Source organism: Malania oleifera, chromosome 4 (assembly GCF_029873635.1).
Source record: "Malania oleifera isolate guangnan ecotype guangnan chromosome 4, ASM2987363v1, whole genome shotgun sequence".
Taxonomy (NCBI): Eukaryota; Viridiplantae; Streptophyta; class Magnoliopsida; order Santalales; family Ximeniaceae; genus Malania; species Malania oleifera.
Genome location: NC_080420.1, coordinates 31,667,080 through 31,739,168, shown reverse-complemented (window position 1 = coordinate 31,739,168; position 72,089 = coordinate 31,667,080). Strand labels below are relative to the sequence as shown.

At 37.6% G+C, this 72,089-nt stretch overlaps 2 protein-coding genes across 2 annotated transcripts; both read left to right on the top strand.

Moving 5' to 3' along the window:
* The first annotated feature begins 20,792 nt into the window (after positions 1-20,792).
* On the top strand, positions 20,793-23,006 carry LOC131153071 (uncharacterized). Its single transcript, XM_058105107.1, has 2 exons — positions 20,793-21,312; positions 21,738-23,006. The coding sequence occupies exons 1-2, from the start codon at positions 20,987-20,989 to the stop codon at positions 22,600-22,602; spliced, it is 1,191 nt and encodes a 396-aa protein (XP_057961090.1). The 5' UTR covers positions 20,793-20,986; the 3' UTR covers positions 22,603-23,006.
* Positions 23,007-40,427: 17,421 nt separating this feature from the next.
* Positions 40,428-42,683, top strand: LOC131153070 (uncharacterized). The gene is made up of 2 exons (XM_058105106.1): positions 40,428-40,811; positions 41,237-42,683. The coding sequence occupies exons 1-2, from the start codon at positions 40,486-40,488 to the stop codon at positions 42,099-42,101; spliced, it is 1,191 nt and encodes a 396-aa protein (XP_057961089.1). The 5' UTR covers positions 40,428-40,485; the 3' UTR covers positions 42,102-42,683.
* The last annotated feature ends 29,406 nt before the right edge of the window (positions 42,684-72,089 follow it).

The window sequence follows — 72,089 nt, the reverse complement described above, 5'->3', positions numbered from 1 at the left end:
CCTATTTTATATTTATGCTCGTGTATTTGTTATCATCAAAAAGGGGGAGATTGTTGACTCTATGAGTCCAATCCGGTTTTGATAATGACAAATCACTTGGTATTTGATCTGTGCATTGAGATTGTGAACATGAACAATATTTAGCATGCACAGAAGGATAGAAAGTCATGGAAATCATGAAGATTAAAGAATATACATCTTGGAAAAATCCATGGAACTAAAAGAGTTGAAAAATGAAGCTGCAAGGGGCAAGTTCAAGATCGTCATGGGAATGGGTATTTAGAACTGAATGTATTTACATATTTCATATGATTTAATTTGAGGCTCAACATATACCCTAGACTAACCTTAGGATTCATGCATCTCATGAACATCTTTAGGGGATATTTATAGACTTAGAGATACTTTTAAAACCCTAACAAATTTTTTGTTAAAGAGCAAAGAAAGAGTGCAAAAGCAAATTTTTCAAACTAAAAATGAAAATGTAGAAATTGGTTAGTTCAGAAGACCGAACTCCACGATTAGGGATGGATAATTATGTTAACTGTATTTGGTATGGGAGTCTTAACCGATTCCTATTCTATTTCAAAATGGAGCCCAAGGATAATAACTTGGGGAGTGGCTCTGAGGAGACTGCCAGTGATGAGCCCCTGTCAGTGCCTCGGGGTTTGACGAGGCAGGTTATGTGGGAAATCAAGTGGAGTGTCAGGAGATGCGAATGCTCTCCTATTGCTGCAAGGTGTACCATTTAGAGGTTCACACGCATGCCCCCGCCCCCGACTCGATTATAGTAGAGGACTGGGTTGAAAAGACCAAGAGGATTCTGGAAGTCCTCCATTGTACAGATGAATAGAAAGTCCTATACACTACCTTCCAGTTGTCTAGGGAAGCGGGGCGTTGGTGGACTACGGTGAGTCTGCTGAAGAGGCAGAGAGCCAGTGTTACTGGGATGTCTTGGAGCCATTTCAAGGAGGTATTTTTTAAGAGATACTTTCTGGCCTCCACTCGTGATGCGAAGGCAGATGAGTTTTCAGCTTTGTCGCAGGGAGATATAACGGTACAGGGGTACATTACTCAATATATAGAGCTATCCCGCTTTGCACCGTGCTTGGTCTCGAGCCAGTATGAGAAGGCTCGGAGGTTCGAGAAGGGTTTGAGGAAGGATATCCGTAGGCTTGTGGGTATGCTTCAGATCCGCGAGTTCTCAGTTTTGGTAGATAAGGCCATGGTGATCGAGACTGGCTTCTGAGAGGATGAGGGGGATCAAGAGTCGAGGAAGTGGACAGTACCTTCTGGTTCTCAGTCAGGAACTCGTTAGGGGTTATAGAAGAAGAAGAGCAAGGGCTAGGGTTATCGTCAGAATATCGAGTGCCAGGTTCTCAGACGAGCCAGACTAGTGATCATTGTACCAAATGCCTCAAATGGCACGAGGGCGAGTGCTGGTCGTTTAGGGGTAACTGCTACAATTGTGATTGGTCAGGCTACATGGCTTGCGACTGTCATGCACCGAAGAGAGATATGCCTGCATCTAGTGTGAATCGAGGTAGCAATCAAATACCTCGGGGAACTGTTCAGACGAATATAGCTTCGGCCAGAGTATACTCTCTTACTCCAGCGGATGCTGAACATGTAGGGAACGTAGTGACAGGTATCTTATTATTACTTTCAAATAAAGTTTTTGTTTTGTTTGATTTAGGTGCGACCCATTCTTTTGTATATGTGAGTTTTGTTAAACTGTGTGGGGTGGAGACCCAAGTCATGAACGAGGTATTGTTTGTTGCTACACCATCTGGGAGTATATCATTATGTAGGAGAATGTTAGCAAACTACCCAGTGTTAACTTAGGGAAGGCTGCTACTGGAAAATTTCATGGTGTACGATATGTCGGGGTTCGATGTCATTTTAGGGATGAATTAGTTGTTCTCTAGTTACGCTATAATTGACTGTCGTACGAAGGTAGTAGTTTTCAGACCTCCTAGGGAGTGAGAGTATAAATTTGTGGGATCGTGTGTGCATTCAATGCCACAGGTTCTATCGGCATTACAGGCGAGGAGGTTACTCTTGGACGGGTGTCAAGGGTACCAAGCTTGTGTAAAGGGACCGCTGTAGGATAAGTTGAGACTCGAGGATATTTGGGTAGTCAACAAGTTCCCAGATGTGTTTCTAGAAGATTTACCTGGGTTGCCTCCGGATCGTGAGGTGGAGTTTGCGATAGAGTTGCTGCCTGGCAAGGCACCGAACTCTAAAGCTCCATACCGGATGGCTCTAGTGGAACTTCAGGAATTGAAGGAGCAATTATATGAATTACTAGATAAGGGCTTCATCCGATTGAGTGTTTCACCCTAGGAGCTCCAGTATTGTTTGTGAAGAAGAAGGACGGGTCAATGCGTATGTGTATTGATTATCGTGAGATCAACAAGGTGACTATGAAGAATCACTAGCCTTTTCTTTGTATTAATGATCTCTTTGACCAGCATCAGGGAATGCGGGTCTTTTCGAAGATCGACCTATGGTCAAGGTACCATCAGGTGAGGGTACGATCTGAAGATGTTGCAAAGACTGCTTTTCGAACTAGATATGACCACTATGAGTTCTTAGTCATGCCTTTTGGGTTGATGAATGGTCTGGCGGTGTTCATGGATTTGATGAACATAGTTTTCCATGAGTACCTGGATCAGTTTGTAGAGGTATTCATGGATGACATTCTAGTATATTCAAAGAGTTTGGAAGAGCATGAGAACCATCTGAGGTTGGTACTACAGATTCTACGAGAAAGGAAGTTGTATGCCAAGTTAAAAAAGTGTGAATTCTGGTTGAATTAGGTCTCGTTTTTAGGCCATGTGGTGTTTAAGAGCGGTATCTCAGTTGATCCTAGCAAGATTGAAGCTGTGGTTGACTGGGGAAGACTGAAGAGTGTTCAAGAGGTTTAGAGTTTTCTAGGGCTGGCGGGTTATTACCGTCGGTTCATAGAAGGGTTCTCTAAGTTGTTTGGGCCTCTGACACATTTAACTAGAAAGGGGGTGAAGTTTGAGTGGACCAATGATTGCGAGCAGTGTTTTCAGGAGTTGAAGCACCGGCTGGTTACCGCTCCAGTTTTGACCATTCCTTCGGGGGATGGCAATTTTGTGAATTATAGCAACGCATCTCTGAAAGGTTGGGTTGTGTGCTTACACAGCAGGGTAAGGTAATTGCTTATGCTTCTTGGTAACTAAAAGATTATGAAAAGAATTACCCTACGCACGATTTAGAGTTGACTGCTGTTATATATGCACTGAAGATCTGGTAACACTACTTGTCTGGTGTGCAGTGCGAGATTTTCACTAACGACAAAATTCTCAGGTACTTTTTCACATAGAAGGAATTGAATATGAGGCAAATATGGTGGCTTGAGTTGATTAAGGACTACGATTGCACCATTAGTTATCACCCAGGAAAAGCTAATGTGGTGGTTGATGCCTTGAGTTGTAAGTCAGATCACACGATAGTATCTGCAGTTGTAGCTCAGCATCACATCAGACGGGATCTGGAGAGCCTTGGTTCCGAGTTGGTGTTTGGTGATGATCAGGCTTTCATCGCTAGCTTGGTAATCCAGCCAACTTTGTTTGAGCGTATTAAAGCCACGTAGGCTAGTGATGCGGAGTTGGCAGAGGTTATGGAAAAGGTACAATAAGGATTGGCCGCAAAGTTTAACATCTCTGAAGGAGGTGTATTAAAGTTTGGGACCAGATTGTGTGTTACAAACGACGATGAGATCAGAAGGTTGATTTTGAAGGAAGCACATCGCTTTTTGTGTATGATACATCTTGGTAGTACAAAGATGTATCGGGATTTGCGCAAGACCTTCTGGTGGTCTAGTATGAAGAGGCAGATTGCTCAGTTCGTGGAGCAGTGTCTGATGTGTCAGTAGGTGAAAGCTAAACATTAGAGGCCAGTAGGGTCGTTGCAGCCTTTACTTATTCCGGTGTGGAAATGGGAGCACATTTCCATGGACTTCATTACTGGATTGCCACCAGCTCTTCACAGGCAGAATGTCATTTGGGTGATCGTGGATAGATTGACGAAATCAACTCATTTTATACCGATGAAGGTTGGTTACTGATTACGGGTCAAAACTGCGTAATTGGGCGTGTTAACCCGGGCTTTACGGCTTATATTTTTAATTAAAATGTCCAATTAAGTCTAATATTTTAATAAAGTGTCGAATTTAGTATTCTTGAGTTTCATTGCACAATTTATGAATTTTTGGTAATTTTTTGTCGCAGGAAAAATCCTAGGAAACAAAACCGACACCTGTTCGTATTTCATGCATAACTTTTCCGTCTGAGTTCCGATTGAGACGATTCAAATTTCTGGAGAAATAGGAAAGGATCATCTACAACTTTAGTGTTTTGAGTTTTGTGAGATACGGGCTCCAGAAGAGCAGAATTTGCGACGAACAGAGAACAAATAAAATGAGAAAAAAAATATATATGAATGGGTATTTGATGTGACCCGGCCATGCATGGCCGGGTCGGGTTGGGTAATCCGGGTCATAGGGTTTTTCCCCATCCCCTTTAAATATTCTCTTCCTCCTCCTTCTTTTAAAAAGGCAGCCCGTGGGGGCTCTCTCACGCTCCTTGTTCTTCTTCTTCCTCTTCATCCTCTTCATCTTCTTCATCTTATTTTTCTCTTAGTTTTTTTTCTTGTCTTTCTTTCCCGCTGGCCTCTCTATCCTGCTCCTCTGTTCTTCCTCACACCAGCCCCTACACTAACTTCCATCCGCAGCCCCTGCTACAGCAGTAACCTGCTGGAAGGCCCGTCCACACCAGCAGACAGCTTCATCCTCCAGCCCCACCACTCTTGCTCAACCTGTTGCAAGACCCGTGAAGCACCACAGCAAGCAAGCTGCCTCTGCACATCTCTCCGGCCTCAAATTCTTATGTTCTTTCTCTCTTATCTTTTCTCTTTCTTTGAATATTACTTTGAATATTGTTAACTTGTTATTTGAGTTTATTGTTATTTTTTGGTTTTGAATACTAAATAGGGTGTTTCATGATTAGTGAAGTTTAATTGTTTTTTTTTATTATTCTCTTTCGGTTAATTTCTTTTTCCGTAGAGTAGTTTAACATTCCAAGTTATTTAATAAATTTAATTAGGGTCGGTTTCGTCAAAGTTCAAATTTTTTTACAGTTTGGTTAAAGTTCGTATTTTTATGTTTTCGGTATCGTTCAAAGTTTAGATTTTTTTTTCTCGATGTGTTTGCATTTTTTCGTTCGAGTTCTTGGTTTGAATTATTGATCCATATTAAAGGTTTGATTTTTTTAGTGTGAGTGTGTATGTTTGATTGAGTTTCCATTGCATGTTTTAATTCCTTAATTGTAGTTGCTATCTTTAATAATGCGTGTTTAGCTATTTCCTTAAGTGAACTAAGATTTCCATACTTGTTTTTTTTATTGCAAGCATGAGTGGCTAAGTTCGGTAACTCGGGGTGTGGGTTGATGTCGTTTGCGTTTCATGATTTATTAGTTATCCTATGATATCATTGTTAAACTTTTATTTAGTTAAAATCGAAAATTGAAGGGATCGTTGATAAATCACTAGTTCTTGCTTCTTGTTTTGTTGTTGACGTTAGGCACATCAAAACCTTGATTTAATCTAGGATTTTAATCAACTTATTTACACGATATTCGGTTGATGCTTAATGAGAGTTTATATTTTCTTCCGTTTGGATGTGGCCAATTTACTCGATCTTTAGTGATAAAAATTTCATCTTATTAATGCCTTGATTGGATTAACAAGAAGAGGAGTAAGGCCTAGGAAATTAGTAAACGGTGGAAGCAAGCAGACATTGACCCGTAACCCGAGTATTTGGTAAATTGTTTCAGTTAATCTGTTTAATTTGATTGCGTTAGTAGGTTACATTTTTGGAGAATTGATAAAATTTCAGTTTCATTTTGATAGTTTACTCAAGCTTCTTCCTCTTTGTTTACTGTTTTCAAAATCATAAAAGACCAAAAAGATTTTCAACTCATATTTTACAGCAACAGGATTTCACTAAACTTTCACAAATACTTTGATACTCAGTGGTCCCTGTGGAATACGATCCTGGACTCATCCTTGATACAACTTGACACTTCTGCACTTGGAAGCATAACTCAGAATGAGTCAGTTACCCTTTGAGTAGGCTAGTGGACTTGTATGTGCACGAGATAGTTAGAATGCACGGGGTGTCGGTGTCCATTGTATCAGATCGAGATCTGAGGTTTACTTCCCAATTCTGGTTGAGCTTGCAGGAAGCATTGGGGATGAAGCTTACTTTCAGTATGGCGTTCCACCCCCAGACAGATGAACAGTCGGAGAGAACAATACAAATCTTGGAGGATATGTTATGGGCTTGCGTGTTAGACTTTGCTGGTAGTTGGTTACAGTTTATGCCACTTGTAGAGTTTGCCTATAACAATAGCTTCCAGGCCAGTATCGGGATGGCACTGTTTGAGGCTTTGTATGGTCAGAGGTGTCGATCTCCTTTGTATTGGGATGAGGTTGGTGAACGTCAGGTGTTAGGACCTGAACTTATACAGCAAGCGTCTGAGAAAGTGGTTTGATCCGGTATAGGATTAAATCGGCTCAGAGTCAGTAGAAGAGTTATGCAGATGTTCATCACTGTGAGTTAGAGTTTGAGGTGGGGGGGGGGGTAAGGTATTTTTGTGAATCACTCCGATGAAAGGGGTGATGAGATTCGGAAAGAAGGGCAAACTGAGCCTGAGATATATCGGACCATTTGAGATTCTTGAGTGAGTGGGTCTGGTAGCCTACAGGATTGCACTTCCCCCAACACTCTTGAGGATCCATGATGTATTTCACGTATCCATGTTGAGGAGGTACGTGTTGGATCCTTCACATGTTATTAGTTACAAGAATTTGGAGATTGGGGATACTTTGGTGTATGAGGAGATACCTGTTCAGGTTCTGGACCATAAATTTCAGAAGCTTTGCACCAAAGAAATACTGTTAGCAAAGGTATTGTGGCGAAATCACGAGGTCGAGGAAGCTTCTTGGGAACTAGAAACGGAAATACGCCGAAAGTATCCACAGTTGTTATGAGTATGTGTACATTTCTTTACTTTGGGTTGGGATAGGTGGTTAGTCGTTGGGAGTGTATGTTATTGTGAACTCCTGAGACAATTGTTTATGGAACCGCGGTATTCCTCCGCCATAAGTGAGGGTATGTATATAATGTGACAGGACTGCATTATGGTAGTCGTCGATTTTCTTTGTTAAAGTCAAGTGTATATTTGATCATGTATGAGTTCGTGAATGAGAGATGACAAATTTCGAGGACAAAATTTTTGTAAGGAGGAGAGGTTGTAAGAACCCGAATCATTGTAGGTGGGTTTAATTAACTAAGAGAGGGGCAAATTGGGAATTGAGCAAGCTTCGTCAATGAAGCCAGGGTTCGTCGATGAAGCCAGGGTTCGTCAATGAAGTCCATGTGCTTCTCGTTGACGAAATTTAGAGGCTCGTCGACGAGGAGAAGCTAAGAGATTTCGAGAAATCAGGGATCTCAGGCTCGTCGACGAGGTCACCATCTCATCGACAAGGTGTCTATATGACCTCATCGATGAGGATGCCATTCGTCGACGAGGGCAACCTGGTCAAAGGGGCTATAAATATCTATTCTCATTACTTCTCAACTGAGAAAACTAAAAATCCCCTCTCTCTCTCTCTCTCTCTCTCTCTCTAGAACTTGAAGACCACACTCTCTCTCTAGATTTCTTTGTCGTTCATTGTCTGATTTGTAAATCCAACGTTACCATGAGGATCATGGAAGGATTCTCTTCGAGAATAGTGGATTGAAATCTCATTTCGGCGATTTTTGGGTTTCGGCATAAAATCGAGGTAAGGCTTAATTTTGTTTTCTGATCCAGTAGTTTGGTAGAGAATGCAGTCGTGAATATATTTTGTACTACATTTTGTAGGTTTTGAGAACTCAGTTCGTTGTTTAGGAGCCGTAGAGTTCGGGATTGGTCTTTTGGGGGAAAGGTAAGGGAATACAGTTTATATTGGTTATTTTTTAAATCAGACTTGGTAGAACTGTGGTTTGCGATCCGGAGTGCATTTTGGTTACTCATTTGGGGGGATCTGACGGGTAAAATTATGGGTTTTTCATGTTAAAGTTTTGGAAAAAAAAAAAAGGGGGGGGGGGCATTGGGTTGCATGCCTTGTTTTGTTAAAAACCGGTTGTATATAATGATTTATATTGTGTAATAGGGATGGTCGTGCCTTGACTTCGTGTTAAACTGTATATGATTGGAAAACATGATTTTCGGATTACCATATGGGTGTGGATTGTTTGGTTATGTGAGCATACATGGTTGTGTGTTTGTTGAAAAGCAATAGGAACTGGGTTCCAAATTGTTCCAGGTACGAAAGAGTGTCCGGCTCTATATCCAAGGGCGTGTGTTTATCGCCTGCCATGTAGGCAAGAGTGTCCGGCTCTATATCCGAGGGCGTAAGCCTATACCGATTCATCACCGAAGGGTGTAGATCCACCAGTTTGCACAGGTACGATGCCATGGGAGCCTGGGGCTACGCCATGTGTTGGTGGCACCATGTGTCGCGAGTTGGCTATGGGCCAAAGCCACATATCGTAGACAGGCTACGGGCCGAGGGGTGTGACGACACCGGATAGATTATGGGTGTGTGTATGCGTGTGCGTGTATGCACTGTACTGAAACTGTATTGTGAAAATACTAGAATTGCATATAACTATGTATATTTTTCTGTCATGATAACACTCGAATGCCAAACACCAATATAACATGTGTTTGCCTTGTTGAGATGTGTCTCACCCTTACTGTACGTATATTTTTACAAGTCCTTCAAGTAACCAAAACTAGCATCTTAGTGTTGGGAGCGTAGTGGCTAGCGTACTGCGGGTAGCGCTTGGGTAAGTGCTAGGACTTTTGTTTCGCGGGTTGCCATTTTGGAGTATGTTTGGCACCCGGATGTACGTTTTGTATCTATGAAGCTTGGACTCCTTTTTTGTATAGACACTGGTATGGTACTGCATGTAGAAAGACCTCTTTCTGTTGTGTATATGATTTGTATATGGGTGTGTATAGGGTGCCTGAGAATCTCACGGGGTCGGACCTTCATTCATTATGTTGTGTCATTGGTGATCTGTATAATACAGGGACATGTTAGGTTACTTAATCACCCCTGAGTCCCATTACCGGGTTTGGGGCATGACAGAAGTAATGAAAATATCTATTTATAGTACCCTTGACTCAGCTGTTCTCTTCGACGAATTGCATCCTCGTTGATGAAGCCTTATAGTCATCTCGTCGATAAGAACATGACCTCATCGATGACCCTGGAATTTCTGGATTTTCGAAATCCCTCGACTTCTCCTCATCAACGAGCCCCTGAAACTCATCACCAAGTATCCTTAAGACTTCGTCGATGAACTCTGAATTTGTAGACGAGGACTGCTTAATTTACCTTTTTGCCTCTCATTTAATTAATTAAACCCACCTAGCACAGTTTGGGTTCTTACAACCTCCCCTCCTTACAAAAATTTCATCCTCAAAATTTGCTATCTCTCATTCACAAACTCAACATATAAGCAAATACATAAACGCAATTCTAGAAAGAAACTGGCGACTACTACAATGTAGTCCCATCACAATAGATACATACCCTCAGTTATGGCGAAGGAATACCGTGGTTACATATACAACCATCTCAGGAGTTCACAATACACACACTCCCAACGACTGACCACCTATCCTAACCCAAAGTAGGGCAATGTATAGACACTTAGAGCAACTATGGATACTTACGACATATCTCCATTTCCAGTGCCCAAGAAGCTTCCTCAACGTCGTGATTCCACCACAATACCTTTACTAATGGTATATCCTTGGTATGAAGTTTCTGAACTTTACCATCCAAAATCTGAATAGGTATTTCCTCATACTCTAAAGTATCCCCAATCTCCACATCCTCATAGCTACTAACATGTAAAGAATCCAACACGTACCTTATCAACATGGATACGTGAAACACATCGTAGATCCTCCAGAGTGCTGGGGATAGTGCAATCCTGTAGGCTACCAGACCCACTCGCTCAAGAACCTCGAATGGTCCAATTTACCTTGGGCTTAGCTTGCCCTTCTTCCTAAATCTAATCACCCCTTTCATCGAAGGAATTCTCAAAAATACCTTACCCCTCACTTCGAACTCCAACTCACGGTGGCAAACATCTGCATAGCTCATTTGCCGACTCTGCCTATTTTAATCCTTTCTTGAATCAAACCCACCTTCTCAGATTCCTACTGTACAAGTTCAGGTCCTAACACCTGACGTTCACCAACCTCATTCCAATACAAAGGAGATTGACACCTCCGACCATACAGAGCCTCAAACGGTTCCATCCCAATACTAGCCTGGAAACTGTTATTATAAGCGAACTCTACTAATGGCATGAACTATATCCAGCTACCATCGAAATCTAACACACAAGCTCGCAACATATCTTTCAAGATCTATATCATCCTCTCCGACTGTCCATTAGTTTGGGGGTAGAACATTGTACTGAAAGTAAGCCTCGTCCCCAGTGCCTCCTGCAAGCTCGATCAGAATCAAGAAGTAAACCTCGGATCTCGATCTGATACAATGGACACCGGTACTCCGTGCATTTTTACAATATCATGCTGTTGGCCTTACAAGGCTTAAAATCTTGTCATCTTGTTTTGATGCTAACAAACAAGTGGAAGTTAACATATTTTTTTTGAGTAATGTTATTTCAGGGCTCACATATGAGAAAGTAAGGTAAAAGTGCTCACAAGGATCAAATGAAGTTTAAATGAGTCAAAGCATGGATTTTAAAATGATATATTAAACTTTGAAGAATATGAGGTCATGCATGATTTGTTGAAAGCCAAGGAATGTTTAAAGTCAAAAGAGCCAAATAAAAGTAAAGTGAGAGAGCTCAAAGAATATTAAAGCTTGAAGACCAAGAAAGGGCCAAAGCAAGCATGAAGACTTGAGCATTTAGAATGTTAATGTCTTAGAAGTCTCATATAAGTGCTTTAATGTTTAAAATATCATTTGAAATATTTTGAAGCTCTTAGATTAACTTCTTGGACCTAGATAACTTTTAAAATACCAGGAAAATATTTTTATAAGGTCAAAAATTATTTTAAAAAGGTTAGAATCATTTTTGGAATGAAAAGCACCAAAAAGAGTTTTTCCAAATGCTGTCAGTTTCTATACATCCGCATTGAGATAAATTTTTATCTATCAAAATCTCCTTATTTTAAAATGTGTTCAACATTAAAGTTGTAGTATTTTCTCATAGCTTTCTGTTTACACCAAGAACACCTAATTTGGAGTTATACAAAAAAATTTATGGCCAAAAACCTGAAGCAGGGTCACAGCTGTCAGCCATCTGAACACTGTTCACAGGAGGAACTTTTGTTGTCTAAACAGCACACAGAACAACCTCAGACATCTGAAGAATAAGTTCAGACCTCTGAAGATTTTCTAGGATAGAACTAAAACAAGTAGTTGCTGTTCAGACGTCTAAACCCTCTTTTTAGACATCTGAACAATGTTCAACAAACAAATTTTTAAATTCTAATATTTTAAATAATAGCCGTTTTGAGCTCCAAATTTTCTAACAACTTGGGAAACTCTCTAAGGAAACTTTTGCAACAAAGAAACTTGTTTGAAAGCCTATAAATACATGATTCTGCAAATAAAAATAAATCCAAGAATTGAAAATTCTGTTTTGAGAAGCTGAAAGCACTCTTGTTCTTCCAAAGTTATCTTGCTCACTCATTGAAAATCTCTTTTGCTAAGATATTCTGAAGTGCTAATCCTTCCTTCTCTGAATTCCTACTGCTAATCCTCATCTAAGAAGGATATTGGTGAATTCTACACTTAAGTTTCGTTGTATTTCATATTGATATTTTACATTAAAGTATATAGTGCTAAACTTGTACTAACTTGCTTTTTGTGAGAGTATATTTGTACGCATATTATATCTTGTTTCTTGTAGTTCTTTAACGTTCCAAGTATTGTTTGGATCATTGGCTAAGCAAGGGGATATTGCTTAGAGAGGCGGACTCTAACCTAAAGGAGTGACCGAACGAGGGGACATCGTTTGGAGAGGCGGGTTCTAGCCTAGTGAAGGAGTGTTTAAGCGTAGGGTATCGCTTGTAAAGGTTTTGTTCCACCCGTCAATGGAACAGGTTTAGTGAATCCTTTGGTGGTTTTCTAAAGGCGAGGACGTAGGCTGGGTATAAGCTGAACCTCGTAAAAATCCCCGTCTCACTCTCTCTTTCCCTATTCTTTATTTTCAGTGCATATTTAAATTGTGTGGATGGTTTAAATTTGAAAATTATATAAACTACATATATTTGGAAATCAAACAAACTTAAGGTTTAATTTTAATTTGGGTTGCAGAAACCGAAAGGGAGTACGTTGGTTACACCATATCTTGCGAAAACCATACGGGAGTACGTTATTTGGTTAACATCCCAAAGATAAATTTACCAAGAGTTTATTTGAATTCTAAATATTTGAAAAGAACGATTGGATTCATTTATACAAGGCTTTACATCAGCAAACATAAATTCTTATTCACTACAGGGCTTGGTTCAAATTTGGCTAATATCAACAAACAACCATTTTGAGTTTTTATATTACATAAGTGTTGTGTATTGGCTTGTTTGTTTGCTTTCTAATTATAGTTAATTGGTTTGGTTGAATGATTGGATGTTTGTATGGTTAAGGATTAAATAAAGAAACTAAGTTCTTAAGTGCTTAACAAATTAAACAAATAAGTCACAAATTAGTTAAAAGAAATAAAATAAGTTTAAGAATTCTAAAAAGGAATTAAAAGAAATTTTTAAAAGCCAATTCACCCTCCCTCTTGGGAAGCTATTCCTAATTTCACATGCTTATACATATCTACTAGCCTATTCAAAGGATAGATAACCTTCATCGGTAAGAAGTGAGCAAATTTCGACAACCTGTCCACGATCACCCAAATAGCATTCTGCTTGTGAAGCGCTGGCGGTAATCAGGTAACAAAGTCCATGAAAATGTGCTCCCATTTCCACACCAGAATAGCCAAGGGCTATAACGTCCCTGACAGCCTCTAATGCTTAGCTTTCACCTGTTGACCCGTCAGACATTGCTCCACGAACTGGGCAATATCACTCTTCATACCACTCCACCAAAAAGACTCGCGCAAAACTTGATACATCTTTGTGCTACCCGGATGTACCGTATACAAGGAACGATGCGCCTCCTCTAGAATCATCCTTCTGATCTCATTGTCGTTCGGAACACACAACTTGTTCCCAAACCTCAATACACCTCCTTCAGAGATGTTAAAATCTGCAGCCAACCCCTGCTGTACCTTTTCCACAACCCCTAACAACTCTGCATCGCTAGCCTGCGCAACTTTAATATGCTCAAACAAAGTCGACTGGATTACCAAGCTAGCAATGAAAGTCTGATGATCCCCAGATACCAACTCTACACCCAAGTTCTCCAGATCCTGTCTGATGTGATGCTGAGCTACAACTACAGATACAGCTGTAGGTTTCGACTTCCCACTCAATGCATCAGCTACCATATTAGCTTTCCCTAGGTGATAACTTATGGTGCAATCGTAGTCCTTAATCAACTCAAGTCATCATATTTTCCTCATAATCAACTCCTTTTTCTTGAAGAAATACCTGAAGCTTTTGTGATCAATGAAAATCTCACATTACACACCATACAAGTAGTGTCACTAGATCTTCAATGCATATACAATAGCAGCCAACTTCAAATCATGTGTAGGGTAACTCTTCTTATATTCCTTAAGTTTCCGAGAAGCATAAGCAATACCTTACCCTATTGCATAAGCACACATGCCAAACCTTTCAAAGACGTGTCGCTATAAATCACAAACCTGCGATCCCCCGAAGGAATGGTCAAGACCGGAGCAGTAACCAGTTGGTGCTTCAATTCCTGAAAACACTACTCGCAATCACTAGTCTACTCAAACTTCACCCCCTTCTTAGTCAATCAAGTCAGGGGCCTAAACAATTTAGAGAACCCCTCCACGAATCGACGATAGTAACCTACCAGTCCTAAAAAACTCCGAACCTCCTACACATTCTTCGACCTCACCTAGTTGACCACAACTTAAATCTTGTTAGGATCAATTGAGATACCGTCCCCAGATACTACATAGCCTAGGAATGCAGTATGATTCAACCAGAATTCACACTTCTTCAGTTTAGCATACAGCTTCTTCTCCCACAGAATTTGTAATACTAACCTCAGATGGTTCTCGTGCTCTTCCGGATTCCTCGAGTATACCAGAATGTCATCGATGAACACCACTACGAGCTGGTCCAGATACTCATGGAAAATCCTATTCATAAGATCCATGAACACTACCGAAGCATTCGTCAACCCAGAAGGCATAACCAAGAACTTGTAGTGGTTGTATCTGGTTTGGAAAGCAATCTTCGCAACATCCTCAAATCTGACCCTCACCTGATGATACCTTGACCATAGGTCGATCTTTGAAAAGACCTGTGTACCCTGCAGCTGGTCAAAGAGATCATCTATATGAGGAAAAGGGTAGCGATCCTTCATAGTTACCTTATTAATCTCATGGTAATCAATGCACATACGAATCGACCCGTACTTTTTCTTTACAAACAGAATTGGAGCTCACCAAGGCGAAACACTAGGTGAAATGAATCCCCTGTCCAGTAATTCCTACAACTGCTTCTTCAACTCCCAAAGTTCTGTTAGAGCCATCCTGTATGGAGCTTTAGAGATCAGTGCCTTGTTAGGGAGTAACTCTATCGCGAACTCCACCTCACGATTCAAAGGTAAACCGGGTAAATCATTTGGAAACACATCCAGGAACTCACTGACTACCCGAATATCCTCGATTCTCAACTCATTCTGCAGCGGTTCCTTCACACAAGCTAGGTATCCTTGACATCCGTCCAAGAGTAATCTCCTCGCCTGCAGTGTCGATAGAATCTGTGGCGTCGAACGCACACATGATCCTATAAACTCGTACTTCTGCTCCTCAGGAGGTCTAAACACTACCATCCTTCTACGACAGTCAATCACAACACAACTAGAGAATAGCCAATCCATCCCCAGTATGACATCAAACCCTGACATATCGTATACCACAAGATTCGCCGGCAGCAGTTTCCTCTGAATTACCACTGGGTAGTCTTCCAACATCCTCTTACAGAATGATACACTCCTAGATGGTGTGGCTATAGACAACTCTTCATCCATGACTTGGGTCTCCACCCCACATAGTTTTACAAAATTAACAGAGATAAAGGAGTGGGTCACACCCGAATCAAATAAAACTATAGCTCTATTCAAAAGCAGCATCAAAGTACATTTCACCACATTCCCCACATGCTCAGCGTTCGCTGGAGTAAGCGAATACACTCCTGCTGGAGCTGTGTTCGTCTGATATGTCCTCTAGGATACCTTATTACTTCCCCGATTCTGACTCAAAGAAGGCGTACCCCTCTTTGGCGCATGACAATCCCAAACCATGTGACTTAACTGGCCATAGTTGTAACAGTTGCCCCCAAACAGCTGGCATGCACCGTTATGCCACTTGTATCATCTGATATAGTGATCACAAGACTGATCCACCTAAGAACCCTCTCGGTATTCTGCTGGTAACCCGAGCCCCTGCTCCTATTCTTCTATGATCCCTGACAAGATCCCGACTAAGAACCAGAAGATACTGGCCTCTTTTTTTGCTCCTGATCTGTCTCATCCTCTCAGTTACCGGTCTCGACCATAGTGGCTTTATCCACTAAGATTGAAAACTCGCAGATCTAAAGCATACGCACTAATCTGCAGATGTCCTTCCTCAAGCCTTTCTCGAACCTCTGAGTCTTATCATACTCATTCGAGATCAAACACGACACAAACCGAGATAGCTCTATATACCGAGCCACATACCCCTACACTGTCATACTCCCCTGAGTCAGAGCAGAAAACTAATCCGCCTTAGCATCACGTATAGAAGCCAAAAAATATCTGTCAAAAAACACATCCTTAAAACGGCTCCACTTCATCTCCACTGGACTGGCACTCTGCTTCTCCAACAGACTCACTGCAATTCACCATCGACCCGCCTCCTTAGATAGCTGGAAGGTAGCATAGAGGACTCACCACCTATCCATTTAGTACAGGACCTCCAAGATCCTCTCAGTCTTCTCCACGCAGTCCTCTGCTATCGTTGGGTCATGTCCCCTAGAGAACGTCGGAGGATGCATGCTTGTGAACCTCTTAATGGTGCACCCCACAGCAATAGGAGAACGTTTGCATCTCCTGACACTCCACCTGATCTCCCACAAAACCTGCCTTGTTAGTCCTCAAGGCACAGTAGGAGACTCATCACTCGCAGTCTCCTCGAAGCAACTTCCCAGGTCGTTATCCTTGGGCTCCATTCTGAAAACACAATAGAGTTCTATCAAGACTCCTATAATATGTACAAACGTACAATTAACACAATTATCTACCCCTAATCATGTTAACTACTTCCTGGTAGGTCCAGGTCTGTCCTATCACACTGACATGAAAGTTATCAATGGTCTGCCCTGCTTTTACTGAAATCGTAATTCCAAGAAAAACATGGAATACGGCCAACAAGTCCCGATCTAGCAACAAAACAGCCCTCAACCAACACTACCCGCATCTAACATCCTATACTCTGGTATGTACTTACAGCCAAACCTAACCAAGTCTACAAGACCTAACAACCTAGTTAGCTCTAATACCAAATTGTCACGCCCCAAACCTGATAATGGGACCCATGGGTGAAATGTAATCTAACTTGTCCCTTTATCCAAAAAATCATCCAAAGATATAGTATAATGAATGAGGGTCCGACCCCGTGGGGTTCCTAGGCACCCTATAAACATCCATAAACAACAGAATATACATAGCGAAAAAAGGTCATTCTATATATACATGGTACCATACCAGAGTCTATACAAGAGGAGTCAGAATTTCGTAATACACAATACAACCCGAGTCTCAACCAAAATCACAAAAGACCACCCGATACAGTCCTAGTACCTACCCAAGTACCACTCGCAGTACACCGACCACTACGCTCCCAAGAACAAGATGCTAGTTCCGGTTACTCGAAGGACCTGAAAAATATGTACGTACAGTAGGGGGTAAGACAGCTCTCATAAAGGAAGAATACAAGTTATATCAGTATGTGGCATATGAGTGTTATCATGACATACTAACATGCATAGTTCAATAGTCAAAACCAGTTCCAGTATTTCACAAAAACAAGCAATACAATCTGGTGTCGTCACACCCTTCGGCTCAAAGTCGTACTATCTGGTGGTATTTCACACCCTTTAGTAAAAATCGGCATTCTGGTGATATTTCACACCCTTTGATAAACGCCGGCAGTCTGGTGATATTTCACCCTCTTCGGCAAATGCCGGTGCTCCCGATAACCTGGCATAGCATCAGTGTTGAACCGGTGCAGATCTGGTGTTCGCACACCCTTTGGCTCAAAATCCAACCGATCTAGTAGTATTGCGCACTCTTTGACAAAAGTTGGATTTTCAAACCTAGAACAATTCGAAACCCCGTTCCTATTTCACCAAAATACAACACATGCATGCTCATATAACCAAACAAAACCACACTCATTTGGTAATCTAAAATCATGATTTTCCAACTATATATAGTTTAAATAAGTTAATGAACGATTAGCCCTATTACACAGTATAAATCACCATATACACACGGTTTCCATCAAAATCAGGGATGCAGCCTGTCGCCCCCTTTTCCCAAAACTGTAATCATGAAAAACCCATAATTTTTCCCATTATATCCCCCAAATGAGTAATCAAACACACACAGTACCATGGATCATAGTTCCATCGAGTCCGATTTCGAAAATAACTGACATAAACTGAATCTCCTTACTTATTCCCCAAATGGCAAAACCCAAACTCCAAGGCCCCTAAATAGCTAACTCAGTTCCAAAACCTACAACATCTAGTACAGAATATACTCACGACTCCATTCTCTACAAAACTACTGGAACAGAAATGAAAACCGAGCCTTAGCTCGATTTTATGCCAAAACCTGAAAATAGCCGAACCAAAAATCCGATCTGTAGAACTTGTGGAGAATCCTTCCATGATCCTCATGGTAACCTCAGATTAACTATTCTCACTTCCTACGGCGAAGAAATTTAGAGAGATGGAGAGTAGGAAAAGTTTCTAGAAAAATTGAGATTTTTTAGCTGAGAAGTAACGAAATTATATATTTATAGTACCCTTGACTCAACCGTTCTCGTCGACGAATTGCGTCCTCGTCAGCGAGGCCTTATAGTCTTCTCATTGACGAGACCATGACCTTGTCGATGAGCCTAGGATTTTTGGATTTCCGAAACCCCTCGGCTTCTCCTCATCGACGAGCCCCTGAAACTCGTCGCCGAGTATCCTTAAGACTTTGTTGATGAACTCTGGATTCGTTGACGAGGCCAGCTTAATTTACTTTTTCCCCCTCATTTAATTAATTAAACCCACCTATCACGGTTCGAGTTCTTACATTGTGAATTAAGATTCATTGCTTGATTGATTGGTTTATGAGTATAAAATCTTAAAACAAAATTCTCAAAACCTAGCACAAGTCTCTAAATTCAAAATCAAAACTCTCAAATCCTTAACCAAAACCCAAAATTCAACCAAAACCCCCCAAAAAAAATCCTGCCAAAACCCCTACAAACCCTATCAATTAAAAAGTGACTCTAAAACTAGATAAACCTAACTCGAATACTCGGGTCAAACCACCTATGACCTAGGTTAAGTGACCAGAATACCCGAGCTAGCCCCACCTGAATACCCTGGTCAAATGACTCGAATACCCAAGTCAGCCCCACCCGAATACCCAAGCTAGCCCCACTCGAATACCCAGGTCAAATGACCCGAACTCGAGTCAACCTACCCAAACCTTGACCCAAATCTATAACAAACCTAGGCCTAACCTAAACCTACTTAAGCCCCAAGCACACTAAAACTACCTTTGCCCAAGCCCAACACTAGTTGGCCCAATATCAAAATCAACTCATAAACCCTGATCCTAAGTTAGCCCAAAGTTGTGACCCAATTAAAAGCCAGCTTAGCATAAGCCAACTAAAGCCCAAAACTCGGGCCCAATTTACTTAAGCCCAAATGCAAGCCCAACTAGACCTAAGTAAACTCAATAACTAAAACCTAAACTAAAGCCCAATTCTCCTAAAGGTATGGCTACCTTAAGCCCTCAAACTCAAAAGTCCATCCTAAAACTTAAGCGTAGCCCAGCCTACCCAACTACTCGAGGCTCAATACCAGAGGCCCAACTATAAACCTAACCTACCCTAGCCATTAAGGCCTTAAGCCCACAAACACAAACCCAACCTAGCCCAAAACTAAACCTAACCTAACTATAACAAAACATAAGACCTTGGTCCAATTTGAGCCCAAGATCACTATTTGGTGCGAGAAAATGCAAGAAAACACAAAAAAATTCAAAGAAAATTAAAAAAAAAAAAAAAAACACATAAAGAAAGATGTATGAAGGGAGAAGACAAATCAGTTTGAATCTTTTCATTAGTGGTTCTATTAGACTCTCTAAATTTTGGTTTATACCTTGTATGTAGATTTTGGATGAATGTTTATATCAAGTACATGTTTGTATATATGTTGAATTTGTTTGTTCACATGTCTTTTCCTTGCCTATTTTGTATGTTATCGAATAAATCAAACTCATAAGGAATCTTTCACTAGCCTTGAGGGCTACGTCTTTGCATATCTGGACTAGAGGTGACAAGTCTTTGTCCTAGCAACTCCTCCTAATAAGCTAAAGGTCAGGTAATGTATACTTCAAAAATGATGAAAAATACATTAAATAAATAATCCTTGAACAGATCATTAGGAGTTGTGTCCTTAGCACATTTTTAAAGATCCTAAGGTGAGAATAGTCTTTGTCTTTCATAGGGTTGTCCATTTAAAGGCCATGTAATTTAACAAAATGGAAGAATTGGAGTCATGATCGGGTTTTTTTTTTTTTTTTTTTAAAGGTGAACTTAGACAAATAAGGTACCATCCAACTTCTTGGTGATCTTAACCATTGACCACTGGTTTTCTAGACCTAGGAGTAGCTTAGTGACCAACAAACTAGTGGGACATTAAGTAGGTGTTTTAACTTTACCTAGGACAAAAACAAGTTAGTGATGACTCCATTGTTTATAACTTACCCATTTCTAAGTATATTGTTCCAACTTCTACATAATATGTCAAGTTTGCCACTCAATTGAGGCGATTTGGATATTCGTCATCCTTCCCTTTTCCAATGTTGGCATTTGAGATGCCACAATAGGTACCACACCGGTGTGTTCTAGTTGGAGTTTGTTTCCTCCCTAAAATTTTTGGAGTTTGTTTCCTTTCTAAAAAATAAGAATGTGTAAAGTCAATTTTTTTGTTTATTAATATAGTAGATGTTTTTTTTTTTTTTTTTTTTATTTTTTCTCATTTGCTATGTCAAACATTATAAATAAATAAATAAACTTATTAAAACATTTGAAATATATAGGTCACGTAGCACTCAATGAGAATGGACATGCAGGGTCAGCCCCAGGTCCGCCCACCTCTCATTCGTATGGGTGTAATTTCTTATCAGCTTTCGTGACTGGATAAGTCGGTCCCTGAACCATCCAAGAAGGTGCCATTTTCAAACAATTCTGCTTGCTTAATCTTACACGCAACACCACAGCAGCAGGAACAGCCAGCTGTCCTATCATAACCCATTTGACAAACCGCATTCCTCAATATATATACAGCTGAAGGATGAGCATGGTTTTCTTTCTCTACACACCACAAGTCAAAATACCCTGCACAGAGTCATCGACCGATCAATCAATATGTATGTGACCAGGCCTCTTTCTCTGTACAGAAAGTTCCCTGCCTCTCTGTCCACCCCCCCGGCCGACGTCGCCGGCCCCAATTCAGGGTTTCTGGTGATTCAGGATGAGGAGTCGGAGACGACGTGTTGCTTTGGGCTGTGCAAGGAGAATTACCTCCACGACCTGCCCTTTCCCCAAAACAAGAAGCTCACCGTTCACTACTCCACCGGCGCCGGAGAAAACGAAAGCATCTTCCTTAATGAAGTTATCCTCATCCCGGTGCTTAACCAGCCCCTGTCATCTAACCGGTACCATGCTATGGTACCCCGCGGAAAGCATAAAGGGTTTGTATGCATTTCATAATCAGTAGATAAATTTGTGTATGTATGTATTATATGTTCTGATCTTCTCTGTGTGTTCCGTATATTAATTATGGCACTTGGCCAGCTTTGCTGAATGTTTGCCTTATCTGATCTATACAGAAATAACATACATATGCTACTTGAGCTGAATTTTTATTTTAAAAACTGATTTGTTCTCCAATATGACCTTGGATTATAAATTTGGATAAAATTCTATGCAATTTTATATTACATTTATTCTAAATTTACACAAATTTAAATTTTAGATCTCTTATAAGTCCAAGACATATGGAACATGAAAGTGAATTTTATATTTGATGTTTGAAAGCATATATTAGGCCTTCCTCTTGAATTTGTATTCAAGGAATTAAATAAGCCTTGGTGTATTGAAACTTGGCAATTGATAGGGAAGCATATACAAATTCTAAGGAGGAGGACAAGAGCAGCTGCTGTTTTTGTAGCTGCGTGAGAGATGTTAAACCAAGACCATTGGATCCCAACAACACATATCAACAGGTAGAGATTTCTCCTTATGATGCAGCCTGCAGCTCCAGGGGTCAGTTTCTTGGCAAATCCGTAGCTCCGGATGGGTTTCCGCCATACTTTTTCAGGTGGGAAGGCTGGCAAATTTACACCTCGACGCCCCGCAATTACGAGTTAGGTGAAGCACCCGGCGTCGACAGTGCTCTCCGCGCTCGCCTTCCGGAATTCAACTTCCCGTTATCCTGCGAGAGGTCGGAAGCTGTGGTGGTGGGAAAGTGGTACTGCCCATTCATGTTTGTTAGAGATGGAACACTGAGGAACCAGGTGGAAAGATCTATGTACTATGAGATGACACTAGAGCAAAAATGGGAAAGGATTTTTGAGAGTGAGAACAGTTATGGTGGAAGTAATACTTCTGTTGGTGTGAATGTTGTTGTTCAGACAGAAGTGGTCTCATTTCCTGGAAGCGAAGTTGTAGAAGTGAATGCAGCAAATGGGGTGGTGTGGTTTAGGAGTTCTCACAATGTGGGAGGTCAAGAAGGGCATGTGGGTTTGAGTTCAGCAATTGTGGAGAAAATGAAATGGGAAGAAGAAAGGGCTGGGTGGGTTGGGGGAGCAAATGGGCAAGTGAGAGTGGAGAGGGTGGAGGAATTGGAAGGGATGAGTGGGTGGAGGAGATTTGGTTCATATGTGTTGGTTGAGAGTTTTGTGTTGAAAAGAATGGATGGAAGCTTGGTATTGAGCTTTGGTTTCAAGCATACTCACCAGATTAAGAGCAAATGGGAATAAGATATTTTGTATTCTAGGCCTTGGGAGTACTGACAAAGGATCCAATTTATGATGTTTCCTATGTATATGTATGTGGCAAATGCTGGAAAATCGTTGACACGTGTGAAATTCTGGCTCCTAATGCAAATGAAGAATGTTTGTACAAAACTGATGAACAATGTGCAGAGTCATTGTACTAAGTAAACTGAAATGCTCCTTCCTTTTTGGTGGAGAAGTTGTCAAGTGGTCCACTTAGATGTTAAGCTTATTGTCACGAGATAAACTTGTTCAGGGCGTTATGCTTGCCTGTGACTGCTTATCTCGTGTGCTTAGGATGGGTATCTATCATGTAAATACTAGAGTAGGGTTATTTTTTACTTGTAGAGTCTTTGTATGTCAAATAAGGCAGTATGGCTTTTCGATCACTTTAATGTTTCCTAGTATCAGGATGATAATTACATAAAAACCTCTTTAAGGAAGGGTGAGTGTTCATCAGTCATTGTAAAACTCACTAGCTTTTGTCAACATGTTTAGTCTACTAGCCTTCCTCGCTAAGCACACAATGTCAACGGAGGTGGGGTTAATGAATTACGTTTGCTTCAATGTTTACTGCTTGCTTGCCACGACTTTCATGAATTGATTACTATTTTCGCTACTATTTGAATGAATGTTAATAAAAGTGCTTCGTGGATAAATGTTGGTAAACGATAGGCTGGCTAGTTAAGCAAAAGTGTTTTAGTTAGCACCACACAACCCTTCATAAGAGTGTGAAAATGGTCGGACCGTGACACTTGGTATCAGAGCCCAAGGTTGAGTTGCTACATGAATTCGATTGCCTTTGTTATGGGATTTGGAAAGCTTTGGTAAGTGATCATGGCACCAAACAATGCTGAGAGGATCAGCATGCTAGAAGCATAAGTTGAGGCAACAACCAACACTGTGGCCGTGGAGGTGGCCCAAATGAGAGAACTTGTTAATAAAGTGATGGGATCACAAAAACATCAAGCATGTTTGATAGGCGACATGTCAGAGGACTTTCGCCACACAATTGAAACTTTGCAGTTGCGGATGGCTGATCTGGATGCAAAGGTGAATCTGATAGTTCTTGCTATGGAGAGCTCCAACACTCTGGGAGTTAGCAAGACCAAGATACCAGAACTTAGGACGTATAGGGGTGCCTGAGATGCGAAGGAGTAAGAAACTTCTTGTTTGATGTGGAGTAATACTTTCGCGCTGTGAGGATGGCCTTAGAATAGGCAAAGGTGAATACTGTGACCATGTACTTGGTTGATGATGCCAAACTGTGGTGGCGTACCAAGTACCAAGAGATTGAAACTGGATGCTGTGTAATCGAAAGTTGGGCAGACTTGAAGAGAGAGCTCAAGGTCCAATTCTTTCCTGAGAATGTTGAGCATAATGTAAGGAGAAAACTGAGAGATCTCAAGCATATGGGGTCGATCAGGGAACATGTGAAACAATTTTCTACTTTAATTTTGGATATTCGGGATATGTCGGAGAATGACAAGTTGTTCTATTTTCTTGAGGGGATGAAACTGTGGGCAAGGACAGAACTTCATAGGCAAAGAGTTCAAGACTTGTCAACTGCACAAGCTGTTGCAGAACGCTTGACTGACTATGCTGGTGATAATAGCGCTTCTTCCAAACGGTTTGACAGAAAGGGAAACAATGGAAAGTCTTTCAAGAAAGGCAAACCCAAGAGTGGGGAAGCCAACTCTAAATCATCAACCTCAAAGGAAGTTTCGTCGTCTCAAGGGTTCAACACACCCAATGGAAAAGGGAAGAGTAAAATTTCGTGCTACTTGTGTGGTGGATCTCACAAAGTAAGTGGGTGTCAACGCAAAAGATTACTCAAAGCCTTACAAGCTTCCACTTCTGGAAAAGTTGTGGAGAGCGAGGAGGAAGAGGATGATACCCCAAGAGTGGGTTCAATGTGGCTGGTGAGCACATTGAAAAAGCAAGTAAAAACATTGAAAGTTACACGAGCAAATGGGTTAATGTTTGTGGACTTGAAGATCAATGGGAGGAGTATCCGCACTATGGTAGATACGGGGGCTACTCACAATTTTGTTTCGCAATTGGAAGCATGGAGACTCAACTTATCGTTAGAGAAGGATACAGGATGTATGAAAGCAGTTAACTCTGTAGACCAGCCTACTCTGGGAGTAGCCAAGCAAGTGATGGTAAAGCTTGGACAATGGGAAGGTCATGCGAATTTCACAGCGGTGCCATTGGATAACTTTTTAGTCATTCTAGGAATGGAGTTCCTAAGGGGGGACGAGGGCAGTGCTGATGCCTTCAGCTGGTTCCCTGTGTTTGATAGGAGATCACTCATGCATGGTGTAAGTCGTTGCAACAAAAGGAGTTAATGGGAAGTCTCTTTCAGTTATACAACTCAATGAGGGATTGGATTAGGGTGAGCAGACACGTCTAGCCACGGTGGTGGTAGACAAAGAAGTAGGCCAATAGCTGGAGCGTACAACCATCCAAATGATATTGGATAAGTACAAGGAGGTGTTTTCGGATAAGTTGTCTCACAATTTGCTTTCACAATGGACTGTGCAGCATGAGATCAAGTTGTTATCTGGAGTGAAACCACCTGCTAAAGGGCCATGTCGGATTGCGCCTCTTGAGATAATAGAGTTGGGGAAACAACTTGATGAATTGGAAGTGGGATGTGTTCGCCCTTCCAAAGCAACGTTGGGAGCATCGGTATTTTTCAGAGGAAACATGAAGAGCATCTACGGAAGGTGTTCAATAGGCTGAGGGGAAACACTCTGGATGGGAATAAAGGGAAGTTCTCTTTCACTCAGCGGAGCAACAAATTCCTTGGTCATTTTGGTTGAACAAGGTCATATCTGGAGGGCTATAGAGAAGGTAAGGATGATTCAAGAATGAAATATCCCCACGACAATGAAGGAGTTGCGTTCTTTTCTTGGCCTTACTAGATATTGCAGGAAGTTCGTTGAGGGGTATTCGCGAAGAATGACACCAATGACAAGAATACTGGGGAGGTATTATTGGCCACACGCGTGGGATGATGTGGTTGATTATACCAAAACTTGTCTCACTTTCCAACAAGATAAGGGGGAGCGGAAGAAGTATAGTATGTGATGACCCAAATATATATATATATATATATATATATATATATATATATATGATTAAAGTACAATAATAATAAAATAATAAAAATGGTCATTAAGTTAATATCAATACAGAAGTGTTTTTCTGTAGGATCCTTGATTCCATGTTTGATGTTTAAGAAAGACCTTGTCTAAGCGAGTGCTCAGAGACCATTGCGGCTCAGTCGTTCCCTGGAGGTCGGTCTGGTCAAAATGGAATTTCACAGGATAAACAGGATAGACACTGTATATATACATAAAATAGTGTTTTGACAGACATAATTTGTAGAAATACATAATAAGATGATAATAATATATGTATCATATGTGGGGCCCACAAGACTATGTGGGGTCCACATGAGTCCCGGAGCCACAAGACACTATTTATATACATAAATAAGTACATAAAATAATGTTTTAACTGATATAATTTGAAAAAATATATGATAAAATAATAATAATATAGATATCCTATGCGGGGCCCACAAGACTGTGTGGGGCCCACATGAGTCCCGAAGCCGTATGGAGGTTTACACAAATCTCAAAGCTATGTAGGATGCATAAAATCATATAAGAGTTATTCGAATTACGTAGGATCCATTCGGGTCTCGAAGTTGTGTGGGGCCCACAAGACCATGTGGGGCCCACATGAGTTTTCAAAATTTAAATTTAATTCTTATTCAAAAATTAATCATAAAATAAATAAATACTAAAAATGGTTCAAAATTAATAACAATGATAATAATAATGATAATAATGATTAAGAAAAATAATAAAATAATAAAATAATTGATTAACTAATTGATTAATTAATTAGGTAAGTGATTAATTAAAAATTTATTTAATGGGAATGGTGGCAAGCACTCCCACATGGCCTCTATCCCCATCCCATACTCAACCCATAGCTTGCCCATTCTTTAATTTTTTTTAAAAAAAAATTATAATTTCACCCATATCCCCATACTTTCATAAATTTCATTTCTTTTCCAAAATTTTCCTATAAATAGGGAGCTCTCAACCTTCATTTTTCACAACAATTTTCCAAGGAAGAGAAGAAGTAGTGAGTGAAAGAATTTGTGGTGGAGAGAGAATTTTTGAATAAGTTCTCACTCACCCACTCTTTCCGATCTCATTTTTTTAAAGATAGTTATTGTGTTCGTAGCACGCGGTAAAAGAAGAAGGTAAGTAAATTTTAATTATGTTACTTAGTTCCAAAAAATTTCTATGAGTTTATTTTTATGCATATTTAATTATACCAGTTCTATCTTTAATATACTTGTATCTATTTTTGGGTTAAGAAATGTTCCAATCTTCTCGGGTAAATTTTCAGCATTTCTTTCTATTCAAAAATAAAATTATATATATTTTTAACACAAAAATTGTGTGGCATGAGTTTATTTCTACATTGCATTTTTATGAAAATATGAGTAAAGATGAGATTTTCCCGATATTATTTTTAAATTGCATAAATTATAATAAAATGATTTTAAAACCCCTTATGGCAACGAAAGTTCAAAGTTACAGATGTTCGGTACCACAACTTAAAGTTTATACGGATCAAAGTGCACCCACACTGTTTACAGAGTGGTTATTTATGTTAGTGGATTTCTCCTGAGTGCACACCTGGTTCCGGACCAGGACTTAATAAGGAAAATCTCACTTAAAGTTTACGTACGTTGATTTAGTTTGGTTGGCCAGCTAGCTAAGTCCAGTCTTCGGACCGCACAACCCAGTCATGGGGGTAAACATGACTTACAGCAAACAGGCCTAAGGGTGGTTTTTATAATATATGTTTATACATATTTAATTACGTGTACAAAGTTACTGATGATTTGAAGGAAAAGTGTAATTTTACGTGAAAAGGATCATTCTGGTACTTAAATGACGATCTAAGGAAAACGTATAAGAAAAAGTATATGTATGTTTATCATTAAATATTTTTCCAGTTTTAAAGTTAAAAGTTTAATTTAGCAGTTATAGTATATGATTGTAAAAATTTACTGTTGAAATTGATGACAAAAGTTTTATGCAGAAATTTTTAAATTTATGTTTATTCTAAAAGCAGTCTTGAAGTTATAGTATTAAATATTGTTTTACGAAATTCTTTAAAAGCTCATTTTTGGCCACACACTAATAATAATTTTATTTACTTACTGAGCGTCGTCTCACCCCAATCATATTTTATTTCAGATAACTTTGAAGGACATGTCGGAAATCAGGCTTAGCAAGCATACGGGTGGGGATAGAAAAATAAAGATTATTTAGAAATATTAGTATGATGCCGGATATTTATGCTTATGTAATTATTCTTCTTTTGAAATAAATGATTGTAATATGGATAATTAGTGCTCTGGTTTAATAAAAATTGAGTTTATTTTGCTTCCGCTGTAAATTAGTAGTAAAAAGTTAATATCCCAGGCCCCTCAGGATCAGGGTGTTACATGGTACTTTCATGGTCGCACCGAACTACTGTTTGGCAAAGGAGATGACACAATTATTCCTTGTGACTATTGTGATACATTGGGGTGTTCCCCAAGTTATTGTTTGTGACCGAGACTTAATGTTCACTGACAACTTCTTGATAGAATTTTTCAGGATATTCAGGTCACATCTTGACATCTCTTCGAGTTATCACCAACGGACAGATGGATAGATGAAGAGATTCAGAGGGCTACTAAAAAAGTACTTGCGCCATTTTGTCAACAACAACCAGAAGAATGGTGTGCAACTACTTGATGTGGCTCTGTTCTATGGTAAAGCCCAAAGGAGCTCAACAACCAACAAGAGCACTTTTGAGCTTGTTATAGGCCAGTTGTCGTTGTTACCTCACATAGTGGGCGAGTTGTGCAGGCGAAAGAGTCCCAGAGCGTACATCTTCACCAAAGAATGGATATAGAACGCAGAGTTTGCCCAAGCCTATCTAGAGAAGGCTTTTAAGCAGATAAAGGAGTGGGCAGATCAAGGGAGAAGACTGCAGTTTCATGTTAGCTGCCTCAAGCCATTCAACGTCAACACTAATGACCTGAGCAGAAGTCAGTCCAACAGAGCAGAGTTGAAGACAGTGCAACCTGACAGACGTGAAGTTGAAGAGATCCTTGAAGGCAGAAAGTTCATATCCTCAAGGAAGAAGCGGCAGAAGTTCCTAGTGAAGTGGAAATGCCTTGATGACAAAGAATTCAGCTGGATTTTTGCGGAAGATATTCAACCGTTCGTGACAAACTTGAAGTGTACCTACCGCCAAAGTCTACAAGGACGTTGACCGCATAAGTGGGGGAGAATGTCACGAGTTAAGCTTGTTTAAGGCATTATGCTTGCATGTGACCACTTATCTCGTGTGCTTAGGATGAGTTTCCATCATGTAAATACTAGTGTAGGGTTATTTTCTGCTAGTAGAATCTTTGTATGCCAAATAAGACAGTATAACTCCTCGGTCACTTTGATGTTCCTTAGGACCAGGATGATAATTACATAAAAACCTCTTTACAGGAGGGTGAGTGTTCATCGGTCATTGTAAAACTCACTAGCTTTTGTCAATGTATTTAGCCTTCTTGCCTTCCTCGCTAAATACACAATGTCAATGGAGGTGTTGTTAATGAATTACGTTTGCTTCAATATTTACTGCTTGCTTGCCACGACTTTCATGAATTGATTACTATTTCCGCTGCTATTTGAATGAATGTTAATGAAAGTGTTTCATGGATGAATGTTAGTAAATGATAGGCTGGCTAGTTAAGCAAGAGTGCTTTAACTAGCGCCGCACAACCCTTCAAAAGAGTGTGAAAATAGTCGGACCATGACACCTATGCATGTCCAAATGAAATTCATGCTTAAATGGAAGAAAGACATTTTATTTGGTTTGATGAATGCACAATCTAAATAGTAAACTGATCGATCTAATTTAATGGATACTTAAAAAATTAAACAAAATGAATACAAAGTACACACATACAAACTTTTGACCTATTGGTTCCCATGCACATCGTGGCACCATATTGCATTTGGTAATTTGAATATTTATAAGTGAATGGTGTTATGGAAAGATTTTAAAAGGCCTTCTATTAGGGGTCTTGTGAGGGCAATATATAATAAAAAGATTTGTATGCAAAACCCTTTAGTGGGAGGAGTGCGTTCATTGAATTAGAAGAAAAAGAACTTATTAAATATGAGTTAAGAAAAAAAAATTAACCTATAAAAGGGTATATAAAATTATAATGGTTTGTTTAGGATTTGATTATTTGTATTTTATAAGTTGGATGTGAATAAGATAAAATATTAAAATTTAAAAATTAATATTAATATAGTTAGGGTAAAAAATTCAATTACTTTGTATGAAATTCAATATTCAAGTTTTAGTCCATGTGAACGATGTATTATATGTTAATGTTTTTAGTATAGTAAATTAAATTTATTGGACATTATGAATGTTACAAGAGTTACTTGGGAATTAAAATACCCATATGGAAACATATATTGCATGTAAATCTTTTTAGTATATGTAATCAAATCAATAGAGTAAATGTAATAAGTATTCATTTTAAATTTATTTTATTTTATTTTCTCTTAGGTTAAAAGTAGATTAGGTAACTTTTGTGCATTTATTAGGTTTACTTATAAAGAGAAATGTTATATCTTTTAAAAGAAAATATAAAATATTTTTTTCAAAAAAATATATGATATTAATTATTAACCTTTATGCAACAATTATTTATGTGAGTTTATTTTTTTTCCCGAATAAAGAAGAAAAAAATAAAAATACTTTAAATGTTTATTCACAATTAAATTAATTTTATTTTCTCCTAAGTTAGATGTAAATTAGATAAGAACTAATACTATTAAATCTATTATAAAAAATTGTATGTTATTTATAATATAGAAACGGGTATTCTATTTCAAAAATATTTCACATTACTAGTATTTATAAATATAAATAGATGCATAGATCAATGATAATTAAAACGCAATTATTTCTTGGATTGACCAATACTTTGACAAGACGAAATAGGTCATATCATCGCGAAAATACAATTATATTATTATTTTAAAAAATTTAAAAATATATGAAAAAAAATGAATATTACTAATAAAACATAAAATACATATTTTGATAATTACAGCATTGCAAAATGTTTGTTATATATAATTATCATATAAATTAAATGGATAAGCACATCGTAAAACAAATTTAAAAAATAATTCAATCTCTTTAAATTTAAATTAACTTGTCAAACATATTATAAAAAATAAAAATTTCAAAATTCATATTTTAAAAATTAAAATTACAAAGTTCAATCATTGTGTCTAAAATATAAAATACTAAATAAATTAAAAAACAAATTTATATAAATTAATTATCTCTGCTTCGGACCAACCGATTCATCTGATTAGCCAATTTGTAATTTTTTCAATCTTTTTTTTATTAATTAATTATTATATGAGACAGCTTCGACTATTTTCTTACCTCTCATGACTGGATGAGCCGGTCTCTTGACCTTCCAAGAAGCACTTGGATTCTTGTAACACAAAAGAACTGTATTTAATTTTTATATATTCCAAAGTACCCTCATATTTTCATATATAGCTGTTAAAAAATCATAATCAAATTATAATTAATGAGTAATTGAATGGATATAACACCTGCCCATGAATATAATAACCATCACTATAAATAACCACCAATGCCGGCTCTCTTTAATTTTAATATAAATCAAAAATCACACAAATTTAAATCCAAATCCTAATATCAATACTTCCAACCATAATCTTACTATTCGAAATTAAGTTGACCATGCTGAGTGTATATGCCTAAGAGGTTTACTTTATTTAAAGATTACAAATAGACACTTACCCTATGTTTGGAGAGACTTAAATTTGAATTTGTATTGAATTTAAATTAAATATAATATAAAATTATATTTAAATTTATCAAAATTCACCTAAATTCAAATCGAAGGTCCGAAATTCATGCACCCAGATACACCGTTATGAGTAATTTACAAAATATAACACTTGTGCAAAACAACACTTACTATGACTATAAGTAGTCACCCATGACACTCATTAATTTTTGTACACATTACAACTACTATTCAATGTTCATGAGAACCCAAAATTATAAATAACCCCTCATGACTCTTTAATTTTTATACATAATACACATACTATTTAATATTCATGACTACCTGACATTACATAATCAGACGGTCAAGCAAATAAAAATACTCTCCAAGTCACCATGCATGTGACAAGGCCTTTTTCTCTTTACAAAAAGTATCCCGAGAGTCTGTTAATAACTCCAAAGGATGGCCCAAATTCAGGTTTTCTAGTGATTCAGGATGAAGAATCAAAGAGCATTTGTTGCTTTGGATTGTGCAAGCAGAAGGGGCTGAAGGCACTGTCTCACGGACCCCCAGATTAAACTCAACAAAGGGGCCACGCGGCACTCGTCGAGGCTCTCCCCAACAAAGTCAGTCAATAATCACTTGTTCAAACGTGCAAACGTGAGCATCTTATAAGTCTCAGAAACCACTCATAATCATGAAATATTAATATAGACACTGAGGGATCAGGAAGGCAAGAGACATTTATGTTCAATTATAAAATAGAGACTACTTATTTTATTCATGTAAGAGAACACCATACAAGCCATAACACAAGCAATTTGATATTCATTTACAAATCCCTGGAGAATACATGTAAAGTCATATCTCTCCTGTGACGCCCCGAACCCTTTAACCGGGGTCTGGCGCTTTATACCTGATAAAATCCTAATAATCCATAATCCATAATATACGTAGCGGAAAACATAACCATAATCTCCACCTCTACTCAAATATATACATGTCTCCAAAACATTATCCACAAATACCAGTATGTTTCACAACCATCCATATCTTATAAAACTTAAAACATAAATCATAAAACATAAAATATACATATCAAAATTAACATAAAAATATACCATTTTCTCTTTCTATTTACCAAAAATGCTATAAAATCTCAAGTTCTTTAAGTTCAATCTCGAGGAAATCCTGAAAAAGATAATTTCATATTCGAGTGAGACACATCTTAGTAAGGGAAGAAACCATATATTAAACACAGCGTGTAGCTAACATGAGGTATATAACAACATATTATTTAACATTTAAAAATTGTTAACACAATTTTTGAAATCATTCTCTGATCTTAATCAAACACATGCAAAAGATTTAACCCACGATATTACCCGAGGTTAGGGGTGATTACCAGCCCATACAAGTAGCACCCCTCTACTATGATATTTAGGTAAGCTTAAAGTCACAGCTAAAGCATACCAGGGCACTCACCTTACTCAGTAAGCCCTCAAGTGATAAATTGATCTCGTACTCACACCGTTCAATAATAGCTTACCGGCAAAGGACCAAAGGATAGGGAAATCTACCTGCCCATACAAGTAGGTTTCCTCTGCCCTAGTACGTTATGTAGCTACTGCCACATCTGAAACTATTAGTGCACTTGCTTTTCTCAGCAAGCCCTTAGGCAAAGAGTACGCCCCGCCCAAATCGTAGCACATTCTACGTGCATAAGTACTTCTAATATCATAATACATCATTCTTTCCATCGTTATTCAATCATTCACATTCTTTCATATTCATAACTTAACATTTCCTTGTGTTTCACTTTAAGTGACTCTTTCCCATTTGTATCATTCACATTTCACATTTCATTTCATTGCATTGTCATTCCTTGTCATTTCATTCATTTGTACTACAGCCACTTTTTAACCGTCATTAGTTAGTTCACATAGAAATGCGCTAGAATCTGCTACAATTAGTCCACATAGAAATGCACTAGAATCTGCTAACCTGACTTTCAGCTGTTGTACTTTTACATGGTTGCATTTAACATACACAGGCAACATTGTCCATATCATATTTTATTCTCATTGCTTTACTTACTTAGCCTGCATCTCATACATTTAACATATAATTTGCACAAATTCTCATGCCACACAATTTAGTAGTAAAATTCATACATATTTCTCATAAAATAAGTCAACCCACATTTAACATTTATATGCTCAAAATACATTTCATTTCTTATTTAATTCATCAGGAAATTCTTTTCACTTTCATTCGTTCACTTTCACATATACATAACTATATCGACAATCCTAGGCTCAAAAAACATAAATTTCATGGCTGGCATTTTAAACACACATAAAAACATATATACATAAATAACACATAATTATTTTTAATTCATGAAAAACCTTATTTAATATATAAATTTTTCCCTTATCTAATTTCTTGAACTACACTAACAGGAATCCCAAAAAATACCTGCGGCGTTCACCCAGACCCTGAATCAAAAATCCTAATTCCAATAAATTATTCCTGATTAAAATATTATTTAAATATTTCCTAGGGCCATAATTTCTAAATAAATAAATATACCCTTAAATTTAGCCAAATTTTTAAATTTCTCAAATCCCACTCTCGCTTTAGAATAGAGCCTAGAAAATCTCAATTGAAAAATTGCCTATGTCAAAATGACGATATCGACGACTAAGACCCGGTGGTGGTGTCTAATTGTCAATTTAACAATAGATTTAAAACAAAATTGAGAAAATAGAAAAAAATTACCTTTCCGTAGGAGCAATGTTTAAGTCGTTCCTATGAAAAATCTGCTCCGGTAGAAATGTCGGCAGCGGAACCAGGAATCCAATGGCACCTTCCATTTCCCGATCCGCTGTAAACTCGTCGAGAAATTGAGAGAAGGAGAGAGACGGAGACGGACGCTCGTAGAGAGTAGCTGGAGAAATGCAAAAAGAGAAGGAGACGGAAGCTACTGGACTTCAGGCTTCTTTAATCTTCTTTTCTCCTTCTTTTTTTTTTTTTTTTCTTTTGACTTACTTAACTTACCTCATATATATATATATATATATATACACACATTAAACTTATACTTTAACTTTTATATATATTTTTATATATATATTAAGCTTACATATATATATATATTTATATATCTTTATTCCATTTTTTTACTATTTATTTATTTATTTATTTATTTTAATAACATTTAATTAATTCATTAATTAATTAATAATTTTTTTTTCATACTATTTATATTTATTTGTTTATTTAATACATTAATTTAATAGTGTTTAACTAATTAATTAATTAATACTATCTATAACATATCTGGGAAAAACATATTTGAACATGACATGGTATAACATACTGGATTTCTATACATATAAATCATCTTATATAACCGTACATGAAAAACACCCTAGATGGATAGCTGGCTGGTGTCATGTATTAGCCCCACACGACTAGGTTGTGCGGCCTGAAGGCGGGACCTAACAATAATTGGCCGACCATGCTAGATCAACATAAGTCTGTAAGTACGATAGGTCTGCCCCTCCTGCTCCAGACACCAGAGGGACGCCTACATTACAATAAACCACATCAACTTCTGATCTCCCACTGCCCCTTACAGCAAGCGGTAGCACTAACATAAACATGATCGTGATCATATAGTTACGGTACCATGCTTCGTGAAAGCCTAAACCAAGCCAACCAGGTTCTGATGTAATATATTTCTAAATAATGATACATGGCTATTTCATAATAATATTTGTCATGTCAATATCTTCATAAAACTTTACATAACTTATCATATAAAATTCACAACCCTTACGCCGACATTTTGTATCTTGTAAATCACAGCACTTATGCTGGTATAGCATATCATAAAAACCTTTAGGCCCTTACGCCAATATTTCATATAAAACCTCGGCTCTTACATCCGCATATCATATAAAATCCTCAGCCCATACGCTGACATATCATATAAATTCCTTAGTTTAAAAAATCCTTGTATCATTTTAACTTTTTCTTGAAAGCAGTAGTAACATACTTACTATGTAAACATGATATTTCATCATCATAATTTTCATGGTATATATTATTCATACCACACAAAAGAGATAATAATCATATTTCTGATTAACAGCATTATTTCCAACATAATTCTACAATATACATATTTATCTAAAATTAAATGTTGTAAAATAGTAAATACATTTTCATGAAATCCTTACTTAGTTTATCCCCTTACCTAGCTACTAGAAAGCCCCTAAAATGACTAGTCCTACACCCATAGGGTTCCCCATTCAACACCCTAAAAACAACATCACCCCAAACAAAACTTCAGTATTTCTTTGAGTACTACCTATTCTACAACTGTAAAAAAGCCAAATACTCAACATAAAGTCTTACCCTAAACTTGGGATGTAGTCCAAGTTAGTCCCACCAACGATCTACTCTAACATACTTGGAGAGAACTTCCCCATGTGTAGCGTGGAGGCTTCATATCGTCGATCCGGGGAAGAATGGACCCAAAATATTAGAGAGAAGGGAGGAAAACTGAAGAGGAGAGAGAAAATTTGATTTGCTTGAATAATATGCGCTGAAATCCGAGTTTAGGGTTATTTATACACCTGCCATCGTCGACGAGACACGTCACTTCATCGATGAGGACATAAAGGGAGTTCGTCAATGAATGATTATTCCTCATTGATGAAATTCAGAGCTGAAAAATAGTCCATCGGTAACTTCTCGTCAATGAGACACGTGTCCCCGTCGATGATCCCAATAAGCTACTTCATCAACGAATGCTTCACGTTCGTCGACGAGGACCTATCGTGACTCCCTTTACAATCTCCTTTTTCTTCCTCTTTTATTATTTAAATACCATAATTCTTTGGGTTTCTACATATCTGGTGTTATCTCTCTTTACCTGCTTTCCCTTGCATGCGTAATTAGCTCACTTGTGTAATTTAATTTTAGCATATATATTGAATTTTTTTATATCTATACTAGATGAACCCTAGGGTTGTGTAATACTGCTACTGGTTAATTGACCTAGGGAAGAAATTTTAAAATACCAATTCACCCCCCTTTTGGGATTAAAGTAAAGCTAATAGAGAAGCTCAAAAGAGTTAGAGAGTTAGAGAGATCTGAGACATTGAGAAAGAATAAAGAGATCAACGAGATTGAGAAAGAGTTAGAGAGATCAAAGAGATTGAGAAAGGATAGAGAGAGCAAAGAAGAGAGATTAAGAGATGGAAAAGAGAGAGTAAGTAAGAAGCTTGAGAAAAAGATTAAGAGTAAGAAGTTAGAGAGAGAGAGAGTACATCACTTGAGGGAACGGTGGCCATGGTGGTCATGGCAGTGAAATGGAGATGTAGAGAACCCTAGGGTTCTCTACAGGAGCGAGACCTAAAAGAGAAAAGGAAGGAGGAGAGAATTCGAAAGAATGAAAAGGATAAAGAAAGAAAATAAAATTTAAAGAATAAAAAATGTATATATATATATATATATATATATATTTAAGTAAATAAATATTTTTAAAAAATTTAATTTTCCCATAGTAGGCCATGTGTCACCTTTTGGGTGGTGACACGTGGTGCATTCTGGTCCATGCATTTTGGGTGACATCACCCAACAATGTGGAGTGATCTCAATCATCTAATTTGTGTTTTCTCTAGATGGTTAAATCGCTCCCATGAGAGCAATCTCCGTTAATAAGTTTGGGCTAGTGGCATACCACCACATGGTAGGTGACATGACGGGTGACGTCAACGTGAAAAATAGAGAAAAATAAATAAATTTTGAAAAAAACTCCTTCAAAATCTTTTAAAATTACAAGAAAAATCTTGAAAAATAGAGAAAACTTTTGAGAAAATTCTAGAACCCTTTTTGCCTAGTTTTTGTCAGTTTTTCAGCAGCATTCCTTGTGTGATATGCGCATTGTGTGTTTTTCTTGCCACATGAATGTGTGTTTCCCTTTTCTTTTATGCATGCATATGCTTGCATACCTTTGTGTGTGTGTGTGTGTGCATGCGTGCGCACACACACACACTATCTCCATGAAGAATGCTCAATAAATTGGGGTTATTGCATCCTCAATTATCTTATGAGAGGCGGTCATTAGTGGTTCTATTAGACTCTCTGAATTTTGGTTTACACCTTGTATATAGATTTTGGATGAATGTCTATATAAATTACGTGATTGTATATATGTTCAATTTGTTTGTTCACGTGTATTTTCCTTGCCTATTTTGTATGTTATCAAATAAATCAAACTCATAAGGAATTTTTCACCAGTCTTGAAGGCTACGTCTTTGCATGCCTTTGAGGACTAGAGGTGACAAGTCTTTGTCCTATAAACTTTTCCTAATAAGCTAAACATCAGGTAATGTATACTTCAAAAATGATGAAAAATGTTAGGACCGGAGGAGCCTATAGGTGGGTTTGATAACATAGGTGAACACCAAATTGACCAAAAAGCTTAAGTCTATTGGATCTTGGGTCCAACCATGTATATAAGCAGCCATCATCCACTCTAATTTTTCAATGTGCAACAAGCTCACAAGTGGAATTCTCCACAATCTCCCCCTCACTTGTGAGTTCCAACCACTACCCCTTGAACGAAAAGCATCTCCTTTATGAGAGTAAGCTTTCCCCAACAGTTGCTCAAGTGGGCCTTACCACTGGTGCCTTACGTGCCTCGGATTACATTCCACATGTCTTCGAACCAATCCTACCTCCCATATCTTGACCCTATTCGGATCCATGTCAAGCCTAGATGATCCTTATTGGCCTCAATCACACACTTGGTCCTCCAACTATTAACATGTTAGGAGAATTAGCTTCACGTATCGACTTTTACGATGTTGCTAACCTAGAGTTACGAACCATCAACTTTGATACCACTTGTTAGGGATCTAGGAACAATAATCACACACTTAAAAGCAAAATAAGCACACAATATAAGAACACCAGATTTACGTGATTTAGTCTAATCTGACCTACGTCCACTGAGCACACCAAATATACTATAACTTGGGAGAAAAACAAGAGAAGGAGACACACACACTCAACTCAACTCTTCTCACACTTTTCTCCCTCTCTCACCTTCAACACTCTCACACTCCTCACTCACTCACTTCACTAGCACACTTCACACAACACAAATGTTCTTATTTATAGATACATAAAATAGATATAGAAGGAAAAGAGTTATTGCATTCTAATGGGATAATGAGCACGTGGTATTTAATGGATTATTTTAGCCTGTGATAATTGTGTTTTTGATGTAATGAATTTGGCACGCGACTGCAACTCATCCACGTATATAAGCACCCATCATCCACTCTAATTTTCCAATGTGGGACAAGCTCACAAGTGGAATTCTCAATAATCTCCCCCTCACTTGTGAGTTCCAACACATTAGAAGAATTAGTTTCACGTCTCAACTTTTAAGATGTCGCTGACCTAGTTACGAACCATCGGCTCTGATACCACTTGTTAGGATTGGAGAAATCTATGAGTGAGCTTGATACACATGGGTAAACACCAACTTAACCCAAAAGTTTAAGTCTATTGGATCTTGGGTCCAACCATGTATATAAACACCCATCAGCCACTCTAATTTTTCAATATGAGACAAGCTCACAAGTGGATTTCTCAACAAAAAATACATTAAATAAATAATTCTCAAACGGATCATTAGGAGTTGTGTCCTTAGCTCATTTTTAAAGATCCTAAGGTGAGGATAGTCTTTATCTTTCATAGGGTTGTCCATTTAAAGGTCATGTAATTTAATAAAATGGAAGAATTGGAATCATGATCGATTTTTTTTTAAAAGGTAAACTAAGACAAATAAGGTATCATCCATTGGATAAGTGTGAAAAGGTGTTAATACCTTCCATTTTCATAATTGTACTCCTGAATCCAACTTCTTGGTGATCTAGACCATTGACCACTGGTTTTCCAGAACCTAGGAGTAGCTTAGTGACCAATGAACTAATGGGACATTAAGTAGGTGTTTTAACTGTACATAGGACAAAAACAGGTTAGTGATGACTCCATTGTTTATAACTTACCCATTTCTAAGTACATTGTTCCAACTTCTACATAATATATCAAGTTCGCCACTCAATCGAGGCGATTCGGATATTCGTCATCCTTCCCTTTTCCAATGTTGGCCTTCAAGATGCCACAACAGGTACCACATCGGTGTTCTAGTTGGAGTTTGTTTCCTCCCTAAAATTTTTGGAGTTTGTTTCCTTTCTAAAATTTTAAGAATGTGTAAAGTCAATTTTTTTTGTTTATTAATATAGTAGATGTTTTTTTTATTTTTTTTTTCTCAATTTCTATGTCAAAAATTAAAAAAAAAAAAAAAAAACTTATTTAAACATTTGAAATATATAGGAAATGAGTGAATTATTATTAATTATAATAAAAGGAGTATAGGTTGAATTAAAATAATTTAAAATGAGAAAATCATATAAATTAACAACAACAAAAAAAAAAAAAAGGATTTATATAACCTATCTAACAAAGTTTTCATATATATTTTAAATATAGATGGACATGCAAGGTCAGCCCCAGGTCCGCCAACATCTCATTCGTATGTGTGTAATTTCTTATCAGCTTTCGTGACTGAATAAGTCGGTCCCTGAACCATCCAAGAAGGTGCCATTTTCAAACAATTCTGCTTGCTTAGAGGGTGCCATTTTCAAACAATTCTGCTTGCTTAGTCTTACACGCAACACCACAGCAGCAGGAACAGCCACCTGTCCTATCATAACGCATTTGACAAACTGCATTCCTCTATATATATACAGCTGAAGGATGAGCATGGTTTTCTTTCTCTACACACCACAAGTCAAAATACCCTGCACAGAGCCATCGACCGATCAATCAATATGTATGTGACCAGGCCTCTTTCTCTGTACAGAAAGTTCCCTGCCTCTCTGTCCACCCCCCCGGCCGACGTCGCCGGCCCCAATTCAGGGTTTCTGGTGATTCAGGATGAGGAGTCGGAGACGACGCGTTGCTTTGGGCTGTGCAGGGAGAGTTACCTCCACGACCTGCCCTTTCCCCAAAACAAGAAGCTCACCGTTCGCTACTCCACCGGCGCCGGAGAAAACGAAAGCGTCAGCCGTAATGAAGTTATCCTCATCCCGGTGCTTAACCAGCCCCTGTCATCTAACCGGTACCATGCTATGGTACCCCACGGAAAGCATAAAGGGTTTGTATGCATTTCATAATCAGTGGATAAATTTGTGTATGTATGTATTATATGTTCTGATCTTCTCTGTGTGTTCCGTATATTAATTATGGCACTTGGCCAGCTTTGCTTAATCTTTGCCTTATCTGATCTATGCAGAAATAACATACATATGCTACTTGAGCTGAATTTTTATTTTAAAAACTGATTTGTTCTCCAATATGACCTTGGATTATAAATTTGGATAAAATTCTATGCAATTTTATATTACATTTATTCTAAATTTACACAAATTTAAATTTAAGATCTCTTATAAGTCCAAGACATATGGAACATGAAAGTGAATTTTATGTTTGATGTTTGAAAGCATATATTAAGCCTTCCTCTTGAATTTGTATTCAAGGAATTAAATAAGCCTTGGTGTATTGAAACTTGGCAATTTATAGGGAAGCATATACAAATTCTAAGGAGGAGGACATGGGCAGCTGCTGTTTTTGTAGCTGCGTGAGAGATGTTAAACCAAGACCATTGGATCCCAACAACACATATCAACAGGTAGAGATTTCTCCTTATGATGCAGCCTGCAGCTCCAGGGGTCAGTTTCTTGGCAAATCCGTAGCACCAGATGGGTTTCCGCCATACTTTTTGAGGAGGAAAGGCTGGCAAATTTACACCTCGACGCCCCGCAATTACGAGTTAGGTGAAGCACCAGGCGTCGACAGTACTCTCCGCGCTCGCCTTCCGGAATTCAACTTCCCGTTATCCTGCGAGAGGTCGGAAGCTGTGGTGGTGGGAAAGTGGTACTGCCCATTCATGTTTGTTAGAGATGGAACACTGAGGAACCAGGTGGAAAGATCTATGTACTATGAGATGACACTAGAGCAAAAATGGGAAAGGATTTTTGAGAGTGAGAACAGTTATGGTGGAAGTAGTACTTCTGTTGGTGTGAATATTGTTGTTCAGACAGAAGTGGTCTCATTTGCTGGAAGCAAAGTCGTAGAAGTGAATGCAGCAGATGGGGTGGTGTGGTTTAGGAGTTCTCACAATATGGGAGGTCAAGAAGGGCATGTGGGTTTGAGTTCAGCAATTGTGGAGAAAATGAAATGGGAAGAAGAAAGGGCTGGGTGGGTTGGGGGAGCAAATGGGCAAGTGAGGGTGGAGAGGGTGGAGGAGTTGGAAGGGATGGGTGGGTGGAGAAGATTTGGTTCATATGTGTTGGTTGAGAGTTTTGTGTTGAAAAGAATGGATGGAAGCTTGGTATTGAGCTTTGGTTTCAAGCATACTCACCAGATTAAGAGCAAATGGGAATAAGATATTTTGTATTCTAGGCCTTGGGAGTACTGTCAAAGGATCCAATTTATGATGTTTCCTATGTATATATATGTGGCAAATGTTGTAAAATCGTTGACACGCATGAAATTCTACCTCCTAATGCAAATGAAGAATGTTTGTACAAAACTCATGAACAATGTGCAAAGTCATTGTACTAAGTAAACTAAAATGTTCCTTCCTTTTTGGTGGAGAAGTTGTCAAGTGGTCTACTTAGATGTTAAGCCTCACGAGCTAAGCTTGTTCAGGGCATTATGCTTGCCTGTGACCGCTTATCTCGTGTGCTTAGGATGAGTTTCTATCATGTAAACACTAGTGTAGGGTTATTTTTTTCTAGTATAGTCTTTGTATGTCAAATAAGGCAGTATGACTTTTCGGTCATTTTGATGTTTTCTAGTGTTAGGATAATAATTATATAAATACCTCTTTAGGGGAGGGTGAGTGTTCATCAGTCATTGTAAAACTCACTAGCTTTTGTCAACATGTTTAGTCTACTAGCCTCCTCGCTAAGCACACAATGTCAATGAAGGTGTTGTTAATGAATTACGTTTGCTTCAATGTTTACTGCTTGCTTGCCACGACTTTCATGAATTGATTACTGTTTTCGCTGCTATTTGAATGAATGTTAAATAAAGTATTTCGTGGATGAATGTTAGTAAACGATAGTCTGGCTAATTAAGCAAGAGTGCTTTAACTAGCACCGCACGGCCCTTCACAAGAGTGTGAAAATAGTCGGACCGTGACACTTAGTATTAGAGCCCAAGGTTGAGTTACTACGTGAATTCGATTGCCTTCATTGTGGGATTTGGAAAGCTTTGATAAGTGACTATGGCACCAAACAATGCTGAGAGGATCAACATGCTAGAAGCACAAGTTGAGGCAACAACCAACACTGTGGCCGTGGAGGTGGCCCAGATGAGAGAACTTGTTGATAAAGTGATGGGATCACAAAAACATCAAGCAGGTTTGATAGGCGACATGTCAGAGGACTTTCGCCACACAGTTGAAACTTTGCAGTCGCGGATGGCTGATCTGGATGCAAAGGTGAATCTGATAGTTCTTGCTATGGGAACTCCAACACTCCGGGAGTTAGCAAGACCAAGATACCAGAACTCAAGACGTATGGGGGTGCCCGAGATGCGAAGGAGTTAGAAAACTTCTTGTTTGATGTGGAGCAATACTTTCGCGTTGTGAGGATGGCCTCAGAATAGGCAAAATTGATGATGCCAAACTGTGGGGGCGTACCAAGTACCAAGAAATTGAAACTGGACGTTGTGTAATCAAAAGTTGGATAGACTTGAAAAGAGAGAGCTCAAGACACAATTATTTGCTGAGAATGTTGAGTATAATGTAAGGATAAAACTGAGAGATCTCAAGCATACGAGGTCGATTAGAGAATATGTGAAACAATTTTTAGATTTAATGTTGGATATTCGGGATATGTCGGAGCAGGAAAAGTTGTTCTATTTTCTTGAGGGGATGAAATTGTGGGCAAGGACAGAACTTCATAGGCAAAGAGTTCAAGACTTGTCAATTGCACAAGCTGCTGCAAAACACTTGACTAACTACGCTGGTGATGACACTACTTCATCCAAACAGTTTGATGGAGAGGGAAACAATGGAGAGTCTTTCAAGAAAGGCAAACCCAAGAGTGGGGGAGCCGACTCTAAATCATCAACCTTAAAGGAAGTTTCGTCGTCTCAAGGGTTCAACATACCCAATGGAAAGGGGAAGAGTAAAATTTCGTGCTACTTGTGTGGTGGATCTCACATAGTGAGTGAGTGTCAACACAAGGATTACTCAATGCCTTACAAGCTTCCACTTCGGGAAAAATTGTGGAGAGTGAGGAGGAAGAGGATGATGCCCCTAGGGTGGGTTCAGTGCGGTTGGTGAGCACATTGGAAAAGCAAGCAAAAACACCGAAAGTTACACGAGCAAATGGATTAATGTTTGTGGACTTGAAGATCAATGGGAAGAGTATCCGCACTATGGTGGATACGGGGGCTACTCACAATTTTGTTTCGCAGTTGGAAGCATGGAGACTCAAGTTACCCTTAGAGAAGATATAGGATGCATTAAAGCAATTAACTCTGTAGCCCAGCCTACTCTGGGAGCAGCCAAGCAAGTGACAGTAAAGCTTGGACAATGGGAAGTTCATGCGAATTTCACAGTGGTGTCATTGGATAACTTTCTAGTCATTCTAGGAATAGAGTTCCTAAGGGGAACGAGGACAGTGCTGATGCCTTCAGTTGGTTCCCTGTGTCTGATGGGAGATCACTTGTGCATGGTGCAAGTCGTTGCAACGAAAGGAGTTGATGGGAAGTCCCTTTTAGTCACACAACTCAATGAAGGATTGGGTTAGGGTGAGCAGACACGTCTAGCCACAGTGGTGGTAGAAAAAGAAGTAGGCCAAGAGCTGGAGTCTACGACCATCCAAGTGTTGTTGGATGAGTACAAGGAGGTGTTTCCGGATAAGCTGTCTCACAATTTGCCTTCACGACGAACTGTGGAGCATGAGATCAAGTTGTTATCTGGAGTGAAACCACCTGCCAAAGGGCATGTCGAATTGCGCCTCTTAAGATAGTAAAGTTGAGGAAATAGCTTGATGAATTGGAAGCGGGATGCGTTCGCCCTTCCAAAGCAACGTTGGGAGCATTGGTGTTGTTTTAGAGGAAACATGAAGAGCATCTACAGAAAGTGTTCAACAGGCTAAGGGGAAACACTCTAGATGGGAATAAAGGGAAGTTCTCTTTCGCTGAGCGGGGGAACAAATTCCTTGGTCATATGGTTGAACAAGGTCATATCCGGAGGGCTATGGAGAAGGTAAGGATGATTCAAGAACGGAAGATCCCCACGATAGTAAAAGAGTTGTGTTCCTTTCTTGGCCTTACTAGATATTGCAGGAAGTTCGTTGAAGGGTATTCTCAAAGAATGACTCTAATGACAGGACTATTGGGAAGGTATTATTCGCCGCACGCGTGGGATGATGTGGTTGATTATACCAAAACTTGTCTCACTTTCCAACAAGACAAGGGGAAGCGGAAGAAGTATGGTACTTTAATGGCCGCACCAAAGTATTGTTTGGCAAAGGAGATGACATAATTATTCCTTGTGACTATTGTGAAATATTTGGGTGTTCCCCAAGTTATTATTTGTGACCGAGACTTAATGTTCACTGACAACTTCTTGATAGAATTTTCAGGATATTCAGGTCACATCTTGACATCTCTTCGAGTTATCACCAATAGACAGATGGACAAATGAAGAGATTCAGAGGGCTACTAAAAGAGTTCTTGCGCCATTTTGTCAACAACAACCAGAAGAATGGTGTGCAACTACTTGATGTCGCTCCGTTCTTTGGCAAAGCCCAAAGGAGCTCAATAACCAATAAAAGCACTTTTAAGCTTGTTATAGGCTAGCTACCGGTGTTACCTCACATGATGGGCGAGCTGTATAGACGAAAGAGCCCTAGGGCATAGATCTTCACCAGAGAATGGATACAAAACACAGAGTTTGCCCAATCCTATCTAGAGAAAGCTTCTAAGCAGATCAAAGAGTGGGCAGATCAAGGGAGAAGACCGTATTTCATGTTAGCTGCCTCAAGGCATTCAACGCCAACACCATTCACCTGAGCAGAAGTCAGTCCAACAGAGTAGAGTTGAAGATAATGCAACAAGACAAACGTGAAGTTGAAGAGATCCTTGAAGGCAGAAAGTTCATATCCTTAAGGAAGAAGCGGCAGAAGTTCCTAGTGAAGTGGAAATGCCTTGATGACAAAGAAATCAGCTAGATTTTTGCGGAAGATATTCAACCGTTCGTGGACAAACTTGAAGTGTACCTACCGCCAAAGTTTACGAGGACATCGACCACATAAGTGGGGGAGAATGTCACGAGTTAAGCTTGTTCAGGACATTATGCTTGCCTGTGACTGCTTATCTCGTGTGCTTGGGATAGGTTTCCATCATGTAAATACTACTGTAGGGTTATTTTCTACTAGTAGAGTCTTTGTATGCCAAATAAGGTAGTATAACTCCTCGGTCACTTTGATGTTCCCTAGTACCAGGATGAAAATTACATAAAAACTTTTTTAGGAGAGGGTGAGTGTTCATCACTCATTGTAAAACTCACTAGCTTTTGTCAACGTATTTAGTTTTCTTGCCTTCCTTGCTAAACACACAATGTCAACGGAGATGTTGTTAATGAATTACGTTTACTTCAATGTTTACTGCTTGCTTGCCACGGCTTTCGTGAATTGATTACTATTTCCGCGGCTATTTGAATGAATGTTAATGAAAGTGTTTCATGGATAAATGTTAGTAAACGATAAGCTGACTAGTTAAGCACAAGTACTTTAACTAGCGCCGCATAGCCCTTCAAAAGAGTGTGAAAATAGTCAGACCGTGACACCTATGCATGTCCAAATGAAATCCATGCTTAAATGGAAGAAAGATAACTTATTTGGTTTGATGAATGCACAATCTAAATAGTAAACTCATCAATCTAATTTAATGGATACTTAAAAAATTAAACAAAATGAATACAAAGTACACAAGTACAAACTTTTGACCTATTGGTTCCCATGCACAACGTGGCACCATATTGCATTTGGTAATTTGAATATTTATAAGTGAATGGTGTTATGGAAAGATTTTAAAAGGCCTTCTATTAGGGGTCTTGTGAGGGCAATATATAATAAAAAGATTTGTATGCAAAACCCTTTAGTGCGAGGAGTGCGTTCATCAAATTAGAAGAAAAAGAACTTATTAAATGTGAGTTAAGAAAAAAAAATTAACCTATAAAAGGATATATAAAATTATAATTGTTTGTTTAGGATTTGATTATCTGTATTTTATAAGTTGGATGTGAATAAGATAAAATATTAAAATTTAAAAATTAATATTAATATAGTTAGGGTGAAAAATTCAATTACTTTGTATGAAATTCAATATTCAAATTTTAGTCCATGTGAACGATGTATTATATGTTAATGTTTTTAGTATAGTAAATTAAATTTATTGGACATTATGAATGTTACAAGAGTTACTTGGGAATTAAAATACCCATATGGAAACATATATTACATGTCAATCTTTTTAGTATATGTAATCAAATCAATAGAGTAAATGTAATAAGTATTCATTTTAAATTTATTTTATTTTATTTTCTATTAGGTTAAAAGTAGATTAGCTAACTTTTATGCATTTATTAGGTTTACTTGTAAAGATAAATGTTATATCTTTTAAAAGAAAATATAAAATATTTTTTCCGAAAAAATATATGATATTAATTATTAACCTTTATGCAACAATTATTTATGTGAGTTTATTTTTTTTCCCGAATAAAGAAGAAAACAATAAAAATACTTTAAATGTTTATTCACAATTAAATTGATTTTATTTTCTCCTAAGTTAGATGTAAATTAGATAAGAACTAATACTATTAAGTCTATTATAAAAAATTGCATGTTATTTATAATATCAATACGGGTATTCTATTTCAAAAATATTTCACATTACTAGTATTTATAAATATAAATAGATGCATAGATCAATGATAATTAAAACTCAATTATTTCTTGGATTGATCAACGATTTGACAAGACAAAACAAGTCATATCATAGCGAAAATATAATTATATAATTATATTAAAAATTAAAAATATATGAAAAACAAAAAAAATATTACTAATAAATCATAAAATATTTATTTTCATAATTAGAGTGTTGCAAAATGTTTGTTATATATAATTATCATATAAATCAAATGGATAAGCACATCTTAAAACAAATTAAAAAATAATTCAATCTTTAAATTTAAATAACTTATCAAACATATTATAATAAAAATTTCAAAATTCATATTTTAAAAATTAAAATTATAAAGTTCAATCATTATGTGTCTAAAATATAAAATACTAAATAAATTAAAAAAACAAATTTATATAAATTAATTATTTGTGCTTTGGACCGATTCATCTTATTAGCCAATTCATAATTTTTTCAAGCTTTTATTTATTAATTAATTATTATATGAAATAGCTTCGACTATTTTCTTATCTCTCATGACTGGATGAGTCGGTCTCTTAACCTTCCAAGGAGCACTTGGATTCTTGTAACACAAAAGAACTGAATTTAATGTTTATATATTTCAAAAGTACCCTCATATTTTCATTTATAGCTGTTAAAAATCAAAATCAAATTATAATTAATGAGTAATTTAATGGATATAACACCTGCCCATGAATATAATAACTATCACTATAAATAACCGCCCATGTCGGCTCTCTTTAATTTTAATATAAATCCAAAATCACACAAATTTAAATCTAAATCCTAATATCAATACTTCAAACCGTAATCTTACTATTTGACGAAATTAAGGTGACCATGCTTGGTATATATGCCTAAGAGGTTTACTTTATCCAAAGATTACAAATATACACTTACCTTATGTTTGGAGAGACTTAAATTTGAATTTGTATTAAATTTAGATGAAAATATAATATAAAATTATATTGAAAGTTGTCAAAATTCACCTAAATTCAAATTGAAGGTCCGAAATTCATGCACCTAGATACACCGTTATGAGTAATTTACAAAATATAACACTTGTGCAAAACTACGTTTACTATGACTATAAGTAGTCACCCACGACACTCATTAATTTTTGTACACATTACAACTACCATTCAATGTTCATGAGAACCCAAAATTATATATAACCCCTCATGACTCTTTAATTTTTATACATAATACACATACTCTTTAATATTCATGACTACCCGACATTACATAATCGGACGGTCAAGCAAAGGATGGCCCAAATTCAGGTTTTCTAGTGATTCAGGATGAAGAATCAAAGAGCATTTATTGCTTTGGATTGTGCAAGCAGAAGGAGCTGAAGGCACTGTCTCACGGACCCCCAGATTAAACTCAACTAACGGGCCACGCGGCACTCGTCAAGGCTCTCCCCAACAAAGTCAACCAATAATCAGTTGTTCAAACGTGCAAACGTGAGCATCTTATAAATCTCAAAAACCACTCATAATCATGAAATATTAATATAGACACTAAGGGATCAGGAAGGCAAGAAACATTTATGTTCAATGATAAAATAGAGACTACTTATTTTATTCATGTAAGAGAACACCATACAAGCCATAACACAAGCAATTTGATATTGATTTACAAATCCCTAGAGAATACATGTAAAGCCATATCTCTCCCCCATTAAATTCCCATTACATTGTCACCCCTTAACATCCTCCCCCACTCATTCTATCGACAACCTCGTCGAATTGTTGTAAAGAGTCTTCAATCTTCAGGTTCTGTTGTGGTTGTCTTGAAGTTCATGAGTTCTTGGATCTTCTGTGTGGGCTGCTGAAAGTCTTTTGTCGTGTGACCACCATTCTTCTCTTAACCAAGTGTTGTTGTTGACAACCTTCATCATTGCTGACTCTATCTGCAAGGATCTTCACTACTTTTCTGGCTACTGTGTTCATTTACGAAATGGTTGATCTCCTTTGTTTCTATTTGTACTTATCTTCTTCATGGACCTAGGGCTCTCCAAGAACCAGATCTCCAGCTTCAAACTGTCATGGTCATGTATGTTATTCATCTGTCACCACCTCAACAAGACAAGATTAGTAGCAACATATTTCACAAAAATTTCTGCAAAAGTAATACTTCTAATAGGAAACATAAGTTCACAAAAAGTTGCAAGTATTTTTCCCCCCATTCCACTTGCTAATTGGGCTCGCTTTTGAGGACTCCCCAAAAGCCTTAGGGCACCCACCATACACTTCTTTTCTCCCAAATCGGTGTTCAAGATTTTTGTTCCCTCTTGGATTGTTTTCAAGGCATTCAAGGCCTTTCGCTCAGGGCATTCTACTACCGAATGGGGGCCCATGCATAGAAAACAAGCAAGTGGCGGTCGATGCACCCCACTCCTTGCATCTTTGTTATTCCACTCTCTCGTCATTCTGGGTCCCTTATCACGTAAGGAGCTATTAGGCCCCTTATTGCTCTCCCTGCCTGTAGACCTATACACCCAGGAAGATTTTGTTCATGATTGTCAGATGCTGAGTATTTTCTTTTCTGAGAACCATTTGAGTAGTCATTTAACTGTCCACCTATTGCCACTACAAGAAAACTGGTTATTAGTGACGGTTTTAAACCGTCACTAATAATAAAAAAATCATCACTAACACTATTAGTCACGATTATATCAATAATAATGACGGTTAAAACTTTGTCAGTATATCTACGATACTAATAATTATTAGTGACAAACAATTCAAACTGTCACTAATAGTGCAATATTAGTGGCAGATGTCTTTCGTCACTAATATCGTAAAACCGTAACTATAAATCATACATATTCTCTGTTCAAATTCGTCACTAAAGCCGAAGTATTGGTGACGATCATTAAATTGTTACTAATGTTATGCTTTTAGTGACGGTTATAAGAACTGTCACTAATAATATACTATTAGTCACGGTTGTAAAACCGTTACTAATATCATTAGTGATGAATTTGAACACAGAAAATGTTGATTATAGTAATGGTTTTAGACTTTTAGTGACAGTTTATAAACCGTCACTAAAAGTTCATCTTGATATTATTCGTAACGGTTTTGCAAACTATAACTAATAATGTGAAATAAATTTTTTTTTTTTTTTAAATCCTGTAATTGCATTGTGGCACACATAAAATTAAACCAGAATTAATAAAACATTCATAAATTATTCAAAATTTAAATAAAAATTATTCAAATTTCAAATAAGTATATACAAATTCAAATTGAAACTAAAAAATAAAAAATAGTTATGTTCAGGTAACAAAAAAAACAGGAAAAGGCAAAATTAAAGTTGCGTGCATCTGACCTGACTATATTGCCTGTCATTGTCATAATGGTGTGACAGTCGCAAACACTACAAAATAATAATTATAAAAGAAATTAGTATACAGTGTACGTTATAGTATATATATACTATAATTAAATATGATTTGATAGCATAATAATCATACATTCAGACATAGTGTAAAAAAATGATACAATTGTAAATAACTAAATTTGATCAATTGAAAGTCACCCCACTCAGTTCGGACCTCGTATGACCGAATTGTAAGCCAATTTTACGTACTAATTAGTTTGTTTGTATTCTAACTTTACTTCTAAGTGGGGAAAAGCTCTCGGGGAGGAGTTTTTAGGGACCGTCAAATTCGACACGTCCAGTTCGATGTGAAGGACTTGTCAGGACTGACCGAGCTCGATTTGGACCTCGTATGCTCAATTTGGACACTTGGGTCGTTAAAATGAACTAATTTTATTAAGTTTTCTTCCTATAATAACTTCACTTCTAAGTGGGGAAAAAGCTCTCGAGGAGGAGGTTTTGGGGATCATCAGATACAACACGTCCAATTTGCTGTGACGGATGTGTCGAGACTGACCGCGCTTGGTTTGGACCTCGTATGCTCGATTTGGACACTTGGGTGGTTAAATTAAACTAAGTGTTCTAAGTTCACCTCTAAGCATATAATTTTCAATTGGCATGGAGTTTTTGGGGACTGTCAAATCCTGCACGTCCAGTTTGATGTGACGAATGTGTCGAGACTAACCGAGCTCGGTTTGGACCCCATATGCCTGATTTGGACACTTGGGTGATTAAAATGAACCAAGTTTACTAAGTTTTTTCCTATTATAACTTCGCTTCTAAGTGGGGAAAAAGCTCTCGGGGAGGAGTTTTGGGATCGTCAAATTCGGCATGTCCGGTTCAATGTAATGGACGTGTCGAGACTGACCAAACTCGGTTTGGATCTCATATGCCCAATGCAGACACTTGGGTGGTTAAATTCAACTAAGTATACTAAGTTTTCCTCTAATCATATAATTTTCAATTGGCAAAGAATTTTTGGGCACTATCAGATCGAACACGTCCAATTCAATGTGATGGACATGCCGGGACTGATTAAGCTCAGTTTGGACCTCGTATGCCCGATTTAGACACTTGGGTGGTTTCTATTATAACTTTGCATCTAAGTGAGGAAAAAGCTCTCGAAGAAGAGTTTTTGGAAACCGTCACATCCAGCACATCCAGTTTGATGTGACAAATGTGTTGGGGCTGACCAAACTCGGTTTGTACCTCGTATGCTCGAACTGGACACTTGGGTGGTTAAATTCAACTAAGTGTACTAAGTTCACCACTAAGCGTATAATTTTTAATCGGCAAGGAGTTTTTAGGGACCGTCAGATTCGGCACATCCAGTTCAATGTGATGGACGTGTTGGAACTAATCGAGCTTGATTTGGACCTCGTATACCCAATTTGGACACTTGGGTGGTTAAAATGAACTAAGTTTACTAATTTTTTTTCTATTATAAATTCACTTCTAAGTGGGGAAAAAGCTCTCAGGGAGGAGTTTTTGGAGACCATCAAATCTTATTCATCTAGTTCAATGTGACGGAAGTGTAGAGACTGAACAAGCTCGGTTTGGACCTCGTATGCCTGAATTGGACACTTGGGTGGTTAAATTCAACTAAGTGTACTAAGTTCACTTCAAAGCGTATAATTTTCAATTGGCAAGGAGTTTTTGGGGGCTGTCAGATCTGACACGTCCAGTTCGATGTGACAGACATGTCGGGACTAACCAAACTCGATTTGGACCTCGTATGCCCAATTTGGACACTTGGGTGGTTAAAATGAGCTAAGTTTACTAAGTTTTTTTCTATTATAACTTCACTTCTAAATGGGGAAAAAGCTCTCGAGGAGGAGTTTTTGGGGACCATCAGGTTCGGCACGTCCAGTTCAATGTGATAGACATGTCAGGATTGACCGAGCTTGGTTTTGACCTCGTATGCCTAAATTGGACACTTAGGTGGTTAAATTCAACTAAGTGTACTAAGTTCGCCTCTAAGCATATAATTTTCAATTGGCATGGAGTTTTTGGGCACCGTCAAATCCGGCATGTATAGTTCGATGTGATGGACGTGTCGGGATTAACCAAGATCAATTTGGATCTCGTATGCTCGATTTGGACACTTGGGTTGTTAAATTCAACTAAGTTTACTATTTTTTTTCTATTTTAACAATAAAAATATTGTTATGTGAATTCCTACAGAAATTGGATCTATTAATTCATTGCATATGCAATACATATAATAAAATATGAAAATATAACTGCATAATTACATTGCGTAATTTAGACCAACTCAATTTCAAAACTCCCTAGACAAATTTTCCTACCCCATACTGAGTATACCTTTTAATGAGAGGAGGAGCCACATGCATCATCTAGATGAGATTGGCCTAACATTTGTTCCATCTGCGCTTTCCAGTTCTTCATGGCTTCCATCTCTGCTACAATGGTGGAGACCTTTGATTGCTAGGTGGACACCTCTTCTTTAATTTGTTGGTTCTCCATTTCCATCATATACATCCGAAGAACCATATCCTCCCTTTGAGATTCAGCTTCCCTACGTGCTCGGTCAAGCTCAGCAGGAGACACCACGGTCAAAGTAGATGACAATGTTGGGGTGTTATATCCACTTCCAAGTCCTTTCAACTAGCCCCCCGCACGTTCCCTGAGCACCTTCCTGTAGATGTCGTCATCTGAAACTGGCTCACTCCCCTATGGAATCGGTGCATTCCTTAGCTCGACCATCATTGCCTATTTGCAGTCATGAAAATGTAGAAAATGAAGAAATAAGAATACAACTTTGACATTTTGAATACAAAAATGAACTAAATAATATATTTGACGTACATGTTTGCTCTTCGCACCCAAGCACCACTCCCCTGATGGCCTTTGATGTGTTCTCTAATACAAATCTAGCGTCGGCTCCAGGTCGCCAGTCTCGGGATCACGCTACATTATCATGTAAAACGTAATTAACATTAATGCCGAGGTGTAAACATAAATAACACTTGTTAGGTAATTATCAAACATATAAATATAGAAATGACCTTTTGATGCATGACGAAGAGCTTCAACCCACCGCAATGCGTTGTCTCTAGTTTGATGCAGTTCTTAGCACTTTTCACACACATAGCCTATGAAAATCAAAAAATGAAATGACTTTTTATTAATTAGCGACATGACAAAGCATTTATAACAATACAAACACATCACCTGATAAGCCAGGTCACATAAATGGCGACACACGACCTCCCAATCCTCCAGGGAGATCATATCAAATGGGTGAGCCTCAGCCTGATCTCCCATCGCCCTAAAATTCTTGCGCATTTCAGTGCAATAGCTTTTGAACCAGGGGCACAATTGAGTGTTCACCGCCATTTTTTACATGGTCGCAGTGAAAATGTCCATATCAAATTTTACCTGCATATGAAATACGTATAGCATATTAGACAATTAATTGTGTAGTATATTAAAAGTAAAAGAAATGGTTTAGAGTTACTTACCAAGATGCGCTTGTAGAGAACCAATGTAGGAACTCGAATCTAGAAAATAAAAGAAAATAATAAAAGAAAAGAAAAAAGAAAGAAAAGAAAGAATCAATTTGGCATGGGGCCAAACTGTCGACGATTTCAGAGAATCTCAGGAAAACCATCGAAGGTTAAAACAGTCGAACCCTTTTAAGTAGCCAAACCTTCAAAGGTTTCGTAAAGCTCAGGAAAATCGTCAACGGTTTTATAACTCTCATTTCTCTCTCTCTCTCTCTCTCTCTCTCTCTCTCTCTCTCTCTCTCTCTCTCTCTTTTAGGTTTTCTCTCTCTCCATCACGTGTCACTCTCTCTCTCTCCTAAGGCTTCACAGGATTCGCTCTCACTCTCCGATTGTCTTTCTCTCCTCTCTTGGCTTGCTGGCTCACTTCCCGCGGCAAGTTTAAGGAAGCTGGGGTTCCGTCCTCCAAGCGTTTTATGCATATTTTCAGGAACGAGTAAGGGGAATAAATTATGTCAGTTTGTTTTCTAAATTGAATCGATTGAATTGAGAATATGGATACAAAAATACTATTCATGATTTTCTGAATTATTCTGGCATATTGAAATGATGGGTTTTGGTTATCATATATATATATATATATATATATATATTTGGGAAAACCAAAGTGAGTAGGGTTGATCGTCTCATTTTTCTTATTAAACTGGTATTTTGAGTTGAATAAAATTTATGGAGATGGTCAGACCTAATTTTCAAAAAATATATATTTTTCCCAAGCAGTTTAGTATATTATGATTTATTAGTCAAAAATCATGTGGCATGAGACATATTTATATTTTACCGCACAATTGAATCTGAGTATTTTTATGGTATTATATAGTGAAAATGTGATTTTTACTGATTGATGGAAATATTGGAAATGTGGTGGAAAGTATGAAATGTGATATGACAGCTGAATGTCAGGTTTGATATGACGGCTAAATGTCAGGTTTAATATGATAGCTGAATGCTAGGTTTTGATATAACGGCCGAATGTCGGGTTTTGATATGATAGGTTTTATACTGAATTATGAAAATGAGATCATATTATAATTTTTATTACTTAAATTGCATTATATGATTTAAGAACCCTAAGGACCAGATGTGATGAGAGCATGGTACCGTTGCTAGTGAATAAGTTAGTGCAGCAACACGGCAATGAGACGTGTAAGCCTTCAGACAGTCGATTTGGCTACGAAGAGTTGTTGTACCCCTCTGGAGTTCGGACCAAGCTGGGTAGCCAAATCGGACTAACAGACGAAATCCTCTGACTTTGCCTGGTGGTAGGCCAGTCATGGCTAAGTCCAGTCTTTGGACCGCACAACCCGATCATGGAGGTTTATACATGATGATGTTATTTGTCCAAAATGGGGTTTCTTCTACGTATATATATGAATTGACGTAAGTGATATTATTTACTGAGCTGATTCTATTGTGAAGAAAGTGTATATTTCCGTCTGTATAAGTGTGAGTTATATTATACAAATGTTGTATTTGTTAGCTAAAGTAAATTAAAAATTGTGTCTGATTTCACTGAAACTCATGTTAGCCACACACTGATAATAACTTATTCCGCCTTACTGAGAAGTGTCTCACCCCAGTAAATATATCAACTTTTCAAGGCCTACAAGAAACCGAGTCTAGGAGCTCCAGGGCGAGACCTAGACGAGCTAGCTAAGAGTGAGTGTTGGTAGGACCCTATTTTGGTATATTTAGTTGCTTTTGGTCATTCTGGGTTGTGATATATTTTGGAAGATATTGATACAAAGGTTAAGGGCTAGTACTCTGGTGTGTATGATATTAAAAGAGCATTTTTCTTCCGCTGTTTGTTTGTTTAAATTAATTATGGGATGGTATTATCCTGGACCCCACTAGGTCCATGGATGCTGCATTGTGGTATCAAAGGTATCATATGATGATATTATTTTATGTTTATTATGAAATTTTTTTGGGGTTGCTACAGTTGTGGTATCAAATTAGTATGTTTTTCCTACGTGGCACTCTGGACCCCACTTTTGGGTTCGGGGCGTTACATAAGCACTGAGCCTCCATCACATTTAGCCATCTGAAGCAAGTGATTAGAGCATATTGTCGGCATATAATGCTAAGATCCTATGTCCATGTCGTGCACCAATCGTTTCGTAGGGCCATAAAGCTTGGAGGAATATCGATCTGGATCTACCTCTCCAGGTGCTTTTTGAGGACCGTGTTCTTTGCTGCACCGCGGCCTGTCCTCGTCGTCTGTGTCCCCGATGAGGTCAATGCTACCAAAAGAGTTAATTAAGAACAATTATGCACGTGTACGATCATCAATATATTATACTAAATCAAATACTCTTAACCTTACCAAAGCTACTCATTATGGTGGAAAACTCACCCTGGGTCTGATGCCCAGCTAATGGATCAACATCCTTGGGAAGGGATCGGGAGGACTCAGACAGTGCCACATCAGGTAGGTTGTCCTCCGCTGGTCTCGAGGATGTCAGATCATCCTCGGGGGACGATGTAGTCGAGAACTTGGACTGAACTCGGCAACAACAACCTCTTTGTGCCATGTTTGCAAAATAATACACAAGTAAATATAAGAAGATTGAATATTAGATGGATGCATAGTAAATATATTCTCAGTTATTTATACATGTCACATACATGGTGAAAACATAACATGCTTAGCCCCTATACCTCCTCAATATCAGTATCATCCTCACTTTCTAATATGTCTTCCTCTTCACTTTAGTACTCGACCATAGTTTCATCTTCCCCATCAGTTTCATCATTGTTAATGAAGTCAATGTCTTCATAAGGTTTAATTCCAACGTCAGCAATCCCTACAAGTTCTGTCATGGTAGCAACCCTATTCAATGGCGTAGGATCGGCTCCTCCTTAGCAACATTGATAGTAGATTGCGTTACTGCACTAACAGATGGCTCATCGTCCAGGAAAGCATCCTCGTTGACACTCTTCTCCACATTTGCAACTTCTGTGATATCATACAAACTTTGAGGAGGAATTTTTTGGGTCACATGCCATTCACCCTTCAATTTTGTGTCCTTAAGGTAGAACACTTGTTTTTCCTATGTCACTAGCACAAAAGGATCATTTTGATACCATGTCTTGCTAAAATTGACACTGGTAAAGTAGGCATCCGTGTTTATCCCAGTCTTTTTATTACTAATGTCCCCACCAGGTACACTTGAACATGTGGACGAGTCTGTTGGCTCCATAGTGAAGCTCTATAATGTCATCTAAGACACCAAAGTAGTCAATTTCCTCATCTCCTTCTGCACCTAGCACCGGAACCCCACAATTCTGGGTTCTTCTATGTAGTTCGAGGGACTACGTATGAAATCGTAGGTCATTGATAATGCAACCACTGTAGCAGTTAACTCCTTGATCGGGGCCACATGTCAACGCGTACAAATCTTTACTTGTTGTTGGTTCTTTATTGGAAATACATGACTTTCATCTATTAAATAAAAAAAGGAGTTTAGATAAGTAAACCGTTAATATTGAAAATGTACATTGCTTCGAACTCACATAAAACTTGTTACTTACACGGCTCCCAAACCAATTAACAAATTCCCTCTTATGTCTTTCGTCAACATTTCTTTCATTTTAGGTCAGACGTTCACTTATATGTTCACTATATATATATATGCATATGTAAATACAATGCAAGGTAAGGAGTTTGGAACTATGTACTCAATATATGGAACAGTTTCTGTAATAACTCAGAAAAAAAACTAAAAAAAATGAATTAATTAATTAAAATTATTAATCAATTAATTAGTAAAATATTATTAAATGAATGTATTAAATAAACGAATAAAAGGAATAATAAAAATAAATTAAATTAAAATTATTTATTATTAATCAATTAATTAATTAAGTATTGTTTAATTTGATTTGTTGAATAAATAATATGATATATATATATATATATATTATAATATTATTATCATATAAGTTAAAAGTAAGTAAAGAAAAAAAAAAGAGCAAAGAAGGAAGCTTGAAGCTTCTTGCAGTGAATTGCACAGAGAGAGAGAGAAAGAGAGAGAGAGAGCTCTTGCGCTCTCTCTCAGTCTGTCTCACACCTCCGTCCTCCTCCTCTCTCTCCTCAATTTCGTCTGCCTAATGAGCGCCGATCGGGAAACAGAAGGTGTCGTTGGATTCCTAACTCCACCACCGACATTTCTACTAGAGCAGATTTATTGTGGGAGCGGCGTAGGAACCATTCCTAGGATAAGATAACTTTTTCCTAATTTCCAAATTTCTCGTTAAATCTTCCATTAAAAAGACGATCCGGCACCACCATAGGGTCCTAATCGTGATCGTCGTCATTTTGGCATAAGTAAATTTCCAATTGGGGTTTTCTAGGCCCACTCCAAAGCGAGAGTGAGAATTTAAGAATTAGGTAAATTTGTTATATTTGAGGGTATAACTGTTTATTTGGTATTTAAAGGCCTAGGAAATATTAAAATAATATTTTATTTATGATTAATTTAATGAAATTAGGATTTTATATTCAAGGCTCGGGTGAGCGCCGCAGGCATTTTTCAGGGTCCATGTTAGCGTAGTTCAAGAAATCAAGTAAGGGGAAAAATATATATTAAACCAGAATTTTTATGAATTTAATGGAAAATGAATTGTGTTATATATACGTGTATATGTTTCAGTGGGTTTAAAATGTCAACCATTTAAATTATGTTTTTCCGAATTTAGGGTTGTTTACTAGATACGTATATGCGAAAATGAATTGATGAAAGTGGAAAATATTTTCAGGATAATTATGTAAGAAATGAAAGATATTCTCAGTATATAAAAGTTAAATGTTGGTTGACTTATTTTACAGACAATATATGAATTTTACTGCTAAATTTTGTGGCATGAGTAAATATAAGTTCTGTGCAAATATATGTTAAATGTATGAGATGCAGACTAAGTAAAGCATTAAGAATAAAATATGATATGAACCATGCTGCTTGTGTATGTTAATGCGACCATGTAAAACAATTGAAAGATTCTGGGTAAAACAGCTGAAAGATACTAGGTAAAACAACTGAAAGACGCTAGGTAAAATAGCTAAAAAATGCTAGGTAAAATAGCTTAACGATGCTGGGTAAAACAGCTGAAAAAAGCTGAGTAAAATAGATGAAAGCTGCTGGTTAAAACAACTGAAAGATGCTGGGTAAAACAGCTGAAAGATGTTGGTATGTAATGAAATGAAATGAAAATGGAGATGAACAAAACGAAAATGAAGTGTGAAATGTGAATAATGTAAAATAGGAAAGAGTCAATTAAAGTGAAATGAAATGAAATGTTAAAGTTGAGAACATAAACATATGTGAATGGTTGAATAATGAGAGAAAGAACAATGTACTATGATACTAGAAGTATCTATGCTCGTAGAATATGTTACGATTGGGCGGGGCGTACTCTTCGCCTAAGAGCTTGCTGAGAAAGGCGAGTGCCCTAGTAACTTCATAAGTGGTAGTAGCTACATAACGTATTAGGGTAGAGGGAACCTACTTGTATGGGCAGGTAGATTTCCCTATTCTTGGGGCCTTCGCTGGTAAACCTTTGTTTAAACTATGTGAGTACGAGATCAATCTAATACTTGAGGGCTTACTGAGTAAGGTGAGTGCCCTGATATGTTTCAGTAGCGACCCTTGGGTTGTCAAATATATCAGAGCAGAGGGGTACTACTTGTATGGACGGGTAATCACCCCTATCCTTGGGTAATCTCATGGGGTTAAATATTTTGCATGTGATTGATTAGGTTCAGAGAATGATTCCAATGTTTATGATAACGTTTTACAAATGTTATTAAAATGATATTTATGAATCTCATGTTAGTCTCACACTGTTTTAATATATTGTTTCTTCCCTTACTGAGATGTGTCTCACCCGAATATGAATTTATTTTTTTCAGGATTTCCTCGAGATCGAGCTTAGAAAGCTCAAGGTTTTATAGCATTTTGGGGAAATAGAAAGAGAAAAGGGTATATTTTTATGTTAATTTTGAGATGTATATTTTATGTTTTATGTTTTATGTATTGAAGTCTTCAGATAGGTGAATAGTTGTGAATACTGATATTTGGGGATTATGTTTTGAGACATGTATATATGTGATTACAAGTGGTGAATAGTTAAATTGGATTATGGATTGGAATAGTAAATTATGGTATTATAACTGTTGAGATTATATTTATGTTTTTCGTTGCGTACATGATATTAGTATGTGGATTATCAGGTAAATGAATGGATTAGTAGCACTCCAGGCCCACCTAGGGGGTCAGGGCATTACAGATGGTATCAGAGTAATGTGCAGCTGGAAGTATGATTAATTTCACATCGCCTGAATATGGAAATGTTAGAGTATTAGGTTAGGAATGATTTATACTAAAGTATAGGATTGAGTTGCAATGAGGATAGAGATGGGTAGATTAAGATACTATTAGGAATTTTGAGTTGTGTTTCGTAAGCTTAGGGGCAGAAATTCCTTGATGGTCTTCTGTGTTTTTCTGAAAAAGTAGTTAGTTTCATAAAATCATGGTAAATCCATCGATAGTGATATTTCCGAGCAGAGAAATTAGAACTTGGAATTTGAACTCAAAGGTTAGGTTGGTTGATTTAGGGAGAAAAATCTTTGAAGGAGAATAATTTAGGTGATGTGATTTAATGGTTTGTGGTCAAGTTGGGTGTTTGATATTTAAATTGGGGTATATGGAAATGTGTGGTATGAGGTTGACTAGTTGATTTTAGAAGTTATGGTATTGGGGGAAACAGCAAGTACTACTAGAAAGAGGCGGACTAGCACGAGCGGGTATAAGTTTATGTTTAAGATAAATGATAGTTTTATTTAATTATGGATAATGTAGAAATTTATATAATGATATGTATTAGATGGTTTGAGAAAGTTAGTTAATAAATTTATTTATTTTTTTAAAAGTGAACAATGATCGGGTAGCGAATTTCGAGGACGAAATTCTTTTAATAAGGGGAGAATGTAATAACTCGAAAAAAAAAATTTAAATGAATGAATTAATTAAAATTATTAATCAATTAATTAGTTAAACATTATTAAATTAATGTATTAAATAACCAAATAAAAGGAATAATAAAAAAATAAATTACATTAAAATTATTTATTATTAATCAATTAATTAATTAAGTATTGTTAAATTTGATTTGTTGAATAAATAATATGATATATATATATATATATATGTAATGGTTAAGGTATAGATAGATAGATAGATAAATAGATATATATATATATATATATATATATAATATAATATTATTATCATATAAGTTAAAAGGAAGTAAAGAAAAAAAAAAGAAAAAAGAGAGAAAAGAAGGAAGTTTGAAACTTCCTGCAGTGAATTGCAAAGAGAGAGAGAGAGAGAGAGAGAGAGAGAGAGAGAGAGAGAGAGAGAGAGAGAGAGAGAGAGAGCTTCTGCGCTCTCTCTCAGTCCATCTCACTTCTCCGTCCTCCTCCTCTCTCTCCTCGATTTCGTCGGCCAAACGATCACCGATCGGGAAACAGAAGGTGTCATTGGATTCCTAAGTCCGCCACTGACATTTCTACTGGAGCGGATTTGTCGTGAGAGCTGCGCAGACACCATTCTTAGGGTAAGACAACTTTTTCCTAATTTCTTAATTTCTCATTAAATCTGTCGTTAAATCGACGATCAGGCACCACCACGAGGTCCTAATTGTGATCATCGTCATTTTGGCGTAAGTAAATTTCCAATTAAGGTTTTCTAGGCCCCACTCCAAAGCGAGAGTGGGATTTGGGGAATTAGGTAAATTGGTTATATTTGAGGGTATAATTGTTTATTTGGTATTTAAGGGCCTAAGAAATATTAAAATAATATTTTATTTAGGATTAATTTAATGAAATTAGGATTTTTGATTCAGGGCTCGGATAAGCGTTGCATGTATTTTTCAGGGGCCTTGTTGGCGTAGTTCAAGAAACCAGGTAAGGGGAAAAATATATATTAAATCAAAATTTTTATGAATTTAATGGAAAATAAATTGTGTTATATATACGTGTATATGTTTCGGTGGGTTTAAAATGTCAACCATTTAAATTCTATTTTTCTAAGTTTGGGGTTGTTTATTAGATACGTATATGCGAAAATGAACTGATAAAAGTGGAAAATATTTTTAGGATAATTATGTAAGAAATGAAAGGTATTTTCAGTATATAAACATTAAATGTTGGTTGACTTATTTTACAGGCAATATATGAATTTTGCTACTAAATTGTGTGGCATGAGTAAATGTAAGTTCTATACAAATATATGTTAAATGTATGAGATGTAGGCTAAGTAAGTAAAGCATTAAGAATGAAATATAATATGAATCATGCTACTTGTGTATGTTAATGCAACCATGTAATACAACTGAAAGATGTTGGGTAAAACAGTTGAAAGATGTTGGGTAAAATAGCTAAAAGATGCTGGGTCAAACAGTTGAAAGATGTTGGATAAAACAGTTGAAAAATATTAGGTAAAACAACTGAAGGATGCTGAATAAAACAATTAAAAGATGTTGGGTATGTAATAAAATGAAATGAAAATGGAAATGAACGGAATGAAAATGAAGTGTGAAATGTGAATAATGTAAAATAGGAAATGGTCACTTAAAGTGAAATGAAATGAAATGTTAAAGTTAAGAATATGAACAGATGTGAATGGTTGAATAATGACAGAAAGAACAATGTACTATGATACTAGAAGTATCTATGCTCATAGAACATGTTATGATTGGGCGAGGCGTACTCTTCGCCTGAGCGCTTGCTGAGAAAGGCGAGTGCGCTAGTAACTTTAGATATGGCAGTAGCTTCATAACATATTAGGGCAGAGGGAACCTACTTGTATGGGCAAGTAGAATTCCCTATCCTTGGGGCCTTCATTGGTAAACCTTTGTTTGAACTGTATGAGTACGAGATCAATCTAATACTTGAGGGCTTACTGAGTAAGGTGAGTGCCCTGGTATGCTTCAGTAGTGACCCTTGGATTGCCAAATGTATCAAAGCATACGGGTGCTCCTTGTATGGGCGGGGAATCACCTCTATACTTGGGTAATCTCGTGGGGTTAAATATTTTGCATGTGATTGATTAGGTTCAGAGAATGTTTTCAGTGTTTATGATAACGTTTTACAAATGTTATTAAAATGATATTTATGAACCTCATGTTAGTCACATACTGTTTTAATATTTTGTTTCTTCCTTTACTGAGATGTTTCTTCCTTTAATTTGAATTTATCTATTTCAGGATTTCCTCGAGATCGAGTTTAGAGAGCTCGAGGTTTTATAACATTTTTGGGAAATAGAAAGAGAAAAGGATATATTTTTATGTTAATTTTGAGATGTATATTTTATGTTTTATGTTTTATGTTTTATGTTTTATGTATTGAAGTCTTCAGATAGGTGAATAGTTGTGAATACTGATATTTGGGGATTATGTTTTGAGACATGTATATATGTGATTACAGGTGGTGAATGATTAAATTGGATTATGGATAGGAATAGTAAACTCTGGTATTATAATTGTGGAGATTATATTTATGTTTTCCATTGCGTACATGATATTAGTATGTGGATTATCAGGTAAATGAATGTATTAGTAGCACTCTGGGCCCACCTAGGGGGTCAGGCCGTTACAGTTTCTTCATAATTATTTTAAGGATGTAAAAATAGGCCTTTTGTAGGTCGTCCATATCATTGAAATCGTAAACTCGTGCACCGAACGGCCAAACATTTCCTCGAAATATAGAGCTCCTCAATTCTTCATCTTTGGCATTAATAGCATGAATGCCTGCATTTCGCTCCTCACGAGTAAACTTTATATCAATATCATGTAAATACATTGAGCAAAATTCAAGACATTCACTATTAATGTATGTCTCAATGATTAAACCTTCCGGTCATGCCTTATTGCACACATAGCCCTTCAAAGTGGACAAGAACCTATGCATTTTACATAGCATTAGTGACTTGTACGCACAAAAAAAAAAAAAAAAAAACGAGGAAATCACATGAACATTGTAGAAGGACTTTATAATTTACCTCTCAAGAGGATATATCCAATGATATTGCACCGATCCTCCAATTATGGCCTCCCTTGGTAAATGGATGGTTAGGTGGACCATCACATTGAAGAATGCTGGCGGAGATATTTTCTCTAGCTTGCAGAGTATGATCACGATGTCCTCCTCTAACTGTACAAGTACGTTTAGACTCAATTTTTTGGAGCACAATTTTCGATAGAAGATCCCCAGCTCTATTAGCACTGAGCAAACATCTTCAGTCAGGTGTCCACGAAGGAAAACGAGTAGAACCTGTTGCAGAAGGACGTGATAGTCATGACTTTTCATTCCTAAAATCTTCTCTTCATTTGTGCTTATGCATTGAGCTATGTTCAATGCATATCCATCAAGAAACTTCACTGATTTCAACCATTCAAAAAAATTATTCTTCTCATCCTTTGAAAATGTGTAACAGGCTGATGGCATGAGAAGTTTGTCCCCATCATGAATCAGATGCAACTCAGGTGGTATTCACATATCTTTTATATCCCGATGAGCATTTGAGGTGTCATTTGTCTTCCCATTTATATCTAGCAATGTACAAATGATATTCTCACAAATGTTCTTCTCGATGCACATGACATCCAAGTTGTGGCATAGTGGAAGATCTTTCCAGTATGGCAACTCGAAGAAGATGCTTCTCTTTGTCCAATTCAACTCCCACTCAACACGTTTCCTTTTTCTACTGCTCAGTGGTTTCCTAAATTTTACATCTCCGATCAACCTGAGCTGGTTTAATATCTCTTCCCCACTTAGTTGGTTTGGCTGCAACCTTTGTTTAGGTTTTCCATTAAATCTTCTGACACCATGAGTCCTCCAAGGATATCGAGTTCATAGAAAATAACGATGACACATAAAGCATAACTTGCATCCATGCTTCAAGAGTAAGCACCCATCAACCTTATTACACACTGGGCATACTAAGTAACATTTTGTACTCCAGCTCGATAGGTTTTTATAAGCGGGGAAATCATTAATTTTCGACAACAATGTAGCATGTATCTAAAATGTTGTCCCAGTTTCTACATCGAATGTCTCCACTCCTTTTTCCCATAGTTCTTTCAACTCTTCAATTAACGGACGCAGGTAAACATCAATATCATTACCAGGTGCCCTCGATCCGGGAATAAGCAGAGACATATAAATGAAGGGTTCTTTCATACATCGCCATGGTGGCATATTGTATGACAATATAATAACTGACCACATGCTATATAGGTTGTTCATGTTACTGAAAGAATTGAACCCATCTGAAGTAAGGCCAACTCCGATGTTGCGAGGATCACTAGCAAACCACAAATGCATTTTATCAAACTCGCCCCAAGCTTCTGAGTCTGCTGGATGGCTAAGGGTGTTTTCATCTTGAATACGTTTCTCTTTATGTCATCTCATATCTGCAACAATCTTTTTGTACATGTACAATCGTTGCAGACGTCATATTAATGGACAATATCCCAAAACTTTTTGGGGGATCTTTTTAACCTTCTTCTGATTAGTTTTAAACCTCGGTTCACCACATTATGGGCACTCGTTCGAATTTTCAAGCTCACCATAAAAGAGTGCACAATCATACTTACAAACATGTATTAGAGTGTAACCGAGACCCAATTCTCGCATGTATGTCTTCGCTTCATAAAAGAACTTAGAAAGTATTTCACCATCAGGCAATGCCGCCTTAATGAGATTTAAATACATGTTGAATACACTCTGAGATAATCCATGCATTGTCCTTACATGAAGCAACTTAATCAGGAACTCCAATTTTGAGAACTTTGTAAAGTTTGGATATAGGGGCACCCGTGCATCCCTCACAAGATTAGAAAATGGTTTACCGAGTCAATTTAACATACTAAGGTCGCAAGGTATGGTACCTTTTGAAGTAGATTCATCACCATTATGCGATACACTAACGTCGTCTGTGTCCACTGTAATCCGTTTTTTCAAGTCACCTAACATTTTGATCAACCCTTCCGAACGTGTATCACTACCTACTACATTTGCCCCCTCAACTTCATGTTCATCATCATCGCTCTAAACTATGTAATCTTCACCGTGAAACACCCATGTTGTGCAGCTTTTCTTCATTCCCAAAGCGTAATAGATGTCTATGAACAATATCAATGTGTTTGAATGTTATGTTTTGGCATTTCTTGTAAGGATACCGTGTTCTACTGGCTTTGTCTGTAGGAGGATGCTCGAACTTTATGAAATCATGTACCCCTTTCACGTATTCGTCCAAAAACCTACCCCAAGCATTCATCCAACTCTTATCCATGTTCATTAACTAATCTATAACATGTTCAAGTAAATGGTGTTGATTACATTCTCAAAATAATGTTTATGCTGCATACATCGTCAATCCTAAAATCAACGACCTTCCGTCTAAAGGGTACGGATCTCATCCCATTCAAGAATGTTGCATTTGCATTGCAGTTAATCACTTAAATTCCTTCGTCGTAGTCATTCTAAATTTCGGCAGCATCTCCCCATGGATCTCCAAGTACATGAGATGGGGGAAGTGAACATGTTGCTAGTGTTCCATCACTAACAAATTGTCACAACACCCCATTATGCACCCATAGAACACAAGTACAAACGCGCTCGAAATATATAATGACAATGAACCAAGCATAAACAATGGCAACAATGTATATACAATTTCCTAAACTATCCACATTGGACAATTCAAGAATGGTTGAAATACAAATATCACTAATCGTAAATGAAATAAATAATGAACATGGTCAATTGGTTATTAGTCTACATAGTATGACTAATAATCAATTGAATTTCATTACTTGATTTGTCTCACATGTACGATGAGGCATGAATGTATAGTAACCATTTTTGAATGGGTCTAAACTTCAATGAACACATGAAATGCAGTTTTCAATTTGTTCAATTGACCAGTATACAACATCCTAGTCAACTAAGCAACATTCATTTCACAATTTTTGCGTCAACATAAATAATCTGTCAACTAAACCAGCAAGCAATATCCTAGTCATCTATCCTAGTCAATCAACCGATCATTGCCTTTTATCACTTTTTGTAAGTTTTTCAAAAATCTAACATTAGAAATTTATATTTTTTCATAAGAGACACATACACAATGTAAGCGCAATAACTATTCTAAGTGTAGGTATTATAGAATGTTAACTAATTAATTTATTATTTGAAGATTTAATGGTCTCTTTAAGAACTTTTTCCTTTATTTTTATCTTTTCAAACAAATAAAATAGTGGTGATTCCATTTTCAAAGTACAGAGTGAGTTAGAGAACCGGTAATTCGATTTTCCATACTTTACTCATCTTCTCAAAATGGTCATCAAAATTGTTGGTTATAAACAGGGCATTCGAATTTGGTGTCAACAGCTGGCTAGGTGACAAGTGACTTGAGATTGAGTCTTTAACTATTCATAACTTCAAGTATGCGTAAAGCATAGAAATATTGAAATATTTAGCTTTAAAAGCACTTGAAGAAATCCCTTCAATTTTAATTGGGTTTTGGTTTATATGTTTTTGTTTCTTATATATGGAAGGAGGCATGTATTAAGAGGCCAATAATCCTAGTCCATGACCATACATATAGATCTTTCCTAATTCAAATTTGAAATAGGTTGCTTCTATTAGGAAAAGTGAGAAAATATCTTCAGGACCTGATTCACTCAAGAAGCTAAAAATGAGTAATGTTTCTATGAAACCTTTGCACAATATTACAAAGTCTGTCTCAAAGAAGTTGGAAAAATCTTCCGCAGATGATGAAAGTAGATCTTCCTTTGGGGAAAAGCTATATAGTACACTAAACATTATATGTGGTCTGCTAGCTGTTAAATAGAGCAGACTACCAATCATGTCTCGGTAGATTTTAATTAACATCTACCGGTATACTTTGGTCATCCTTGTCAAGCTTAGTGGAAGTGCTCGTAGGGGTCCTCTGTAATAACCTGAGTAATAATGGTATTTAAATAATAAAGAGGGAGAGAAATGGAATCAGTAAAAGAAGGAGTCGACGAACGCATTGCGTTTGCCAACGACATTGCATTTTAGGGATAATAATTTCAAGAAATTTCCAGGCCTTGCCGACGAATACAGGGGTTCATCGACGAGGGTTCTTCAGGACCTTGTCGACGAGGTCCCGTCTCGTTGACGAGAAGATACCGAGAAGGATCTTTGAGAAGTCTGATATTCGTTGATGAAGGTGTAGGTTCGTCAATGAACTTTCTACAGTACTCGTCGACGTGGTGACATGGATCGTCGACGAATCCCATAGTATAAATAGCCCTAAACTAATTTTAATCGCAGAAATTTGCTGTAAACCCTCTTTCTCTCTACCCTTACGGCTCCTCCCTCTTCTTCCTTTGATTTCAGCCCCGTCAGTCGCCGATCGACGATTTGAGGCCACCATGACGCTCTTGGAGGAGTTCTCTGCAAGTCTACCGGAGCGGATCGTTAGTGGGACGAAGTTGGAATTCATCCCAAAACCAGGGTAAGGTCTTTTATTCAGTTTTTGGCCTTCTGACAGTTGTAGAAAATGATGTAGGCTAAGAAATAGTGACATTTTGTTCTAGCGAAAATTATTTTCAGGGTGTTGAGTAGGAAACCCTGCAGGTGTTGGACCTGTTATAGTAGGGGATTTTTAGCAAGAAACTGGTAAGGAAAATATGCTATGCTAGGTTATTCGAGTATGATTTTAGTATAAAATTATATATATTCTATTGGAGTATTATTCACAACATAGATTTATACAGTTTATCAAGTATAACTAATATGTTTTAAAATTACTATGGCTTGAGAATATAGATATAGTATAGAAACATGCTTCACAATATTTTTTCAGAGATGTGTTTTACAGAATATACAGACAGTGAATGTATTTTATAGCACTTACAGAAATACCATGATTATACAGTTTTACAGTATCATGACATACAAATTTACGGTTAATTATAGAAACACAGTTGATACAAATACAGTTTTCTACAGCGTCATGGTTTATACAGTTATTACAGAATCATGGTAAAACAGATAGTTGTATATAGAGATGCATTACATAGTATCAAATCCTATTGGACCATACAGTTACAGAGCACGGTACCGTAGCTACATGCAGTATATAGAGTGCAACCACCTATTCAGATAATACGTGGTATAAAGGTCGATCTCATAGAGCCCACAAGTGGACAGGCTCCCCATCAGACATGGGTAGAGGAGGGCTGATCAAACCTATGGAGTATAGTGATCTATTCCTGGTTGGCCAGCCAGGGTAGATCCCGCCTACGGGCCGCACAACCCTGTCATGAGGGGTTAAATCATGACACACAGTTATCCACAAGGAAGTTTACAATTATTGTTACGATCAAGCGCTACCGGTTCTTCTAAAACCAATTGGTGGTAGAAGGGGCAGCACTTTTTCCTTTAAACGGCAGCGCAGAGCCCCGCACTAAGCATCGGGTGTACATGAGGGGCTACACCAATTCTAGGAAGGGGTGCCGACGGGCTAGCACGCCAAGCACTGTCGAGCTGGAGCCCACTGCTACGATCCCTCACAACAGGGTTGACTGCTAACTTCCCATAAAGCGAACAATCACCCCTCCAGCAGCTACCCTGGGAGCGCTCGAACCCTTGACCTCGCTCTGATACCACTTGTTAGGATCAAGCGCTACCGGTTCTTCTAAAACCAATTGGTGGTAGAAGGGGCGCAACTTTTTCCTTTAAACGGCAGCGCAGAGCCCCGCACTAAGTATCAGGTGGACATGAGGGGCTACACCAATTCTAAGAAGGGGTGCCGACGGGCTGGCACGCCAAGCACTGTTGAGCTGGGGCCCACTGCTATGATCCCTCACAATAGGGTTGACTGTTGACTTCCCATAAAGCCAACAGTTATTACTATGTTTATACAGGTTTACAGAAACAGAATATATATATATATATATATATATATATTAGCAGTATTTTGAATAGAAACCTAAAGTACAGAAATGTTAAGCAATAGGTAAAAGATGAAGATTATATTATTGGTATTGTACTTTACAGATTCAGTGATACATGATTATATAGTAATAGATTTTCACGGTATTGTAACTCATTTGTCACACACTAGTAATAGCATATTTCGTCTTACTGAGCGTTGGCTCATCCCAATTACTTTAACATTTTTCAGGTGATCTAAAGGGGCCTCAGTATTGCCCTGACAGTAGTGTGAGTATTTTTGAGAGTATTTTTGTATAGCCTTAGCCAATTTAGGGTATTTTGGAAAACAGACATATATATATATTTTGGGAAACACTTTAGCACTCTGGTATTGTATATAACTGCGTATGGTTATGTTTATTTGATTTCTGCTTCTTGCTGCTTAGGTTGATGATTGGGTTTAACCCAGTATGGTATCAGAGCATGCTAAATGTTATAGTATATATATATATAAACTCATTTAAATAGCAGGTCGTTACAATTTGGTATCAGAGCCTAGGTTGCTAGTGACTTGGGATCTATTCAAGGTGCTATTCTTCGAGCGATATTTTCCTTCTGTCGTTCGAAGTGTGAAGACAGCAGATTTTCTACATATGGTATAGGGGCAGATGACCGTATCCCAGTATGTAGCTCGATTTATCGAGTTGTCGCATTTTGCTCCGCATCTAGCACTTGATGAAGAGAAAAAGACAAGGAAGTTTGAGGAGGGATTGAGGTAGAATTTATTTGAGCAGGTGATTGGCTTCAGAGCTCAAACATTTACGGAGGTTGTAGATAGAGCTGCAGTCATTGAGAGTGGTATACAGAGGGGTGTAACAGCTCAAAGTTAGAGGAAGAGACCTGTGCCTCAGGATTTTCAGGCTGGCTCCAGTAGGGGTCCATGGAGAGGAGATTGCGATAGGGGAGACCAGAGGCAGATTGCGGGACCTTGGGGAAATTAGGGTGCATCGATCGTCCCGGTATGTCAGACGTGTGGGAGACATCATTCGGGGGAGTGCCGGGTAAGGAGTGATGTATGCTATCGATGTCCCAGGTCCCAGGCCCTTTCGGGGAGGATATCAGGAAGCTCGAGGAGGATATCAGGTGCCTCGTGGTGACCAGCAGAGGAATATGGCCCCAGCGAGAGTATACGCTCCAACACCAGGTGATGTTGGGGCTGCTGCGAATGTGGTGACAGGTATATTTACTGTTTAATCATATCCAGTCATTATTCTTTTTTACTCAAGTGCTACTCATTCTTTCATCTCTGCATCTTATGTTAAATTATCTGAGAGTGAGACCTAGTTATTAGATATAGCGCTGTCAGTAGCTATACCATCAGGGTCAGTGATCAGATGTCAGAGGATACTTAGGGGCTATTCGATAGAAGTTCAGCGGAAAGTGTTACCAGCTGACTTGATTGTGTTTTATATGTATGAGTTTGATATAATACTGGGTATGGACTGGTTGGCTG

Bases quoted from the DNA above. Each gene is read 5' to 3' on its own strand.
- LOC131153071 (XM_058105107.1), top strand. From the start codon at position 20,987: ATGTATGTGACCAGGCCTCTTTCTCTGTACAGAAAGTTCCCTGCCTCT. The intron at 21,313-21,737 runs GTTTGTATGCAT...GGCAATTGATAG, and splicing joins CCCCGCGGAAAGCATAAAGG to GGAAGCATATACAAATTCTA.
- LOC131153070 (XM_058105106.1), top strand. From the start codon at position 40,486: ATGTATGTGACCAGGCCTCTTTCTCTGTACAGAAAGTTCCCTGCCTCT. The intron at 40,812-41,236 runs GTTTGTATGCAT...GGCAATTTATAG, and splicing joins CCCCACGGAAAGCATAAAGG to GGAAGCATATACAAATTCTA.